The sequence below is a fragment of the Triturus cristatus genome, chromosome 8, assembly GCF_964204655.1.
Source record: "Triturus cristatus chromosome 8, aTriCri1.1, whole genome shotgun sequence".
Lineage (NCBI taxonomy): Eukaryota > Metazoa > Chordata > Amphibia > Caudata > Salamandridae > Triturus > Triturus cristatus.
The window spans coordinates 250,743,261-250,815,349 of record NC_140591.1 but is presented as its reverse complement, the minus strand read 5'-3'; the positions used below and the strand labels follow the sequence as shown (position 1 = coordinate 250,815,349).

Sequence of the window (72,089 nt, the reverse complement as noted above, 5' to 3'; positions counted from 1 at the left end):
CAGAATGCCCAAAAAATGTGTGTGTCCCCTGTCTTGGTGCTCAAAGCTCAGCTTCGCCAACCAGTCCTCTATCGCTGAGTTTGTGAGGGTGTACAGGAACTGTCTAAAACTGGATTTTAGTGTTAGCTGTGGAAGCACACAAGGACTACCATAGTACACTCCCCACACACATCACCATGCCTTAGAGCCCAAGCTTAGTGTGGCCGAAGTCTTCGGCCATCTTGCAAATGCTCAAAGAAGGAAGGTTTATCCCCAGGAACCTTTTCCACAGTGGTTAGGATATTCCCAGGGGGACATTCCCACCCAGTAGCTCATGCCAGCGCCCCTCATGGGAACACCCCTGGACCTGGGGAACATTAGAAAAGGACTGAACCTGGTGTCCGTGACCATAGGAGACTGGCCCTTCTCTCCCTTTTGTACCCAAGACAAAGAAGTGGACTTGAAGGGTCATACATCTGACCTCCTGTTAAAGATACAGGGACACAATAAGATACAAGAGGTCTTTTACTGCAACTACCCAATGGCAACTGGACCCTCCTGTTGGTTTCTCCCTGCCACCCTGTGAGTCTCTAAGTGCCTCTCCTGAGGTTATTTAGAAGTGTACTCCTGTCGTGGATTTAGACTTGAAGGATTAAACTCAGAAGGTAAAATCATTGACAAACCTGGTTAGTGTATCCGACCAGTGCTCCATTACGGTCAGCGTCAAATTGCGCCTAGGTCCTATTCTACCGTGACCATTGACTATCAATGGTTTTTGGTGCTTCTTTGCATTATTCTACTTAAAACTTTAAGAATTCGTCTCTTGTTCCCCTTTTAGATTTTTCTCATTTTGGTGTCATGTTGTATATTTTACTCAATTTTCCTAATTCATTTTGGGAACTTTATTCTGTTGCATTTTGGCTTTATTACTATTTTAGCATTGCAAATTTAATTTACACATTGTCTCTAAGTTGGGCCTGTTTGTTCTGTGCCAAAGCTTTCAGGGGGTTGAGCTCAGGTTTATTCAATGACGTCAGTGTTTCACCCTTACAAGGAATTTAACTTGAGGTGGATACTTACCACTCTCAACTAATAACCCAATTTCTGAAAACTTCAAATTGCTTTTACAATTACAATTAATAGTATGTAAGATTGCAATCCTCAATTGTGTTGCAATATCCTCCTTGTGTTTGCTAACACTAGCCATTTGCAAACATTACGAAATTGAACAAAATTGTCAGCTGCACTGAAATTGCCTTACCATACTCTCTAAACACATGCTTGAGCTTTATGAACACTGGGGGCTTGATTCACAAACTGCACTTTGTAGTAAGTTTTGTACTGCTACAAAACATATTACAAAACGAACTACAAGGTGTATGTTTTGCTTATACAGTTGGGACGGAGTCCTCTGTCCCAACTGTGGAGTCTCTGCACATGTCAGTATAGATTGTATTAATAAATGTGGGAGGAACACAGGGGAGTGGGCGAGAAAAGGGGTAGATTTACTACTAAAGAGGATAGGATTAGGCAGGAGTAAGAGGGATTTAGGGAGGCTCGGGGAGGATTTTCGGTATGACGATACCCATAGTTTGTGAATACTGAAAGAAGTAAACTTATTAAGAAGTGTAAACTTACTAAAAAGAGTAACTTATCTTTGTGAAGCACACCCTAAGTGTTGTCAAATATTGCACACGGTTTACCCAGTGGGCATGGTTTCTTTACTGTATCCTCTTTATTACATCTGCTCAAGGTCTAGATCATAACTACACAATAAAGCCTTTCTCATTGTGAGATTGTCAGTTCATTGTATAAGCAAAGAGTCATATTGTGGTATGGTTTTGAGTGTTTTCTATAATTTTACTAGCTCTTTAAACCATAAATATAATTAATATTAGAGATATTATTAAAAGTGTTGTTCATCCCACAGTACTTGGCTGGACACATATAGTTTATTTATATGGTGATAACAGTGATGCTCTGTAACTAGGCATGCCTCACACATTCCCATCGAGAATGGCCTTGGTTATATGACCATGCCTACTTGGAGAATTAAGAAGGCTTTTGTGAGGCGTATGTTAAATCAACCTTGAGTGCTGATTGTGAGGCATCTTGACCTTTTTCCTATTTAAAAGAGCAGTGCCTGGTTTAGGGCAGTGTGACTGGTGGTGTCTTTCTGAAAGCCTAGCTCAAGCAGTGCCCTTTGCATGACAGACTGAGCCAAGTTAAGAGCTGCCTGTACAGATCTTGCCTGTCTTTGTTTCAGAGGATAATAACAATGGCCTGATAACTCTGGCGGTTCATGCAGTTGATGGAGAAACATGTCGTTTGTCTAGTAAGTTGTAATTCATGATAAAGTAGCATAATGAGTTAATGTTCCTGCTGCAAAGCTCATTGTCTAACACGCAGATCATGAATTTGTTCCTGCTGCAAAGCTCAACATCTAACACGTAGATCATAAATTTGGATTTTATGTAGCTAACTCAGTGGGTTACTGCTTCTGTTACAGAGATCTTTTTGTTTCTTGGAGTTCATGCGTTACAACCCTTCCAACATAGGACATTGAGTTATGAAATGGCATCAAAGAGATGCAAGCAAATTGGAAGCATAGATTTAGAATATTTTATTTTCTCAATCTTTAGTTATTCTAAGATTGTTAAAAGGGTTGCTTTAGGTGGCAATACAATTTATTAATATGACACCCCCAATCATTGCTATTTTTATTTGTAAAGTGCACTTTCAGCCAGAAGGGTATCCTGGTGCTGATTGTATGATGTTTATGGCGAAAATGTACTAACACTTTGCGCCTAGGGTGCATCACAAAAATGAAGCAAACCTGTTGCAAAGTAGTGTTTTGGAATTAAGTGAATAGTTTAAACCCTGAATTGTATTGGTTTGTAGCCCTAAAGTAACACAAAGTACCATTATGCGCTAGGTGTAACATGTGTGGTATATGGCAATTGCCGTGCACCCACCCATGGATTTCAATACTACTCACTTTTTACTAACTTTGTTCTGCATGAAAAAATTACATCTTCTAGATGCAGTCGTACAGTTGGAGAAAATATGTATTTTTCTCTAACCCTTGCTAACTTTGCATGTGTGCTGCACTCTACAGCACACATACAAAGTGTTAAAGTGTTAAACTTTGTCAAAGCATAGCATTTTGTGCAAGAAGGGCACCGTTACAGTATAAAATCTATGCTTGACATCACACACACAGCATTGCACTATGGTGCAAGGGAGTGTGCATTGGCGCATGGCAGTCTAAGGTACACCAGCACTACAGGAGAGATCAAAGCAACTTTTGTCACTAGACTGCAGGAAAACTTGTCAAACATGTTTGACTCATCATATCTGGTTAATATGTTTGTAATGTAAAGCCCTTGGACACTCTACACTGGGATGAGTGGTGCTATATCATAAATAAATGTGAGAAAGGGGATAAGGAGATATGAGAACACTATTGGAGGTGGTAGTGAGGGAATACATGAAGTAGGAGGTAATTGCGAGGGATGGTGCTAACAAAGATTGGCACACTGGGCGCCACTAACAGTAAAGTCGGCCCAGTAAATGAGTAGAGTAGCAACTGTAGTTGCCGTCACCAAGGAACCCAGCATGACAGGCTCAGCTCTGTATACATATATTAACTGTTGGAAGGCGGATTATTAGTAGGGGTAAGTATGCACCTCTCACTAGCAATAAGGCCACCAACACAATATGAGTTCCAGACAAGGTCTTAATAAATTATTCCCTTGCTGAAACCTTTGTAGCTGGCAATGAGCAGAGAGGCTTAACTTTGGAGATAGGTGTGTGAAGCACCAATACATGAAATAAGTAAGACACAACACACAATAAAAATCCCACACAAATTTATACCAATAGGAAATATTTTTATGATTAAAATGACATCAAAACAACACTAATCCAACATAGGGAACCAGAGAAGTTAATTTTTAAGGAATAAACACGTTCTAGTGCTTAAAGACATATAGCACCAACGTGGAACATCTGGTCGCACTTGACTGGGACAAAGTCACAGTTTGAGGTCAACTGCGATGGAACCGGAGTCGGATGCACTTAGCGGGTGGCCCCGGTCAAAACTTTACCGCCGCACTTAGAAACTTTTCTGGAGGATTTTCTTTTGACATCGAACAGGCCTCTCCAACAGGCCGGTTTCACAGCAGCTGTGTAGGCTTGGTTCAGTGGGAGCCCCCAGTCAACTCCTGGAAGTCTTAAAATCCTGAGTTTTCTGCGAGACAAACCTGAAATCCAGGCTGGGTTGCAGTGAAAGGTAGTCAACTTGACTCTTGACGTCGGTTCGGTCACTTTATGGAGCTTTTTCCGAAAGTTGCACCAAACGTCTGGAAGTTCTTCATGAAGTTCTTCTTGAGGGTACAAAGTGTCCACATATGAAATCCAAGATTCCAGAGTCTCTGAGTTGCTCCTTGGAATTTGGGACTACACTTCTCACAATGCACCTTGCCAAATCCTTAAAAGTCCACTGGACTTACTCCGGGCTGAGGACTTCTTGAGGGAGATGGTGCAGATGAGCTCTGTTAACCTGTTGCTTGGAGGAAGCCCACTCCTCAATCCTTTTGGAAGCAAGGCAAAGTCCTCAAGGCTGTAGTTTCAAGTGTGCAGCAGGAGCAATTCTTCAGAGTGCAGTCCTATGGGGTGCAGAACAGGGTTCCAGCAGGGTAGTCCTTGTTCTCCTTGTAGTTTCAGGCAGCACAATGAGTTCCTATGCAGCTCTCACATATTAATTCAATGTATTTGGGTGACAAGCAGGGGGGTACAGGGTGCTACATAAAAACATGAAAGCTTCCTCCAAAGTGTGGCATTGTCTTGCCCCACAAAGCACTGCACTTTAAAATTCAAAATGTAGAATTTCTCTCCTTCGGAGAAAGACCTGACTAAGCCAACTCACTGGTGTGGCTCATTTCCCTTAACAGTCCCTTTTCAATTCCATTCCTAGGGCTGCCATCTGGCAGGGGTGGGTCAGGAATAGGGGATAGGCCTCGCTGGTATTCCTTACCGTCCTGCTCTCTTTGAAGCCCAGTTTGATTTACCCAGCACCCGTCCTGGCCTCTTCTCTGCAGCTGCAGAGCTCCTCCATCAGATAACCTCTGTCTCTGTGCAGGCAACTTTCCACCTCATCAGAGCAATTTGGCTAAGCCTCTTAAGGGCTGGCCAATTTGGAGAGGCTGCTAGAAGGTTGGATTTTGGCTTACAGGAAAGAAAGTTCTATATCTTGTTATCTGTATTCGTTATATGACATATATTCAACAGGGGCAAGTTGTTGGATTTATTATGACCTATCTTTCAAGTTCTTGAAATATGATTTGAGCTCACTCCAGTCAATAGTTACACTGTATTACAATATTCCCATGTGGAGCCAAAAGTGCTACAATGGGGAAAAGGAAATTGGTAGTTTTTCCCTCATCAGGGCATATAAACCATATTTTATAATGTCCCTGCCTATTTTTATTACATGGCACCCTATCCTGGGGGCACCTAAGGTAAAAATAAGGGAGTTTAATACTTTGGAAGTGCCTTTAAATCTAAAGTCGAATTTGTATGTAATTTCAATTTAGAAGCAGCTTGCAAAGTAGGACTGACTTTTAAAATGACAGCAGGCAACACAGCAGTGCACACTTAAGTGTCTAAATGCTGCTGGGCCTCTAAACCTACATGCCCTACCACATACTAGGGGCTTACAGCAGGTTGTCTGTGCCAATTGTAATTATATATGATTATTACTGTTGGACTTGGCCCTTTTTGCAGGGTCATCCCTAAACTTTTTGCCTTCCTCCTGTATTTTTTCTGACCTGTTGTTGGCTGTTTTATGACTCTGGGCACCTTACCACTGCTGATCAGTGCTAAGGTGCATATGCTCTCCCTATGGTAAAATGTTAATGTTCATTGGTGTCCATATTTGGCTTATTTGGTTTACTATCAGCCCCTAGTAAAGTGCACCAGGAGTGCCAGGGCTTGTAAATGCAAATGCTGCTGGTGGGCTTGCAGCACTGGTTGTGCCACCCACAGAAGCGGCCTAGTAAAATGTGTCTAGGGTCTGCCATTGCAGAACCTGTGTGCAGTCTGGTACTGTCATGCTGACTGCACAAGTGCACCTACTTGCCAGTCCCTAAACCTTCCCTTAACTACATATTAGTCACCCCTCTGGTAGGCCCAAGGGCAGGGTGCATTGTAAGCATAAGGTAGGACATGCCCTGGTGTGTGTGGCATGTCCTAATAGTGAATTACAGCCATTTTCGTTTTTCACTATTGCAGGCTACCTGCTCTCCATAGGCCAGAATGGGCTTCTGGAATTATTACACGCTATAATCCCAGCGGACTCAGAGAGCATGGTAGAAAGTCAAGTTTAGTACGCCTGAACTCAGAATAATAAAATACTTCTTTTAGTAAAGTTTATTTTAATATCCTGTGTTTGTAAATACTACTTTTAGAAAGTTAGTATTTACTTGCTTAGCCATTTCAGTCCGCCTCTGTTTTGTGTGTATGTGCTGCCTAGTTTCAGTGAGGGGTACAAAAGGGGGTGGTGATGGACGGAGCATCAGAACCAATCAAACACTCACACCCAGTCAACAGATCTGGGTTTGATCCATCACCGTTCTTTAGCCCACTCTGCCACCCCAGTTCAGACATGGCCATAGGCAAATCAGTCTGACCCTGTGCCTCATGGGAACAGTCCAGCCCGAACTGCCAAGCCATGTCTTCCCTGGACCGGAAACAAGCTTCCTAGGACCGGTTTCTGGCATTTCAGCCGCCTTCAGCCAGGCTTGCTTGAATCCAGTGGCAAAGTGAGCAAGGGACTCACGTCTGAGCATACCCTGCCAACTTATGGCGAACAAAGCGGTACAAAAGGGGGTGGTGATGGACGGAGCATCAGAACCAATCAAACACTCACACCCAGTCAACAGATCTGGGTTTGATCCATCACCGTTCTTTAGCCCACTCTGCCACCCCAGTTCAGACATGGCCATATGCAAATCAGTCTGACCCTGTGCCTCATGGGAACAGTCCAGCCCGAACTGCCAAGCCATGTCTTCCCTGGACCGGAAACAAGCTTCCTAGGACCGGTTTCTGGGGGTTTGACTGGGGGAGAATGTTTGCATTGTCAGCATTCCGTCCATCATTTGTTTGTTGTAACGCTTTTCGCCCTAAGTGGGATGGGTATGCCCAGACGTGGGTCCCGTGCTCACTACGCCACTGGAGTCAAGCTATCCTGGCTGATGACGGCTGATAGCCAGAAACCGGTCCTAGGATGCTTGATTCCGGTCCAGGGAAGACATGGCTTGGCAGTTCGGGCTGGACTGTTCCCATGAGGCACAGGGTCAAGACTGATTTGCATATGGCCATGTCTGAACTGGGGTGGCGTAGTGGGCAAAAGAACGATGGATTTAACCCAGATCTCTTGACTGGGGGAGAATGTTTGCATTGTCAGCATTCCGTCCATCATTTGTTTGTTGTAATGCTTTTCGCCCTAAGTGGGATGGGTATGCCCAGACGTGGGTCCCGTGCTCACTACGCCACTGGAGTCAAGCTATCCTGGCTGATGACGGCTGATAGCCAGAAACCGGTCCTAGGATGCTTGATTCCGGTCCAGGGAAGACATGGCTTGGCAGTTCGGGCTGGACTGTTCCCATGAGGCACAGGGTCAAGACTGATTTGCATATGGCCATGTCTGAACTGGGGTGGCGTAGTGGGCAAAAGAACGATGGATTTAACCCAGATCTCTTGACTGGGGGAGAATGTTTGCATTGTCAGCATTCCGTCCATCATTTGTTTGTTGTAACGCTTTTCGCCCTAAGTGGGATGGGTATGCCCAGACGTGGGTCCCGTGCTCACTACGCCACTGGAGTCAAGCTATCCTGGCTGATGACGGCTGATAGCCAGAAACCGGTCCTAGGATGCTTGATTCCGGTCCAGGGAAGACATGGCTTGGCAGTTCGGGCTGGACTGTTCCCATGAGGCACAGGGTCAAGACTGATTTGCATATGGCCATGTCTGAACTGGGGTGGCGTAGTGGGCAAAAGAACGATGGATTTAACCCAGATCTCTTGACTGGGGGAGAATGTTTGCATTGTCAGCATTCCGTCCATCATTTGTTTGTTGTAACGCTTTTCGCCCTAAGTGGGATGGGTATGCCCAGACGTGGGTCCCGTGCTCACTACGCCACTGGAGTCAAGCTATCCTGGCTGATGACGGCTGATAGCCAGAAACCGGTCCTAGGATGCTTGATTCCGGTCCAGGGAAGACATGGCTTGGCAGTTCGGGCTGGACTGTTCCCATGAGGCACAGGGTCAAGACTGATTTGCATATGGCCATGTCTGAACTGGGGTGGCGTAGTGGGCAAAAGAACGATGGATTTAACCCAGATCTCTTGACTGGGGGAGAATGTTTGCATTGTCAGCATTCCGTCCATCATTTGTTTGTTGTAACGCTTTTCGCCCTAAGTGGGATGGGTATGCCCAGACGTGGGTCCCGTGCTCACTACGCCACTGGAGTCAAGCTATCCTGGCTGATGACGGCTGATAGCCAGAAACCGGTCCTAGGATGCTTGATTCCGGTCCAGGGAAGACATGGCTTGGCAGTTCGGGCTGGACTGTTCCCATGAGGCACAGGGTCAAGACTGATTTGCATATGGCCATGTCTGAACTGGGGTGGTGTAGTGGGCAAAAGAACATTGGATTTAACCCAGATCTCTTGACTGGGGGAGAATGTTTGCATTGTCAGCATTCCGTCCATCATTTGTTTGTTGTAACGCTTTTCGCCCTAAGTGGGATGGGTATGCCCAGACGTGGGTCCCGTGCTCACTACGCCACTGGAGTCAAGCTATCCTGGCTGATGACGGCTGATAGCCAGAAACCGGTCCTAGGATGCTTGATTCCGGTCCAGGGAAGACATGGCTTGGCAGTTCGGGCTGGACTGTTCCCATGAGGCACAGGGTCAAGACTGATTTGCATATGGCCATGTCTGAACTGGGGTGGCGTAGTGGGCAAAAGAACGATGGATTTAACCCAGATCTCTTGACTGGGGGAGAATGTTTGCATTGTCAGCATTCCGTCCATCATTTGTTTGTTGTAACGCTTTTCGCCCTAAGTGGGATGGGTATGCCCAGACGTGGGTCCCGTGCTCACTACGCCACTGGAGTCAAGCTATCCTGGCTGATGACGGCTGATAGCCAGAAACCGGTCCTAGGATGCTTGATTCCGGTCCAGGGAAGACATGGCTTGGCAGTTCGGGCTGGACTGTTCCCATGAGGCACAGGGTCAAGACTGATTTGCATATGGCCATGTCTGAACTGGGGTGGCGTAGTGGGCAAAAGAACGATGGATTTAACCCAGATCTCTTGACTGGGGGAGAATGTTTGCATTGTCAGCATTCCGTCCATCATTTGTTTGTTGTAACGCTTTTCGCCCTAAGTGGGATGGGTATGCCCAGACGTGGGTCCCGTGCTCACTACGCCACTGGAGTCAAGCTATCCTGGCTGATGACGGCTGATAGCCAGAAACCGGTCCTAGGATGCTTGATTCCGGTCCAGGGAAGACATGGCTTGGCAGTTCGGGCTGGACTGTTCCCATGAGGCACAGGGTCAAGACTGATTTGCATATGGCCATGTCTGAACTGGGGTGGCGTAGTGGGCAAAAGAACGATGGATTTAACCCAGATCTCTTGACTGGGGAGAATGTTTGCATTGTCAGCATTCCGTCCATCATTTGTTTGTTGTAACGCTTTTCGCCCTAAGTGGGATGGGTATGCCCAGACGTGGGTCCCGTGCTCACTACGCCACTGGAGTCAAGCTATCCTGGCTGATGACGGCTGATAGCCAGAAACCGGTCCTAGGATGTTTGATTCCGGTCCAGGGAAGACATGGCTTGGCAGTTCGGGCTGGACTGTTCCCATGAGGCACAGGGTCAAGACTGATTTGCATATGGCCATGTCTGAACTGGGGTGGCGTAGTGGGCAAAAGAACGATGGATTTAACCCAGATCTCTTGACTGGGGGAGAATGTTTGCATTGTCAGCATTCCGTCCATCATTTGTTTGTTGTAACGCTTTTCGCCCTAAGTGGGATGGGTATGCCCAGACGTGAGTCCCGTGCTCACTACGCCACTGGAGTCAAGCTATCCTGGCTGATGACGGCTGATAGCCAGAAACCGGTCCTAGGATGCTTGATTCCGGTCCAGGGAACACATGGCTTGGCAGTTCGGGCTGGACTGTTCCCATGAGGCACAGGGTCAAGACTGATTTGCATATGGCCATGTCTGAACTGGGGTGGCGTAGTGGGCAAAAGAACGATGGATTTAACCCAGATCTCTTGACTGGGGGAGAATGTTTGCATTGTCAGCATTCCGTCCATCATTTGTTTGTTGTAACGCTTTTCGCCCTAAGTGGGATGGGTATGCCCAGACGTGGGTCCCGTGCTCACTACGCCACTGGAGTCAAGCTATCCTGGCTGATGACGGCTGATAGCCAGAAACCGGTCCTAGGATGCTTGATTCCGGTCCATGGAAGACATGGCTTGGCAGTTCGGGCTGGACTGTTCCCATGAGGCACAGGGTCAAGACTGATTTGCATATGGCCATGTCTGAACTGGGGTGGCGTAGTGGGCAAAAGAACGATGGATTTAACCCAGATCTCTTGACTGGGGGAGAATGTTTGCATTGTCAGCATTCCGTCCATCATTTGTTTGTTGTAGTTTCAGTGAGGGGCAGGGCTGGGGAATTCCAGGAGACAGGCTGGCTGCCAGGTGGTGGGTAGAGAGATTACACCAGGATGGGTGGGAGGAGTACACCTTGACTCTGAATAGACCTGTGCTCTGCCACCACAATGCTGGCTCCGCCCCCTGTGGAGCAGCTGATGTCTCTGCCCTGTGCACTGAAAGGAAAGAGCAGAGTCACCACTACAAAGTGCTCCAAAACCGGACTGAGCCAGGCACAGGCCCCCTGGCGACAAAGAACAAAAGAAACTGTGTATAAAAGAAGGAGCCCTGCTCCTAAGAAATCAGATCCTGTTTACGCCAAGAAGAAATTCTGCCTGAAGAGAAGGACCTGGGAAAGCTGCATGGAGGAGTACTGTCTCTAAGCCTGAGAGACTGGCCTGTGGTGGGTGCCTTGCTGCAAGAAGGAGAGGAAAAGACTGAGAGAGACTTTTAAATCAACTTGTGCTGTTTGAAAAATCTCCAAGGGCTTGCTTGTGAACTTGCCCCCTGACCTGCGCCCCAGGAACAGTGGGCGCTACCCTTCCCTGGAAGAGAGGAAGCTGCTGTGGGTGGATTGCTAACGCTGACCCCAGAGAACCTGTGTGCCCCCATCTCGCTGAGCAACGCGACTCCTGAATCGACCGTGCTGCTGTGAGCACCGTGAAGGCCTGCCCTGCCTGGCCTGAGCAAAGTGAATAACAGCCCCCTCGAGACGGAGCTTGCAACGTAAGGAAGAGACTACCTGTGTCCAAGCGCCGAGCCCTTTGCGACCCCAGGCCGTAGAGACCACTGTAAGGACCGGCGGCGCACTGGTTCGCCGATTCTGGACGAAGCCGACAGTGCGCTGCGCTGAAAAATCACCCCCAAGCTGCCCCTCCTGCTTCCAAACCATCGAGGTGTGCTGCGACGTCCTGAGGCGCCCCACGAAGCATCGCCATCCACTGACCAGCGGGACTGCAACGCGACGCGGGACGGCCCTGCCGAGGACTTCTGAGGCCGCCACGAACTTTGCCCCCAAAGAAAAAGGTACTGTGAGCCCCAAGCGCCCCTGTACGACGCTTACTTTGCTGTGTACGGTCCGTACGGTGCCGTCGTCCCGCTACGCTACTCATGCGGGAAGCGTGAGTCTTGGTGCGGTTCGCTCCAAGCCCGTACGGCGCGTCCCTGCGCCTGAACGGCCCGTACCGCTTTAAAGAAGTAGACGCTGCTCACGCGGGAAGCGTGAGGAGTGGCAAGAGGCGTAATGGACTCGTACGACGCGTACCTACGAAGGTACGGCCCGTACGGCTTGAGTCCCAGTACGCGTGCTCACACGGGAAGAGTGAGAAACGGCCCGAAGCGTTCTAACACGGGTACGAACCGTACGGAGGGCCCTACGAAGCGCACAGACCCCCAAAGAGTGCAGATTGCACCAAAAGTGAGCATTTAAAGAACTGTGGCCTCCCGAAAAGTGATAACAAGTAACTGGAACCTCATTTTGAAGTGAAAGACTGTATTTGAAGCCTGCCTAAAGAGTTTTATATAAAGAACTTTATATTTTTACAGAATACAGTCTGGTGTCTCTGTGTGGTGGGTTGGTGGTTATTGTGGGACACCTTGAATGCTTAACCTAATGCCCTCTGGAATCTAGCCTGACTGCTCGCGCCACGTTACCTAGAGGGTGAGCAGGGGTTATTTTCTAAGAGTAATCCTTTGCCCTGACGTAGAGGAAAGGGTCCCTGCTTGTCGCAAGTGCATACCTGCTCCAACCAGAGACCCCGGATTCTAACATTGGTGGCAGCGGTGGGGATCTACGGATTTGCATTTTTGGTGTCTGCGCAGTGATTACTAGCCATTGCACAGTGAGGACAGTCCAGTAGCTTAAGCCACAGAACTTTTTATTTTTTGCTTGCCAAGAAAGAAGATCCCTTGTGTTTGGAGTCATGCCTGGCCCAAACAGCATTGAGAAATCGACCTCTGAAACCTCTGAAACAGTAGGAATTGAATGGGATGAGTCAAAACTGGATAGCTACAAGAAAACTGAACTCAAGCACTTCTGCAGGAAGCTAAAGGTTCCACATGCAGGATGCAAGAGCAATTCAGATCTCTACAAGGCTCTGAAAGACTGGGTTGAATCAAGGGGTGCAACTGAGGAAGTTACACCATTGAAACCAGCAGAGAGCGTTCATAGTTTTGGCAGAGGCCTGTCGCCAGAGGAGCTGGCAGACAGACAGGCCACCAAGGATCATGAAAGGAAGTTGGCAGAGCTGGAAATAAAAAGCCAATTGGAGCTAGAAAGCAAAAAGCTGGCTCTGGAAGAAAAGAAAAGAAAATGCAAATGGAGCATGACTTGATAATGAGGAAATATGATATGGAGCTCGAGAGGCTTGAGGCCATGAGTGTCTCAGCCCAGCGACAAGAAATGTGCGTAGCTCAGAGATTGAGCTTTGCTGAGTGGGAGGAGGAATCCAGCTCAGATGGTGGCAGCAATATTGAATTTTATAGTGCTGAGAGAGTAGTACGCACACCCAGATATGTGGCGCCTGACTTTAGGGAGGGGGTTAACATACACCAGGAGGTTCAAGGGCATGAGGTAGCTCCAGTAGTGCACAGTATCTCTGAAGGGAATAGGGTAACTGGAACAGGGGTTCGTGGTCCTAGTGGTGGGAGGGACACTCTACTGACTCTAGATGAGGGGTGCAGGGAGAGGGGTTCCCCCAAAATTGAAGTCCTGGTATGTGAGTGTGAAGACCGCCCAGAAGAGTGTGGGTTGTGTGACAGAAACAGTCAGATACTGTCTTGCCAGTCTCAGGAGAGTGGTGTGGAGTACGTGTGTGAGGCACTGGATGGTGAGGTGAAGGATAGTTTGGTTAACCCTGCTAGGGGGCTGTGTGATCCAATTGTGGGAGAGCATATTGTAAGTCCCTGTTTTCCAGAGCTATGCCAACACCTGTTGGAGAGTGAGTTCTCTGACCGCAGGGAGCTCACATTGGAGGCAGACCTTTTGGTGGAGTCCAGAGGGTCTGGAAAGGCATTGGGGAGTGATCCCAAGAGGAGTGGTTCAGGTATCTTCAAACCCAGTGTGGTGGAAGTGGCTCAGAGTAGCCCAACTAGGTTCTGTAGTAGTGAGAGGGGTGTAGGGCCTCACGTCCTGTCTTTAAGGGGAAGGAGTGAGAATGGGTTATGTCCCGGGAGTGCCCAACCTCAGTCTCAGAGATTGGATGGTTCTTTAAGGGAACACCAGGTGGGGAGCCTAGTCTGTCCCGAGGGGCTGCCCGTTGTGCGGGATCCCCTAGTGTCTGGTGAACGGGGAGTATCTGTAGGCAAGCCTCCCTCAGTTATAGTGTCTGGCAGTACCGCTCCAGTTGGGAGGGTGCAGAGGTCCAGATTGAGGGGTGAGAGGGGGAAAGAGTCCCCAGTGGAAAAAACAGTGGGTCAGGGGCCAGCCAGAAGGGCTACGTCACCAGTGAATGACCATGGTGACACCACTTCTGTCCTGGGGGATCTTCAGGCGCTGTCAGATGGACAGGGGTCGGGAGATCAGCGCCAGGCAGACTGTCACACGACACATGAGTTATGTGTCACCCTCAGGGGGGGCATGCGTGCTCCCCGGGAAGTCCTGGTGCGCCAGGCGAGCGTTCAACCGCATGGGTTGGTCCCAGGGTTGGGAAGCCAGGGTCAGGTGTTGTCTGACCTGGAGGGTAGGACAACTGTAATCAGTGTCCTGACCCAGGTTGCTTCTAGGGGTACCACTCCAGTTGGGAGGGTACAGCCATCTGGAAGGGGTGCAGAGGGAGGGAGTCCTCGCCTCTGACCCCGGCTCAACTGAAGGGTTTAGACCCTAGGTTGGAGGGCCAGGTTCAGGGTGTCCCCCCTGACCTGGACACCCAGTTGCAGGATAGAACCCCTGAACTGGTGGGCGAATTGCGCAGGACACCTGCCCCAGGTGCCCTGGCAATTCTGGAAGGTGGTACCACTCCAAGTGGGAGGGTACAGAGCCCCAAGGAGGAGGACTGGGTGTGGGAGAGGCCACCCCAGTCTTTGGTCCAGCCAGCGGATACAGTCATGGGGCTGGTGGGTCAGTGCCAGGATGTCATACCTGACCTGACAGGAGGGAGAATGGACAAAGGGTGCCAAGCACCTGGGGCTACTTCCCCCCGCTCCCTGGCGCCACAGAGGTTTGAGAGCCCTGAGAGGCATACGGCCTGGGTCTCATCCCTGACTACTGTCAGTGGCCGCTGTAGCATTTTGCTGTCTGTCTGTTGGGACACACCTGTGGGCCAGTTAAGGTTAGGTGCTGCACAGCTGGTGTCCACAGGTGAGGAGAAGGGTTCCCAATGGATTAGCTTGGTGGGCCCTGAGAGTATGGACAGAGGGATTCCAATAGGTTCAGATTGGTGTAGAACTGGAGTCTGCCCCTGCAGTTGCAGGCCAGGTCCTTGTTCTATCGCCCCAAGCAGGGAAGACCATCACCATGGTGATTGGTCTACCCTGCGTTTTGGCTGGAAGGGGGTTGTGTTGGACTTGGCCCTTTTTGCAGGGTCATCCCTAAACTTTTTGCCTTCCTCCTGTATTTTTTCTGACCTGTTGTTGGCTGTTTTATGACTCTGGGCACCTTACCACTGCTGATCAGTGCTAAGGTGCATATGCTCTCCCTATGGTAAAATGTTAATGTTCATTGGTGTCCATGTTTGGCTTATTTGGTTTACTATCAGCCCCTAGTAAAGTGCACCAGGAGTGCCAGGGCTTGTAAATGCAAATGCTGCTGGTGGGCTTGCAGCACTGGTTGTGCCACCCACAGAAGCGGCCTAGTAAAATGTGTCTAGGGTCTGCCATTGCAGAACCTGCGTGCAGTCTGGTACTGTCATGCTGACTGCGCAAGTGCACCTACTTGCCAGTCCCTATACCTTCCCTTAACTACATATTAGTCACCCCTCTGGTAGGCCCAAGGGCAGGGTGCATTGTAAGCATAAGGTAGGACATGCCCTGGTGTGTGTGGCATGTCCTAATAGTGAATTACAGCCATTTTCGTTTTTCACTATTGAAGGCTACCTGCTCTCCATAGGCCAGAATGGGCTTCTGGAATTATTACACGCTGTAATCCCAGCGGACTCAGAGAGCATGGTGGAAAGTCAAGTTTAGTATGCCTGAACTCAGAATAATAAAATACTTCTTTTAGTAAAGTTTATTTTAATATCCTGTGTTTGTAAATACTACTTTTAGTAAGTTAGTATTTACTTGCTTAGCCATTTCAGTCCGCCTCTGCTTTGTGTGTATGTGCTGCCTAGTTTCAGTGAGGGGCAGGGCTGGGGAATTCCAGGAGACAGGCTGGCTGCCAGGTGGTGGGTAGAGAGATTACACCAGGATGGGTGGGAGGAGTACACCTTGACTCTGAATAGACCTGTGCTCTGCCACCACAATGCTGGCTCCGCCCCCTGTGGAGCAGCTGATGTTTCTGCCCTGTGCACTGAAAGGAAAGAGCAGACTCACCACTACAAAGTGCTCCAAAACGGGACTGAGCCAGGCACAGGTCCCCTGGCGACAAAGAACAAAAGAAACTGTGTATAAAAGAAGGAGCTCTGCTCCTAAGAAATCAGATCCTGTTTACGCCAAGGAGAAACTCTGCCTGAAGAGAAGGACCTGGGAAAGCTGCATGGAGGAGTACTGTATCTAAGCCTGAGAGACTGGCCTGTGGTGGGTGCCTTGCTGCAAGAAGGAGAGGAAAAGACTGAGAGAGACTTTTAAATCAACTTGTGCTGTTTGAACAATCTCCAAGGGCTTGCTTGTGAACTTGCCCCCTGACCTGCGCCCCAGGAACAGTGGGCGCTACCCTTCCCTGGAAGAGAGGAAGCTGCTGTGGGTGGATTGCTAACGCTGACCCCAGAGAACCTGTGTGCCCCCATCTCGCTGAGCAACGCGACTCCTGAATCGACTGTGCTGCTGTGAGCACCGTGAAGGCCTGCCCTGCCTGGCCTGAGCAAAGTGAACAACACCCCCCTCGAGCCGGAGCTCGCAACGTAAGGAAGAGACTACCTGTGTCCAAGCGCCGAGCCCCTGCGACCCCAGGCCGTAGAGACCACTGTAAGGACCGGCGGCGCACTGGTTCGCCGATTCCGGACGAAGCCGACAGCGCGCCGTGCTGAAAAATGACCCCTGATCTGCCCCTCCTGCTTCGATGTGTGCTGCGACGTCCTGAGGCGCCCCACGAAGCATCGCCGTCCACTGACCAGCGGGACTACAACGCGACGCGGGACGCCCCTGCCGAGGACTTCTGAGGCCGCCACGAACTTTGCCCCCAAAGAAAAAGGTACTGTGAGCCCCAAGCGCCCCTGTAGGACGCTTACTTTGCTGTGTATGGTCCGTATGGCGCCGTCATCTCGCTACGCTACTCACGCGGGAAGCGTGAGTCTTGGTGCGGTTCGCTCCAAGCCCGTACGGCACGTCCCTGCGCCTGTACGGCCCGTACCGCTTTAAAGAAGTAGACGCTGCTCATGCGGGAAGCGTGAGGAGTGGCAAGAGGCGTAACGGACTCATACAACGCGTACCTACGAAGGTACGGCCCGTACGGCTTGAGTCCCAGTACGCGTGCTCACACGAGAAGCGTGAGAAACGGCACGAAGCGTTCTAACACGGGTACGAACCGTACGGAGGGCCCTACGAAGCGCACAGACCCCCAAAGAGTGCAGATTGCACCAAAAGTGACCATTTAAAGAACTGTGGCCTCCCGAAAAGTGATAACAAGTAACTGGAACCTCATTTTGAAGTGAAAGACTGTATTTGAAGCCTGCCTAAAGAGTTTTATATAAAGAACTTTATATTTGTACAGAATACAGTCTGGTGTCTCTGTGTGGTGGGTTGGTGGTTATTGTGGGACGCCTTGAATGCTTAACCTAATGCCCTCTGGAATCTAGCCTGACTGCTCGCGCCACGTTACCTAGAGGGTGAGCAGGGGTTATTTTCTAAGAGTAATCCTTTGCCCTGACGTAGAGGAAAGGGTCCCTGCTTGTCGCAAGTGCATACCTGCTCCAACCAGAGACCCCGGATTCTAACAATTACCATATACATTTTTAATCAGAGCACTGGCTCTAGGCTTGGCTAGCAGAGCCCAGGGCGCAGTCAATTACCATCAGTATCAGTCAACAAAATGGGGGTAATCAGGGCAAAAAGGATGTCTTTCTCACATTAACTCACACCTTGATTCCAATTGCATCCAAACTCTTCAGCAGTGGCCAAAAACTACATAAATTCCCAGCAGCTTTGAAATTGTGTTCAATCATAAGCTGCTGCTGCCGTCCTTGTACTTCACATGATTCCAAAGCATTTCAGAATTATTCTTAGAGCTGGCAGAGCTGAACAAAGTAGTGTATTTTGGTACTTTTTTCACATAGAATGCCAAGCAACCGTACTCAAGTCTGATGTCCCCAAATTCCTTCCTCTGTACAGAAGTCTGAATCACAAGAGCTAATTAGTAATATTCTGGAAAGTCCGCTCAGTGAGCAATATTTGGAAAACACAAATGATTAAATGTTGTCTCATGTAAGCAGCTCACATCACATGAGCCAGGGAATCATGTACAGGCAGGAAATAAGATTCCCAGTCCTTAGAGCAAGGCAGAACTTGGCTATGTATAAGCATCCAATTCATGCCCATCAGACACATTTCTCAATTCTTGTTATCGACTAATTCAATGGTATTTAATACTTAATAACATATTATGTGCGTTTCTTGGATGTGTGCTCAAATTCTAGCACATCACATTTGTTCACTAAAGAATTTTGAATTATTGGCTTAATAATTGTCTAGTGGATCATCGCTACAAATGTGCATAGATATTGAATGAATTGGACTGAACATGAACATTGTGTCAGGTAGCCAAAAGATGTCTTTGCTTAGTATGGTTTCACACAATATAGGAATAAATCCACGTATGATCAGAAACAAATCGGATAGAGTTCTCAGATTAGTATTCCTTAAACTGATGTGTGCCAGTTTTAACACTTTAGAGCTGAGGCTTCCCTCTCCCCAGTTCAGAGCTCTTTTGTATATATACATGGGTCAGTTTGCACTTAAGTCTTCATGACCTTTTTCCCACAAAATATATTCAAGCCATATTTGCATCAATTTAGTCCCACATTTTGGAGATTCTAAAGTTATCCAGGGTATGTGGATCCCCCTGAAATGAACCAAGAAAATAGCCAACATGTAGCAGAGAAAATGATTGGACAATGGAAAAAGTGCTGTACAACAAAGTGTGTTTTATTTTTCTAAAATTGCCTCAATTAAAGGTTTGCTGTGCAAAGATTTCATCTTCCCAGCTTACAGGAACAAGCAAAGTTGTAAAAAAAATAATTTCTTTCACCACAAGTTTTGTAATTTTCTGAATAGTATTCAACATTTACTATTTTTGCAGTTTCTACCTACTCGCAATTTGTTGGAGAAAGAGGTATGAAACTTAGGTGAGCCCAGAAAGCTCTACATGGCTGAAAAATCAGCATGATGTCAAATCGTTTGCTCCAATGGCTGATTTGCAAAAACAATTATACCGATATGTCCGTGGGTCTCTTCCTGTTGCAACAATATATAATGATTTTCGGTTGTCCAAAAACATGTGCTTCCCAGAGCCAATATCCAAGCTGCAGCTGAGAGTGATTCTTATTGTACCGACCATGCACCTGTCCATGAGGTACAAAACTGGAGGAAGGAAAACTCTGCATTTTTAAATGTATGAAACATTCTGAACAGAAAATATTCATACAATTCTGAATTTGCGGTTTCACATAAATATTATCATGTGATTCACAAGACATTTTCCAAAATGCACATTTAAAGCTAAAAATGGAGTGACTTGTGTGGGTGGACCAATCACCAGTGACAGGAAAGGTCTCAAAATAAACATGGAGACGTCAAGATCCTTGAATTTTCTATCTGTATGCAGATGTGGGTAGCTGCAGAATTTGAGCCCGGAGTCGGCCGATGCACACGGAAACCTACGAATTCCAGACATTTCTAAAAACTACAAACCAGAGGGAGTCAACGGTTTTGTGGCTTTTGAGGAATCCACCACTTTTGTCCTTACCCAGAATGCCTTGCAAGCTTTGTATTTTTATTAAAATCACAGAATGTGCTCACATGTTTGTGAAGGGAGGTTCCAGAGCCTTTCCCCCTCTAATGAAAGACAGAGTTGCAGTTTCCACTCACAGCCCTATCTTTGATCTATGCTCTCTTCTCAGTGGAGTCGTGAACTGTCTTAGAGTGAGTGTTTGTGCTGTTTAGGTCTTGGAGTGTTTGTGATGACTGACAATATGGGGTGCTGGGTGAGGCACATGCTTACATTTTACCTTGCAAGTTTCAGTGGAGAAGGGGTTTTGGCCAAAGGTCCTTCCTGGCCCTACCAGGCTCAAATGTGCGATGGCCTTGTCTGTGTACACCCTTTTCTGCTAATGCTGTGTGATAGGATGCCCTGATGAGTTGTTTAATTTAGAGGGAAGACAGGAAGTCATTTCTCTTCCTGTGCAGGTGGATGATGGGAAATGCAGTGATGTCACTTCCTGTGCAAATGGATGATGCAAAGTCCAGTGATGTCACTTCCTGTGAAGATCAGTGAAGGAAAAAAAATTCCTGTGCTGATGGTTGATGTTGCCTAGTTTTTATTACTTGACCAACAGGAGGCACATGTATTACCCAAATGGTAATAAAAACGGCTGTGTCATTTCAATTGCATTGTCCATGAGGTATTATTAATTAAAGTGGAACATGTTACAAAAGCGATCCCTAATACCATCAATTTGTTTAAATTTATTTTATGGAGAATGGGTGCTTATCCATGACCATCAGTGTCAAAAGCAATACTATGGGCCCGATTCACAAAGGTAAACAGATAGGAAAGTCTAACTTTTACAACTTTCGGTATTCACAAAGGGCATTTACGAGTGATAAAGTTAGACTTTTGTCTCAGTTTTGGTCTCAGTTAAACTTAAGACCAAAACGTAAGTTTAACTGAGATAAAAGTCAAACTTTACCACTCGTAAATACCCTTTGTGAATACCGAAAGTCATTAAGTTAGACTTTTATCTCAGTTAAACTTAAGGTTTGGTCTTAAGTTTAACTGAGACCAAAACTGAGACAAAAGTCTAACTTTACTACTCGTAAATACCCTTTGTGAATACCGAAAGTCATAAAGTTAGACTTTCGTCTCAGTTTACCTTTGTAAATTGGGCCCATAGTTATTTCTAAAAAATCTGATGAAAATTATGACCGTTCTATTGGCCCTAACTGAGTCAATTTACTTATTTGTAGACTCTTAAAACATTAAGGGTTCAGGTTGAAGATAGCTAATACTTAACTGATGATCACTGAATGAAAGTCTTCCTAAGTAAGTAGCCACCTAACATATTACAGCTAATGTCATATGTTAACATTTAAGCAAATAAATTAGGGCCCCCTGTAAATAATAGGAACTCCTAGAACAGGGAAATAGTTCAAGAACTAAATAACATTTCTAGGCAGTGAACATGAATAATAGAATTATGAATCAATGTCAAAATTCTAATAATTTAAAACAGTGTACTCTCACTAAGAACGAATGATAAGTTCAGCGTATTTTATTTGTATTCAGTAAAACATCAAACAATGTGTACAAAGAAACAGAAAGACTAGCAGCAACATGGGATAGACATTACTAGCACAAAATAGAATTTCAGACAAAGTACATGTGACAAAAACAGGATGTTACATATAATGGCTTATAAAACAGAAAATGTGATGGTAAGTTCGGTAGGAAGATGTAGTTTTCTACGCGCGTTTCGGCATTGAAATGCGTTCTTCTGGAAAAAAAGCCAAGATAATTCCTAAAAAGAACCAAAACAAGCATTTGCAATGCAATAGGTCTCGCTTTTGCGAGAGTTTAAGCTGTTGGCATTGTAAATGACAATGCCTTTTATTTATGTTTTAAAAGTCGACATATAAATAAAAGGAATTGTCATTTACAATGCCAATTGCTAAAACTCTCATAAATGCGAGACCTATTGAATTTCAAATGCTTGTTTTTTTGTTAGGCACGAGGAGATTAAGTGATTTGCCCAGAATCACGGGAGGTTTAGCGTCATTACCGAGACTCAAATCATGCTGGGGAGGGGGGAGAGCAGAACTTTCCAGCTATCAGGGCTATAACACAAAACAAAATATGACCATGTGAGGCTTGTCTTTGATTTCAGGTTGCATAAGTGGCATTGGCTTTCTTTCCATCTGCCCTAGGGCATTGGCCTTTGGGTAGCATGTTTATATGTAGATATATATATATATATATATATATATATATATATATATATATATTAGCAGAGCTTGATCAATGTTCAGTTAAGCAGTGATTTACAGAAATTAATTTGAAAGTGAAAGGGGTCTGATAGGTGAAGATCGTTTTAATGTCCTATGTTTATGAATGTGTGTGCTTAGGGACTTGTGCTTTCTTTGGAAAGGGTGGTCGGCTTGAGTAAAGTGCTGTCTATACACGTATCACGTTACAGGTCGGTAATTCTGAAGCAATGTTGCGTTGTAAGGATGTGGTCTATTTAGGCTGGTTTTATTTCGCCTTAGTGGTTGGTTTGGTGTTGGACAATGGAGTTGGCTTGGCAGGGCTTTAGAAACCCTATGGCTGTGTTGGCTTTACATGCGAGTGCACTGCAGGAGTTGTACGTGTAATATTGACATTGATTGTCTGATGAGTATCATACCCCAAGTACAAGCGTTTCTTTGCCTCGCCAATCTCGAAAATCTTTAAATTCCTTTACAAAGTCAGCGGGAGCAGTGGAGTCTCCTGGGCTCCAGAAGCAGACGGAGACGAAAGAGTCCAAGGAAGGCCACATCGACAAGATGAATGCGATGGCTGCTCACACGGTTTATCGCTCAGCACGTACCTCGGGGCTGTCTCCATGATGCCTGCGGTGGGGGCAGGGAGGACCGGGAAGAGGCCTTTGGGAGATTAAGACAACACAGAGGCGCGCGAGCTTCACTCTGCACTTGAAAGGTATGCTGGAAAGGAGGCTTCCAGTCATTCACGGAGGCTCTGGTTAATGTAGCCAGCTACCACCGAGAAGATGGAGTGGGAGGCGGGCTCTGCAGTTTGTGGCAATGAAATAGAATACCAGACATCAGGAATCTATTTCCACCCAGATCTGCTTTCAGCGCCTGCTGGAAAAAGGCCGCCACTGGATCTGCAGCTCTGCCATGCGCCCACCTTCTAGCTCAGCACTATTCCCTGCTCGGAATCCAGGCCTGCACAGAGCCTTCCTGACCAGGAAGCACAAAGGAATAACAGCAGAAAGGCACACAAGGGCATCAGCTCTGCTGCCCACCATGGATGCACGCAGGTTAGGCATTTGCTCAACCGCGGATACACACGGCTCGTCGGCGGCAAATTCATAATATCAAAAGCCCTGTGCCGCCACTCTACAACAGGCTTCTGTGGCGTGCTCTCTCCTTTAATGGCTCGACACTCATGTGATAGTAAAGGAAAAGTGCCGCACAGAGGCAGCGAATAAGACGTGTAACCAACGAGGCCAGGACAACAGACACTGATGCAGGTAATAAGAGTGGAGAGCAGTGTTGTGGCACACAGACTGGCACTGGCGGGCTGAAAGCACGGACATGGGAGTAGGAACCCCACAGGATGAACAGTGATGAGGCCGCTTTAGGTCGAAAACGGTCTGACGTTTAGTGTACTTGTAAAAAAAAAACAACCATTGGCCGCGCGGCCGTGAAAGTAACGGCCGCGCGGCCGTGAAAGCGAAAGTAATAGCGATCGCGATCATAGGGAAAGTGATCGCGATCGCTAGGACGGGACGCGCTGTGTGGCAAGCACGCGAGTGGTGCGCGCGCAGCAGTGATTGGCGGCTGCGCGCGTGCACGCTCGCGTGCACTCAAGCTTTAGGCCACAGGCAGCACTTTAAAAATCCCAAATACAAAATGTCTCTCCGAGCCAGCGCAAGCGCTGGGGCTCAGCGAGACCTAAAAATGGAGGTGTATAGACAAATATAAACACATGAACATACATACAATTACATTAGTGAATAAGGACTTTATTTCTAAAACAGTATTAAAAGACCTATATAGAGGATCTTTTAGGTCATCATGATATACATATATATACCATAGTGGAGTACACTGTGTCTATATACAATTTGTACATGAATAAGTGGCAAACTCACAAAAGGAAAAGAAAGAAAAGGAAAAAAATCCAATATTTACAGAAATGAAGTGGAAGTATAAAGATATAGTAAAGAGGCAAAAGAGTGTCTCAAGATAAGAGGCCACCGTGATGCAGTGTGAAAAGGATAAAGCGAAAATAGTGTAAGTGCTGCTAAATAGTCGTCCAAGAAAAATGTCAATCACCATGAAAAGGCGGATATATCATAATAAAGTGTACAGGTCTAACACTTACTAGGTCCGGGATGGACAAGTAAATTTCCTCAGGTTACAAGGAGCAATCTACAAATGTAACGAAGGGATACTTGATGCCCAGGAAATTGAGATGCACAGAAGGCTCTGCGGTAAAGAGGATCTATGTGGAGTCTTGGGCAGTCAAAGTCAGGATTTCTAAGGAGAATAAAATAAGAATGAGAAGGCACTAATCTAGTATGAAATGGAGTGGCTGAAGAGATAGTAATCAAGGAGGATGCAATTACCTAAACACACTCGAGTTCCATGATGATGGATCTAATAACGGGGGCGCTTAGTCCTAAGTCACCAGAATGGTATCCCGAATCTTGGGGTACGCAGTCAAGCCCGCAACAGGAGGGTCCTAATATAGGGTCTAGGGCAGCCAAACTCAAAATGTCTGGGAAAATAATAATATAAAGTTGAACAAACACTGGTAATGAGACGGGAAAGTGACTAAAGAAATGAAACTCAAAACGGATGCAATTACCTAGGCAGACTCTCGTTCCAGGAAAGTGGAAAAATCAATCAAGGATAGCGCTTAATCCTAAGTCGCCAGAGTAGCCATAATGTACATCAAAGGGCATGAGCGTAAGGATTTACTTAAGGCTAGAAAAGATAAATTAAAAAATGGTAAAGATATTATTTACCCAAGAAGTAAGGATGTAACTGGTGGGATGAAAACTCATGGGTTAAAAAGTGACATGTGCTTAATGTGGGAAAAAAGCTTTAACAACAGCAGGAATGTTTCCAATCATGATGTGTATGGCCAAAACAGCGTAGTCAAGAGGGAAGTACTGGATATTACCTGAGTAAATGGCAACATAAATCTTTATGTGGAGATATGGATGGTGAAAGAATAGATTCGTCACTGCACTACTCGGTATTGATAAGGAATAACTGTAAAGAAAATAAAAAATAAAAAAATGACATTGATTATAAAGTATGTCAAAAGAAATGAGAGATAATAGCCATGACAAAAAAAGTTTAGCCATCAAGTGTCAAGTGTAGATGGGCCAGAATTTAAAATTCCCAAATATCGATAAATACATCAATGGGAGGATTGAAAAATCGTTGGCCCAACAAAAAGCCTAAACTTCAGAATTGTACTTACTTCGATGTGTGCAGACGTTCGCCTCTCTATGTTCCAGACCCGACACGGAAATGACGGATAGGGACTGAATGTTTATGAAGGGGGAGATGGCCAATGGCGTGTTGGTTCCAACTGCACGTGATAATCACGTGAAGCGCGTAATGCTTGTGCAGGAAATGAAAAGCTGGATGCGCGCAAGGATCGATGCTGTAAGCACTAGACCGCTAACCTGGCAAGTGTGGATCGCGGTAAAAGAAAGAGAAAAGAGACTGCTGAAATAATAGCTGTAAATAAGCAGTAAGAACAGGGCACAGTGTATATTAAATACGACGTAACAGTTCGCAACTTTATAGCCAGAATTAGATTAAGGGCAACCACTGAATAATCCAATACGTGGGATGTGTTTTACAAACAGGGACAGCTATAATGACCAAGATGCCTGACACAGGGTGTTCAATGATAATTATAGCGGATAGCGTTCTCCCATGGAATTTCACTATTTAATCCGTTTTTAAACGTGTCGAGGGTAAAGATCCAATACACCTCAAGTTTTTTACGTATTTCCTCTGATTTGGACTTATCAGTGGTTTCTATTTTTTCAATAATGAACCACTTAAAGTCATTAGATGTGTGTTTGTATTCAATACAATGTTTGACTAGTGGGGCATTGATTTTGGATGTATGTATGGCTGAGCGATGCTCAGTGTAGCGAATGTTAAAGGCTCCGGCTGCCTCTCCTACATAGCCCAAATGACATGGGCAGATCATGAGGTAGATAACGTTTTTGCTTTTGCAGTTGGAGAAGTGGTGCAGGATGATAGAAACGGGCGTAGAAAACTACATCTTCCTACCGAACTTACCATCACTTTTTCTGTTTTATAAGACATTATGTGTAACATCCTGTTTTTGTCACATGTACTTTGTCTGAAATTCTATTTTGTGCTAGTAATGTCTATCCCATGTTGCTGCTAGTCTTACTGTTTCTTTGTACACATTGTTTGATGTTTTCCTGAATACAAATAAAATACGCTGAACTTATCATTCGTTCTTAGTGAGGGTACACTGTTTTAAATTATTAGAATTTTGACATTGATTCATAATTCTATTATTCATATGTTAACATTTATACATTAGATACATTTTTGGATCGTGGTATGTCTCCAAATCACATATCGTGACACAGTTAAAAAGTGTACATTATTGCTAGGCCACTCTACTGGGACTTTGTACATAATTTGAGAGCAAAATCCTTTACTCATCTTTTTCTTATTCATTACCTCCTAACTATAAAAGTCTGTGGTAGCTACTGCTCCAAAGGAAGAACGCCCATTAGCCTTGGAGGAAGAACTTTCACTTCAGAACAAAATGTAAAATCCTATTTTTGATCATTACTGAGAATATTTTACATTTTGTAATTTATCTATCTCTTTCTTTTCCTCTATCTTTCTCCTCCTCTAAGTTTCTCCATGGACAAGCATCAGAATACCTGATGGTTCAGTTTCTACATAAAAATCTATGAACAAATAAAATAAATTATAACAGCAAGGAAGTTCACTGGGATAACTTTGGTGTCCATCAGAGTCAATAAACAATTACTTTCCTTACAAGTCGCCATAGAAAATGTTAACAAATGTCCCTTGACAACAATCCAGTTTCTAAGGGCATAGGCAATGGTTCGGGCTAGGCTGAAAATAAACTCACAAATCTACAAGATGCATTCCGGATGCTGCAACATCTCCTGTGCTGATCGGCGGTAGACCACTGTTTTCACAGGGTATACCATCACAACTAAGAGGACTGCTCTTGGGATACATGATTGAATCTGTTTTTAGGCTGCTTGGGGTTCCTCACTGTGCTAGCTACACTAATGGTCAGGGAACCTGTTTTTCAGTGAATCTTTTGCACGTGACCTTGTTGTGTTCTGAGGAGGCCATAAGGCATTGGCTGAAATGTGGCACCCTGTTTCATAAGGAGTTTGACATCTGATATTCAAGAACAAAAAGGACGATGAGTCCGGAGAATATTTCAGCTAAAAACTGTTTTTCCACTTTGTCTCCATAACCTAATGTCGCACTACCTGGAGGCGGACCACAGAGTAACAATGTATAGTGGATATCTTTTTTTTAAAAACTGTATGACAAGCCAAAGGGTGCTCAAACAATCTTCACTTAATTTTAATTTATAAACTTGGGGGCATATTCTCAAGAACGTGTGATAATCATCGCAAAATTAGCTTAATGCAACTTTGCACATCGCAGTCTATCGCGGGAAAACAACGCCGTGTTAACGTAGTATTCTCAACCCGGCAGTACCATGTGATAGTCCCACAATAACACGTCAAATGAACGCGTTAAAATCAACGCGACACCGCAAAAACGTGAAACGCGAACATAGTAGCAATGACGCCAATCGCGATACAAAAATCAGAGAAAACTAGCCAGAGGCCTGCAATTCCCATGCGTCATGCGGGAAAATGCACTATAAAAGTAGAAAAAAAACATATACAAACAAAAGCCAAACAACAGCGAAGCACTATGGAGGTAGCCGGAGCAAGTACAGAGGACAACCAGAACCCCACAAGCCCCCCGGAGGACCAGCCTGGGACCTCGGGGTCAGGGAAGGGCAAGGACAAGAAGAGTAGGAAGAAGCGGTTCAGTCCGCAGGAAAACAGGATCCTGATAACGGAGGTGGTAGAACACCATCAACTACTGTTCTTAACCTCCACTGTGTCACTGGCAACTAAAAATGTAATATGGCAGACCATTGTGGACAAGGTGAATGCAGTCAGAGTGCTGAAGAGGACAATGGAAGAGGTCAAGAGGCGCTGGAATGATGTGAAGCGCAAAACCGAGCAGAAACTCGCAAACAACCGGAAGGCAGCAATGCAGACTGGAGGTAGGAGTCCAGCGCCACAGGAGGAGCTGGACGAGATGGAGGAAATGGTGTCCACAGTCATCAGTGGGGAGGCGGTGGCAGGAGTTGGGGGCCATGACACTGCTCAACATGACCAGACACAACAGCAACAGGGTTCAGTAATGACCAGGGACTGGGGGACAGGGGTAGACGGGCACAATGTCACATATGCACAATTAAGCATAGCACATCTGCGGACAAACCATGCCCCAGACCCCCAACTCCCACCAAGAGGCCAATTTATTAATTTTATTTATTTATTTGTTGATATAGCGCCTGAATCGACCCCCAGAGGGGTATCTCTGCGCTTTGGACGGGCAACGTGAAAGTAGTGCTACTACAGCTGAATCAGTGACAGAAAAGAGTAGCCTTGAGCACCCAAGTGTGCAACATCTTAGCACTGTATAAGCACAGAAGTCAGAGGGACATCGCATGTAAGGGATAAGGGGCAGCTAAATCAGAGCTGCAGGGGCGACTTCCCCAGAATGCGGCACGCACACATTACATGAAGAGCACATCAACATTGACAACGATGTGGCACAAACCGCAACACGTCCACAACAGAACAGAGGACACAACTGATGCCGCTTGTGTGTCAGAATGTAAATGTAATGTAAATGTAAATGTAAAATGTAAATTTGATACTTGTATAGCGCACTACTCACCCGCAAGGGTCTCAAGGCGCTTGTACGAATACCGCTGTGGAACCCATCCTGGCTTTCCCTGTGAGGCGTCCACTCCTGGGCACCCCCAAGGTGGAGGCCAGGCATCCTTAGCATTGTGGGGGCCGTTGTGGAGATTAAGCAAGCTATTGCCCAGAGTTGAAGAGTGGGACTCCATGATTGGAATAGGCACTGAGGCGAGAATTATCAGGTCCGTGGAATTTTTTGAGCCCAAGACCCGCCGAGGCGGGGAATTGAACCCTGGTCCCGGGCTAGACCTCTGCATCAGGGTCTGCCGCTCTAATCATTGAGCCACACTTCTCCAATGTCCACTGTCCCGCAACAAATAGGCAGCTCACCTCAAACAGTCACAATGTACACTGTCATGCAGTCTGAATGTAAACATGTACAATGCGTCAACATACACGTGAACACAATGTTAAACTGCATCTCCCCTTCACATTGCAGGGGGAAATCCAACACCTCCTGCAGAGCAGGCTGAACCTCTCTTCTCTGATGATGAAGACAACCACCACACCTTCGAGTCCGACGCCCTCTAACAGCTCGTGGAGAGCCTCCGCAGCCCACTTCCAGGAGCAGGGCAGCCCAGTGGCTACGAGGAGAACCCACCCCCTGCACAGAACACACAGCAGGCCTCCCAGGACCCCCACGACGAACACATGGCCTTCCAACACCGTGTGTTGGGGTGCCTGGAGAAGCTGGCTGAACAGGTGCAGGTGGGGTTCGACCGCATGGCAGCCAAACTAGACGCCATAAGTGGGTGTCTAAGTTCGATCAGGGACCACTCACAGTCCCTAACGGACACCCACAGTCCGCTCTATGCTCTCCAATGAACCATGGCTGACATTGCCAGAGTCCTGACTCTAAGACAAGAACGACTGTCTAGTCAGAGTGGCTCCAGCGATCTCGCCTGGGAGTTGGGACACATGCGGAGGATCATGGAGAACATGGTGCGGACGCGGGTGGAAAGAGTGGCTGCCACGCCTGCACACCATGGAGAGGTAGCTGGGTCCCTCAATGCCCTAAAGACCCTCCTCATGGCATTGCTGCCACAAGGCCTGGTGCTGATGCATGCTGCTGCTACCACTCCATCCACATCTCCGGCCTCTGATGTGTCAGTGCCACACAGTGCGGCAGACATTCCACCTCCGGCCCCTGAGGTGCCACTGCCACACAGTGCTGGAGACAGAACACCACCACCCGCATGTAAGGCACATGCAACAGCAGAGGACTAAGATGCGGATGAATCTGCCTTCGTAGTCAGAAGGACGCAGTAGCATTCATCTCCGCCATATGGCCTATTTCTGCTTGGTTCTGCCCTCTGCATCATCATCTTCCAATGTCCCCCGATACTCTCTGCGACACTCACCTTCGACATGGACTGACATATTTTGTGACACAGCTATCAGACTGCGGACTGGACTCTCCCTCTTCTGATGTACTTGTCATTCCCTAAAGGACTCTGGCTGGCCCTCCACGGGCCAACAATGTAAAGTGGGGTTTGCATGGCCCTGTACTGCTCCAGCTTCAACACTCCACTGAATTAGTAATAAACATTCATATTCACACAGATGTGTCATGTCTATGATCTTTCAAGTGTGGAAGTATGGATGAATGTAGGGTCAGTGATTCCTCCTTATGTCCATGTAGCTCATGTTGTGGGACTTGGGTCACAGGGTGACACAATGCCCATTGCGGTCCGGGTGGCGCCGACACTACAACCGAGACACACGCATTAGTTACTTCCTTGCCCAGCCCAGGACGGAACCACGCCCAGAGCCCCAGGGTCTTTGTTCACACCCTTACGCTGGACTGACATACGCCAGGCCAGCCCACTCCGCTTACGCTCACAGGGGGGGATGACAACGCTACATGTCCCAGGTCTTCCCTGAAGGGATCTGCTGCTCACAGGTCTAGTTGTCAGCATGCCACAGCCACTCCCTCACGGCTGGTTTACACCCACACCACACCCATCCAGCACAGCCGTCACAGAACATGTGACCCTGCCAATAAAAAGGGCCTGGCGCACATGCTGGACACCATTTCCACTCTCTAACTGGGTGTCTCCGTGTGGTTATCATTTATGCATGAGGGGCTAGGGCCCTGCGACCTCACATTGCCCAGTGCCGGGGGTGACATGATGGCATCCGCACCATGAGACTCAATCATAAAGGGTCTATGGTGTGCGGTGTCCAGACTTGGTGGCACCACATACACTGCGGCAGGCACAGACACACCGCCACGGGACGGTGTCTTTCGGTGCACTGAGGTAGGTCTGCAGCCTGCGATGAAGCGCCGTCCTGGCGGTCCGGACAGGTAAGGATTAGTGTGAGCCCTGCTGGACTGCAGTGTAGGCCTGAGCCAGCGGGCAGTGCGGGCCTACTGCCACGTGGCGTTGCCTCGCGGTTCACAGAGTTAGTGGCACCTCAAGAGCTGAACGGGTGTGCAGCTTGCGATGAGGTCGTGTGCACTGGTGTGATCTCTGCCATTGCAAAGTCAAGACCCAGAATCAAGTGTGTGACCTGGTGGCACGCGGTGCGGGCCTACATGATGTGGAGGGTGCCATGGTCACAGGCCCCAGGCTTGGAGCTTGCACCGGCACGTGGTGGGCCCTCTTGGAGACACGCCGGTGGTAGAAGGTGAGCAGTGAGGCCTGGTTGCGCAAAGGCAGGCAATCACCGCTGGGCAGTGGGAGGGGCGGGGTGCAGCAGCCTGTGTGCGCAGGGGCGGACAAGCGATGATGGCGTGTGCAACTGCATGGGCTCTGCCATTCATGTCTCGGGAAACTGTTTCAGATAAGGGACCTGAGGGACTGCAGTGTATACCGGCACGTGGTTGGAGACACACCAGTGGCAGCAGGTGAGCAGTGAGGCCTGGATCCGTAATGTCGGCACTCTCTCTCCCTCTCCCTCTCTCTCTCTCTCTCTCTCTTTCTCTCTCCCTCTCTCTCTCTTTCTCTCTTTCTCTCTCCCTCTCCCTCTCTCTCTCTTTCTCTCTCTTTCTCTCTCCCCCTCTCTCTCTTTCTCTCTCCCTATCCCTCTCTCTCTTTCTCTCTCCCTCTCTCTCTCTCTCTCTCTCCCTCTCTTCCTGTCTTCCTCTCCCTCTCTCTCTCTCTTTCTGTCTCCCCCTCTTCCCCTTCTCTCTCTCTCCCTCTCTTCCTCTCTCCCTCTCCCTCTCTCTCTCTTTTTCTCTCCCTCTCTCTCTTCCTCTCTTTATCTCTCTCCCTCTCTTTCTCTCTCCCTATCTCTCTCTCTCTCTCTCTTTCTCTCTATCTTTATCTCTCTTTCGCTCTCTCTCTCTGTATTTTGATGAGCGCATGACACACCTTCTTATCTAGATTTTTGTCTTGCAGGCTCGGATTTACAGAATGTCCTGAGAAGACCCACCATGACTCTTCAGAATTGTTGTTTTGGGTTTATTCTGTAATAAACAAATTATTTGGATATTCTAAGATGAATGTATGATTCTGCTTTTTCTGACCGCACATGTATGTTAGGTGTTGTGATTGTGCGACTTCAGGCGAATTGTTCGGTTCAAGTGTTGATGTGCAATATTTTTGTCCAAAGGGGGGTGGGGTGCGCCCGGGTTAGGGCCCCGGGGGGAGAGGGGGATCCTGGGGGTGATGGCGATGGGTGTTGTTGCCCTATTGGGGCTCCGGGCTGCATGTTCAGTTGCTCCAGGGCATCTGCTGTTCTTCATGTGTGGCTCTGGGCTGTGCTCCCTTGTTTGATGCCGGTTGTCATCTGACTTTACACCAGGTAAGAGCAGGTGTTAGAATCCTGCAGCTAATGCGCCTTATCGCATGTTTTGTGTTCTTATCGCTGATCTGGCTGGTCGTTGAAAATGAGGCAGAGTGGTGTTGTCGCGGATTTTTGCACGGGAACGCCTACTCTGCATATCATTAGCGTTAGTTGCCAGAGTCATCTGTGGCGATTTTTTTTGCGACTGCTATTGCAGGTAAACTGGTGATATGGCCTGTTAGCACCAGCTTGTGAATGGGGTGATACATTTATCGCGACTTTGACTGCAATAAAGTGCCCATAGCTCGGTGATAGATTCTTGAGAATATGCCCCTTCGTGTGAGAATCTCGCCATTATCAATGTTGTTTTCTAAGGAGTTTGACATCTGATATTCAAGAACAAAGAGGGCAAGTAACGTGAAAGTTAAAGTATTCACCATGCAAAGTTAAATACCATAATGTAGAGAAAGGAGAGCATGAATAAAAGGTAATAATCACTCCTTACGGGGAACCCCGTAAACCACACGGGGGGTACACAACGCGTCGACGAGATCTCTTGGGAAATACCTTGCAAGAAAATGCTATTATTGTGGGAATACTTGCACACTATGATCACCCCGCTTTATATCTAGTCAATTTCGCAGCCCCCAAGAGTTATCATTAACAGAAGGTTCACAAATCCCAAGAACAGCAGTGATCAACCACCTCTGTTTTTTAACTTCAAGAATAGCTGACTAGTATAATGTGCATTCTCCAGGTTTTGTTTCATAATTTTGTATACAGAACGGTATTATTATTTCTTACATATTTGTCTTTTTATTGTTTTCGTACAACACGTTATATGTTTGCAACGTTTGAATGATTCAGCAACATTCTGTTTTATATGTTCATGGATACACGAAATGCAAAAAGTGCCCCTTTTATGACGTTATATGTTACAGTACATGTAGAAATTATTTAGTAAAAATACTGCATATAACACACAAAGGCCTAGAAAATTAAGTTCCTGCACCCCACTTTTTTCAAGTTATTCACCAATGAAAGAGGACAGCTAGATTATTTTTCTAGTTTACACTATTAACAGAGGCCCAATTTAGCTGGTTAATAAGACCCCACCCCCCCTAATACGTCAATCCTGTGAGGGAAAGCCATTTTTTGTGTCTTTTCTATGTGAGCATTGCGTATTTGCCCCAGGCAGCAGAATGTTTCTTATAGTCCAGCTGGAATGCTTTTTTATGAGCAGGAAGCCTGCTTTTCAGTAGTTTGGCTTCAGGCTGACTGGATGAGTCACATTTAGCAGTCATGGAAAGCCCCAGATGTCTCAGTTTTGAAGAGAAGTGTTGAATCCCTCGTGGGGTTTAGTAGATGAGAAATACGACCCAGCATGAGTTAGGTACGAACTGGAATATTCATCCAATTGAAGCAAAACGGGGTAAAAGCACCCTCAGAGGGCATACCAAGAGTAAATTAAAAGGGTGTCTCAAAGACCCATATCAACAGAAAGCCTGAAAACGTAGATAACATTTAAAATTAGTCTGCAGATCAGTAGGATCAAAACACCTTTTCAGGGAGTTCCTTCTCAACTGGAGGGACACCATCTCACAATGACACATTTCTTTCACGTCGCCTACGCCTTTGAAACCCTAAGATGGCTGGTAATAGGACACATTACAAAGCAAACTTTTACAACACATGCCTTTACAACATGGTTTTTACATCGCACCATCCATTACAACGCATGATTTTACAACTCATGCCATCAAAACACATTTTTAGAAACTACACTTACAACGCATTCCATTACAACGCATAACATTACAATGCATACCATTACAACGCATAATTCTTTTAGGGCAACAGTAGTGTAAGTGTTGGCTAGTGTAGGGGTAAAAATTACTATTTCCCATTACTTACCTTATAATGCTTTGTAATGGCATGCGTTGTAGTGGCATGCGTTGTAATTGCATGCGTTGTAGTGACATGCGTTGTAAAGGCTGTGTTTTAATGGCATGCGATGTAAAGGATGTTGCGTGGTAATGACTGCGCTGTAATGGTTGTTTCCCATGGCTGAATTTAACAGTATAGGGCGACCTATGTCTGCACATTGGACCTTGGGTTAGTTCTATTATACATAATTAATCACCTCCCAGTTTGGACTCATATCTAACTGTAAGGGGTTACTAATTTTATGTTTTCACTTACTGGCATTATTAGACTTTAGTGGCTTTCTAATTTTACCAGACCACACACACAACACCACGTTGTCTTTGCAAGTTGCTCACAGTGAATGCAGTAACTCATCCATTGACTTATGTTGGATTGGTGCATCATCTTATGTAACTCTTGCAAGTTTCACAATCTTTTTATTGAAACCGATAACCTTTGATACTTCTCCTGCATTGGAGTTGATTTATTTTATTATTTCTCATATTCTATTTTGACAGCTACACTTGGCTTTGCAGATCCCGCTACCAGCTATTCAGTTTACTGACATTTCATGTCTTGCCTAGGTCAGTACCTTTCATCCCTTTTGTCCCACTGGGCATCTTTAATTTTTTTTAAATCACTGGGTGGATACTGGTGTTTATGGCCATATCTAAACCTACTACTTCACACTTTTTATAAGCTCCGGTATCACAACAATAACTATCTACCTTTACTTATTGATGGCTACAGGACTACCTAAACCTTGCTCACTATGTACACTTTGGGATATGATGTTATTCACCATTTGTTCTGATCCTCCAATTTATCTATTCCTTTTTTGAGCACAGGTAATACATAGCCCCTTCCTTTCCACGGCACCTTAATAGAGATGTAAATTGTTTTTAAACATGTCTAATATTTAGAAATATGTCTGCCTGATCATATATTTTTATACGTCTACACTGTGAAGAAGATATTTAGACACACCCACAGCCATGAAGAAGTCACCTTGTGATGAAACGTGTTGGCTGTATTCAATACGCATGTACAGGTGATCTAAGACAGCTTGGGTTGGAGTGTTTAATGTGCGCCTGTCAGGCTGGCCGTCGCAAGACAACCGGCCAAACCGACATGCGTACCTTTCCGCTCTGTTGCTGCCCCACCCTCAGACTTTGCTGCTGACAGCACAAAAAATAAAATGGAACAAATCTGTTTTATTACCATTTCATTTTTGGTGTTTCCGGCTCTCCAGAGGAGGGGTGACGCTCCTCCGCTGTCATGGAGTCCCACCGCTGGATGCAGGCTTTTGAAAAGCAGAGCCGTTTGGTTACGGTATCTGCAAGGGCACTGGTACTAGGGGGTGGGGGCTGCTGCAACAGCCCCTCATTTTATGGGACACAATAAGATAAGTAGCAGAAGAGAAGATAAAGCTGCTATTGTTTTGTAGCCTTTTACTTTCAAAAAAGTATCATGGAAAGGTAATTGTTAGATGTAATTCAACTGTAAACACAGAGCATTTTTTATAACAAAATCACTACTATTTCTGTTATGGATGTCTTTGTTTATGTTTGTAAGGAAAATCAGAGCATTTTGTTACTTGAAACTGAGGACTTTGTTGTTGGGACGCAGCTCAGGGTGAGTGGACAAAGTTTCTCAATGTATACAAATGTAAAAATTCTTTCATTTTTCATTGGTGTGTTTCGAGAAACTTTTGAACTTACTTCAGGGCTGCTTTAGGGTTTAGTGGAAAGGGTACTCTGTCGTTATGGTGACGGAATACCTTCTCTGCCAAACTTAACGTCTGCCCGCCTGATTTAGTTGTAGGAAGCCCTTAAGTAAGTTGATGACTCTGTCGCTGACATACTCCTCTAAAAGCCTCCTTGAAAAAAGAAAAACTTTGTAAAAGGTTGATAGGTGGCCGTGGTGTTTGACAGAGCTGTTCCTCAAACTGTTATAACATTGACAGGAACCGCAATAATGGTGGTTCCTGTTAATGTTAACTGTCTCTGCGGGGCTGGCGGATAACTCTAGATATGGAGGGTAGAGGCGGCGGTAGTGTCCTCCGTCATCCTGACGGAATACCCTCGGTCAGACCAAATCAAAATCAGCCCTGTTGCTTCTCCAAACACACAAATGTCAAAACTAACTTTGTTGGTTCATCCTGTGTAATGCACCAGCTACAATGTCTTTAGTTGAGGTGCTAATGAGGCCTTTTAGCACTTAATTTTGAAGTGCGATGGAAACTAAGATTTCAGTTTAAACATCTCAGTCTAATACTTTTCCATAGACATTTCCTAAAGTTGATCAATCATAAGAAGTTCAGTGTGTAATAATATTCATTAAGGCTCTCATTCCAAGTAACTTGAAAGTATTGGAAGGTACAATTGCTGTGGGAATTAAACATTATCAGACCTGCATTATTCCAGGGGAAAATATAGCCTCTTGTTGGTTGCAATGAGGGATAACATGCAGTTCTGGTTTTACTGCATGGTAAATCTACATGTTTCCCCTTTTCCAGAGGTGAAAAACTCCAGATCTAGACTTATTTTCCCTGTACACATTTCATCAGAGTCTATTTACCAAGTGGTAGTCATTTTCAGGAAATGTTCGATTTGTACGAGCTTACCCTCGGTGTTGGAAACTGGCTCTTTAGATAGTGGACCAAAACGAGGCACAGAGGCACACTGTGCAAAGATTCCAGACAAACCCTAATCTGTTTACAGAGGAACAAATGATAACCCAAATACTCTCTTTTGTGGTAGTGTGGGTGAGGAGTTAGGCTTATCAGAGGGTAGTGCTAAACATTTATTCTACTCACAGAGGCAATAAATAAGACGCAATCAGGAATAATTTTGGGACCAATTTAAAAAATAACTCATATTTTTATATAAATGTTGATACCAAGAACTTTGTTACCAAGCAACTACTTTTTTAAAAATGATTTTTTACAGGTACGTAAAATAGTTCAATTCAATGCGTCTTTGTGCAACAATGCTTCCCTATGGGAGAAAAGGCATATGTGCATACAGTTATTTACGATTGGTTTCTGGAGGTCTTCTTCAGGACTTAGGGACATAGGTGGCCTGGGTCCAAATTACCACGAGCAGTTGCTTGTTACCTGCGCTGGGGCATCCAGGTGCAGAGATGCTGGTCGGGTTTGTAGCTGTGCACGCTACACTGGTGGAAAGGTTGGCTACCTAAAAATAGGATGCAGAGGGGAACTTGGGGACAAGTCTGGGCGCTCCCAACAAGGGGCTTGGGTCACAAGGGTCTTGGGAACAAGAGGGAACAGCCGGTGTGTCTGTACCTGGGCTGTTGTGCTTGGGAGCAGAGTGGAAAGGTTGTCTGGGCTCCGTGCATCCTAGGGCCTTGCGGTTGTCGGTCTCACCATTTGAGGGTGCAAATTCAGGGCAGCTGGGCCACTCTAGAGGTGGGTCTCTGCGGTGCTGAGGTCCCTCGATGGCTGCTAAGTCTTGGTCAAGTGGGAGTCCTGACTTGAGTCATAAGGGCTCTGTTTGTTGCAAGCAGTACGGTATCCAGGGTATTGGTCCTGTGCAGCTCCATTTGGTCCTAGTGTCCTCTCACTTGGTGGGAGGATAGATCTGACGTTCAGGAGCACAGGACCCTCTTCCTGGGGGCTGCTGTGTCAGGCTGGCTGGAGAGCAGCAACTAGGTAGACCAGACTTTGCGTTTCGTTGCCTACGTACTGCAGGGGAGTAGCTCTACTCCAAGGGAGATTGCTTGGCAATTTGTAAAAGGCTTGCAGTTTCCCAAGGGACGAATCACTGGTCACGACTGTCGAGACTTGGTCCTGGCGGGCAGGGTTTGGCACCAAAGTCCTCTCTTCTTGATCCATTGAATCCATGTTACTGGTGTCAGGTGTACCGCCTAAATACTCTATTAGGGGTGTTACATGGAGTGACAGGAAGTAGCCAATGGGCTATTTACCTTTAGAGTGTCTATACCCTCTATATGACCACTTCCTGTGAGAAGTGGTTATAACTCTGACCTAGAGAGTCTAATTCTGCCAAAACTAAGATGGTGGAATTCTAAAAGTTGTTTTACTCAGGTAGCCAACCTTAAGGGTGGTACTAGCCTGAGAGGGGAACAGGCCTCCTGACTAGCTCATTTTCCCACCTGTCCTGGTGCTGAATGGGCCCGGCCAGGGGGTGCATTTCCCCTGTCTGAGGAAGCCTTTGGTCGCATATCAAAGGTGGCAGAGGCCTTTGAAGCCTCCTGCCTTGATACGCTGATTACTGGGCTATCCTGCTTGGAGGAGGTGACAACACCTCTGGCTAGAGCATGCATTGTTTGTGCCCTCAGAGAGCGCAGGCTCTCATCTGCAGGCTGTCTTTGGTGGCAGGATGGTCTGCACCAATCAGTCAGTTCCCGGGCATTTGGTAGATTTTCAGGGGGCACCTCTAGGTGCCATCTGAGTGCATGTATTAATAAATCTATCACTGAAATCAGGGTTGGCTTATTAATACAAGATGTTTAATACCAAACATCTCTAGGTCCAATGAAGCCATCATGTAGCTGAGGAGCTCGTAAATACCAGTGTTCAGCACAAGTACTCAAAATGGCTTCCCTGTTCATTTGTAATATATAAGAATTGACTTAGACATCACAGGGGCATATGTGCTCATGCAAATATATCCACACATGTACTATAGTGCACCCTGCCTTAGGGCTGTAAAGCCTGCTGTAGGAGCGACGTATCTATACTGCATGCAATGTCTGCAGGTATGGCACACAGGAGGTGTGCCATGTTGCATCTTCACTTTTCTCTGCCGCATGGCGCGCATCCTGCAATGGCAGTTTGCATGTTTGGTGCTCAGGGGTCTCTTAGGGTTGCACAATACATGCTGCAGCCCTTAGAGACCTTCTTTAGCTTACCTGCCTTAGCTACCAGGGTACCATTTACTAGGGGCTTACTGGAGGTGCTAAAGGTACTGCCAGTTGGGGGGGGCAATTGTACAGTTTTAGAGAAAGAGATCTGGCACTGGGGACCTGGATAGTAGGAACTCAATGCACTTCTGTCAAAATTGCATAGGATACTAGGTGAAAAGTGGGTGTGACCATGTCAAAAAGGGGCACTTTCCAACACTCAGCATCTCTAGACTATGAGCATTGTGAAGAGTAGGCAGTGTCCTCATGGAGACCACCTTTTGCCCTCAAAGCCTCTTTGACAATGGGAGGGGCACTATGTGCCTAGGCAGTCCAGGGTTATGAAGAGCCTACTTCTTTGAGGCTAAATCTTTGAATTGGCCTGCAAGCACCCTCATGTTTGTGCTGTCAAGTATTTGTTATTCCTTCCCTTATGCACAAGACTGTGCTCAACAAGGCACACAGTGGCCATCTCTTTAAAATAAATCAGGACAGAGTTGACCATGCACACCATTGTTCACAGCAGTGAATGCTTGGACGCAGGTCTGCACAGTACAGTCGACCTCCATTTCAGCATTTGAATTTGTAGTGTGCCCGCATTGTGAACCCTGTGCCATAAAGGAACAGGGCATGCAATAACACAAAAAGTTTCCTATTGGCAAAGTGGTATTAAGGAGGCAAACTGGTGTCCATGAGACCACTGCCCACTAGTACCCGCAACGTCTGGTCAACGTCCTACAGCTGTCCTGCTCTCGCCCCCTCCTTTAGCTATTTTTTACTACACTACCTCCAGAGACACCTGAGCATCCTCTATACCACTGCACTGTGTTTTGCATTCAACCTGACAACGCCCCATCCTGCTCTTCTCTCACTCACTCCAGCAGCACATTTGCGTCTTTTCAGCTGAGTCCAAAGATTCCTCCATGTACAGTTTCCTGTGCTTACCAGATCAACCATCTCTGGACTCTCAACCTTTTACAATCTTGACCCAATCCCCCATTGGGCTTTATATTTGGAAGGCTTACTTTGAGCTTCCACCTGCTCAAGTGCAACCCTCTGGCCTTTCCTTCTGTCTGATAGTTGGGTAAATCCCTTCGATTAATTCAAAAGCCTTCCACAGAATCGGTTCTCTTTATTTACCATCTATGAAACATTTGCAATCTTGTCATTGACATCCTGTTTCAACAAAAAAGCTATGCTTGTCGAGCACTGCTCCTTCCATTACTCATTTTCTTTGCCTAGTGGGGTGTGTCAGATCTGTGGCTTTGTGTACGCGATCCCTGTAAGAAATCCCAGTAGTAAGGAAAAGCTAATAGATTGCCTAGGGACATTGAAGCAGGATTTATATTGGCTCCTAAGAGAATTCCCAACAGAGGAAAGCCAAAATGCCCCTAAGTTATCAATCTTTAGTAACATTTATGATATCAGAACATCCTTATTGCGAGGCACTGGATTGAAGCAAGAATCAACAATTCCAAAAGTAACACCCTTAGATGACTAAAAAAAGTAAAGTATAAAACCCATGTTTATAAAAGTACTCAAACTGCATTGATAAGCACACAAGAAAATCAGGAAAAAAATAAGCAAAACAAAAAAATAGTTTTAAAGCTTTTAATGTAAATTAAAAGGGCCAACAGTTATTGGAAGGTAAATAGAACTAAACACATACCTTTTGGAAACGCTGGAAAATTCTGAAAACATTTAGGAAATTCCAATAGGATTTGCATTGGGATAGGGCAAAAACACTTCAGTTGACCTCATACTTAAAGGATTTATGGAGTTAAACACTTTTTTCAATAGTAGCAGCAAGGCATTATAAGAGGAAGCTCAACAAAATGATACAGCCTACAAAGAAACCATGACTACGAATCTGGTACAGAGGTCATTGTTCAGCGACAATTAAACCCCAAAGTTGAGGTTTAGCAGCAGGCAGAGCGCCTCACCAGGTACATAAGGAAGCTGGCTTCCTCAGGTCTAGAGGGAAGCCATGTCCTGGGAGAACATCGGGGATTGAAGAACAACCCCTCTGCGTGTCAGTCATGGATGCAAAGGAGGCTAGTAAGCTTCTGGTGGGCTGGTTGCCAAACCCACTAAAGCAGTGGAGGTTTCACCTCAGCCATTTCTGCGGCAACCCACCTGTCGAATTTAGACTTCACCCACAATGTCGGCTGGGACGTTTCCCTGAAATGTGCATTATGAACTGTCCACCGCGGCACTGCGGCATGACGATACAGTAGACATACAAAAAAAACAGAAGCATTTTTCGTTTTTAACCAAAAACAAAATAGGATGCTGAGATGTGTACAGGTAAAAAATGCACTGTTACCACATCTAACAACACAGGTGGCGTAGGGACACTGGTTAATTTGTACATTTTTTTTTTTAAGTCAAAGTGGAGGAGCTTTTGTCAGGAAGCTTGCACCGGCCCATTTCTCCTGTTAGCACGGGCTAAAACAGAACCAGGAAAGTGGGTAGAGGATGTGGTGTAATGGCCAGAGTTGCCGACTTCAGGGTGGGGAAGGGGCATTCTCCAGTCTCGTCGCTAGCTCAACATCCCGTGATTCTGTGCAAATCACTTTAATCGCCCCATGCCGACAATAAATGAACGTGACCTTAACTGGTGCTCTTGAAAAGTGCGGGTGCCGAGCACCGGAAACCACCTGCTCAAATTAAGCAGTAGCACTGCAACATTTGTGATTCCTAATGTGGCCGCTAGCCTCTCCCATGGTGGATTTCAGGCCCCTAATGATGATGGCCTATTACTGTTGCAGCACGTTTTGAATATAAACATATTTCATGTTATTATTGTTCTAGGAGTGTGCCATGTCAGAACGTGTTCTAAATTTGCAGAACATTCTACAAGTCTCTCCACCGATCCTAATAAAAAAATTGAAATACAGAGTCCTGGCAGAAACATATTGCACTTGCCCCTCGCGCACTGGTCCTTAGGAGTGCGGTTTATGTGGTCGGTAATCAAACACAGACTGCTCTGTTACGTTTATCACAGACAGACATTGGGGAAATGCCCTGCGTAACGAGCACCGTATGCGCCACACAATACTCGAATTGTTTTTTATTGTGGGGAAGAGCAGTGGTTACACCACTTCATTTTCTGCATCGGTGGCATCTGCAGTTTGGAAACCAAACACACCGTTTCCTGGAATAAAAGGGACAAAAAGTTGCAAAATGTAAAATAAAAAAAAAGTAGGGATGGGCCGAGGGGATGTTACTACACGCGCGCAGGTTGTGTCGCTTGTCCGAGCAAAACGATGAGGGGAAACACTGTTTGTGTTTATCCTGGGCCCTAGCGTAATGAGCGGAAGTGGCGTCTGTGAGTCAGGGGCCCGCTGCCAGATGAGTCAGGCAGGTACGGCGAATCCGTATAAATAGAGGAGAGGCCAGACTCGAAGAAGTAGGGATCGGAGAGACTTCTCCACAGGACAGCTGACTGACTGCTCGACGCCTGTCAGAAGCGACTCCAAGCATGCAGAGCCTCCCGTGTCTGCTGCTGCTGCTCTGCGCAGCCGGCTCCCGCGCCTTCCCCGCAGCGTCGGACTCGGGCTCCGAAGAGAGCGATACCCAGCGTGCTGAGGTGAGCGCTTTATCCCGTTCAGTGCGTTTCAGGGGGCTGCAATGGGCTCCTTTACCCCCTCTCAGGCTCTACGTGTGGGCAGCGAAAGGTCTACTTGGCGTGTAGTGGTGGCGTCCTCCATCTAGGCCCTGGTGTTACTGCACCTGCTGCACTCAAAATAGGTACCTACAAGCCTACAAGTACCTGCAACGCCCCCCTCTGCCGGGGCCTCAGTGCAAGGATTGGGGAAGCGAGGATGCTATCCATGGCTCTTAATGCAAGCTAGGAAAGTAACCCCCATGATCCTATTAAGGTGGTGAAATACAAGCAGAATTCAGGGTCTTGGCGCCACTGCACCATCTGCACCATTGATAGCTAAGCACCGAGAATTAGCAGTTTACACAGCAAATCAGAAATCCTATGAACCCTTCCCACATTTGACAGGAGAGAGTGTGGCTGTCATTTCGCCTTGTATATTCGGATAACTTTGACCTGCTCCTTTAAAAAATGTGTGGATAGCATTTCTGGGAGCTTACCAATGAAATATGCCGATATCTGAGACATATGAATTCCATTCGTGAAAAGCCATTATTTCCAAGAAACTTAACATTGGTTCCATTTCTATTTAGTGCACAATAACTGCATTTTTGAACGTATTGAATTATATTGGTCTACAGAGAAGAGCCCAATACATTTCCAGTAGTGATTTTTGTGTTCGTTATTTATTCGCATGCTCATCAATAATATTTTAATATACGGTGTGCCCATAATTAGAAGTTATACTGTACTGTCTACTTTTTCCTTAGGCAGTAACTATACACTGCATAAAATCCCTAAAACAGTACCAAGCACCTGTATATTGCTGGTCAGAGACGAGTTCTCTGATGATATGACACCAAGAGCCCATTGGTTTTATAAGGTCAGAGAAATCTAATGTTACTTGCTATGTAATAACGTGTAATGCAGCCTGCGTGGAGAACATGCGAAGTGCGCATGACGATTTGGCCGGCCTGAGATGGTCAACCAAACTGTCATGTGCACTGATGACAGTGCATGCTACTCCGCAGGGGTGCCTGTTGTTCCCCTGGCCCCGCCCCCAAGACTGCGGGACACAAAATAAAATGATGATAAACCATGGTGGAGCCGCCGCTGATTATGACAACAAAACCTCAAATTTAATAAGTTATTACAATTGAGCAGCTATGTCATTTCATTATCACAGGTGACTATGAATATGACAACTCTGCAGTAATAATGAAATTAGAGACCTGTTTTTATACTGCGATTACAGGCTCCCGTGTAATATATCTTGGCTATGTATCGTTGTAGCAGTACATCCTATTGATGAACGTTCCACCGAGGCCAGTCGCATTTTCAATAGCTCCCTCGATCCAAGCATGCGCGGCGTGTTGTCCCTCATCATTTAACAGTAACTGTTTGGAGGCAAAGACTGAAGAGTGATTTGCGGGTTGTCAGTGTGATGGTCTTTTAGAATAGCAAGGCCATGTTCTTATTACAGATGAGCAGTGAGGTCACAAAAAAATGTAGTTAGGTCTATGTGAACTAGATTTTTTTCTGGATATTGCAGGCTCACAGGTTTTCAAATTGTATATTAATTTTGTGATTAACAGCACAATCTTGCACTTAGTTTTCTGTCTTCCTCGTTCTCCTGGGGTTTAAAATGCAGTCATAACAGACCGTCTCAGTTTGTGTCATTTTACAATTGGTACCCGATGTCATGGGTGGGGCTTTCAATCGCGTGGCCTCTTTCTTTTTCCAGGCATATCTGAAAAGATTCTACGACCTGGACACTGAGAAGAAGCAATTCAACAGGAAGAATGGCAGTCCTTTCTCAGAGAAGCTCCGTGAAATGCAGCAATTCTTTGGGCTGGAAGTGACTGGAAGGCTGGACTCTGAGACCTTGGAAGTGATGGAGAAGCCCAGGTGTGGGGTGAGCGACGTCGCACGCTACAGTATCACCCCAGGCCGCCCAGTTTGGAAAACTACAGACATAACTTACAGGTACAGTTGCAATAAAGTAATCCAAGAATTAGGAACTATGCTACATATTCCACAGGCATGGCAGGGCTAATACTCTCCTTGGCTTTCTTTCCAAGGATCGTAAACTACACTCCTGACATGGCACAGGCTGATGTGGACGCGGCCATTCATCGAGCGCTCAATGTCTGGGCTGAGGTGACCCCGCTGAAGTTCACCAGGCTGTACGAGGGCACCGCAGATATCATGATCTCTTTTGCAGCGGGAGGTAGGTTAAAGAATTGTGAGCCAAAGAAATCCCATTCATTGACATCATTTAGGATTTGCCAGTGAAAACAACTGCTATCCCTATGTTGCCCTTGGTACCAGTGGGCTCAGCCATGGCTCAGTATTGATACCCCTGGTCTCAGAGATCATACATGCAGAAGAAGGAACAGAAAGTAGGCAGCGCTCTTAGAGCTATGGTTACTTTCTGTAGTTCCTGGTCAATCTCCTTCCTTTAGAGCTTTAGCAACAAATCGAAGACAATGAAGTTGCAGAAGGTAGAACAAAGGGACAACCTTGTGATGATGCCATTAGAGATTAAATAGTGTGTGATATTACTTCTGTTACCCCAGGGATTTTGGTGAATCAATATCCTCGCTATCACTGTGGTCTTTAGAGTAAACAATACTGTAACATACACGTTGTTTATTCTTTGTTCATCCTTTAAAAATGGCAGTTGAAAGCCCCTCTGACAGCTGTTGCCACACAAAACTGATTGTGGTAAACCCTCAACCCAAGGATTCATGCTTCTCTCCAGACACAAGTTGCTCAAACCCACACACTACCTCCTGTTCAAGAACATGTTCACAGGGTTAAGGTTACGGACTGGGTGGGGCTTAACATGCAAGGCTTTGTACACAATTCATATTTAATATTCTCAGACACATAAGGGGGTCATTAATTCAGCAGAGGTTAAGGGAATGTTGTTTTACAGACCACAAGTTGTTGGATTTTCCACAAAGCAGATACAATCACTCATTAACCATGTATTCATATTATTTAAGTGCATTTGCAGAGTGAGAATGGGGAGGCACCCCTTCCTATTTAAATGAGATCTGAGGATGGGATTTCTTCATAAAAAACATATTTTCCTTAAGTTTAAAATAACAGTTAAATGGCTGAATAGCCATTTGCCTCTTATTTCTACAAGCAGACTGTTCCACTTGTTGGAAATTCTGCATGTGTACATAAAATGCATGTCCTGGAAATCTACTATTGTAATTTTCTAACAGTCCTTCTGGGATTCTTTCTGAATCGGAGCAGATCAGAGTACATTTCTGATTTCCCACAGGCCTTTTGATAATCTGGCACACAGCTAAGTAGAGTAATTTGTGTGATATGGTACTCAAGAATAAATAAGGCCCAAATGTTTATAGAGTGCATAGCGTGGCTAGAAAAGGACCACTCAGATATGGTTTGTAATAAAAACGTATTTTGTACTTCTGTAAATGCTCAGCTCATGTCACTAAAATCATTTAAATTCTGTAGATCATGCTGATAATTCTCCCTTTGATGGACCCGATGGACTTTTGGCTCACGCCTTTGAACCCGGCAAAGGCATTGGTGGAGATGCACACTTCGATGAAGATGAAAGGTGGACAAAGGGATCAGAAAGTAGGTACAAACTAAGCATGGTCTACACTGCAAAATGTTCTCTGAGAGACTATATTTTAATTTTTATCTTAAAAAAGATGACTTGCTCATCTACTTAAACTATCAATTAGAAAGTGTGAAAGTAATTGTATTCTATAAAGCTGTTTGCAATACAACATTAGGAAGCATTATCACATTTATGATTAAATCAAATATTTTTGCTCAATAATGCTCATCATTCCACACAATTGTACAAATAAAGCTACATTCACACCTTTTTTACTTCAAAAGACAAATTCTATATTCATATCATAGGTCAGTCTAACTAATTTGAGAAATCACTGCGACCCACCTCACAATGTCCACATCACTGTCACCTTGCCATTGAAAATATCCAGATCTTTTTACAAGTCTGTTTACCAGGTTTTATTCCACTGGACAGATTTTATTCTCTTTACTCAGGTTCTGATTAATAACATTGATTAAAACGTTTACAGATCCAACACCTCGTCTGGGGAAGTACGCGCTGTATAAATACATTTTACATAAAACTATACTTGCAGATCTGCTCAGAGTTTGTTTGATGTTTACTACTCTTGTTGAGGGAGTGGAGGGGTGTCATGACTCACTCAAGATTCTGCCTATTGAAAGCAGTGGCCCCTGCCCACATGTATGAAAGGTGCTGAATACCATATTGAACTTATTGGGCAAAGCATTTTCCCTCTTCTATCCCTCAACTATCCTTCTCAATCCAAATAACTGATTAATATCCACCACTCAAATTACTTTCATATTTCACTATACTAATTCATCACTAATCCTTATGGGTTCCGGAGTAGCGTGCTACTCACCAAGAAAGGGCTTCAACACCCTATTAGGGGTAACAAGCACTATATATAAATTCTAACCTATTTTCCCTCTTCTATCCCTCCGCTATCCTTCTCAATCCAAATAACTTACTAATATCCACCACTTAAATTACTTTCATATTTCACTATACTTATTCACTGGTAATCCTTATGGGTTCCGGAGTAGCGTGCTACTCGCCAAGAAAGTGCTTCAACACCCCATTAGGGGTAACAAGCGCTATATAAATGCTAAACATTTCCCCTCTTCTATCCCTCCGCTATCCTTCTCAATCCAAATAACAGACTAATATCCACTACTCAAACTACTTTCATATTTCGCTATACTAATTTACCACTAATCCTTTATTGGTTCCGGAGTAGTGTGCTACTAGTCGAAAAAAGCGCTTTAACACCCAATCAGCGGTAGCAAGCGCTATATAATTGCAAACCTTTTTCCCTCTTCTATCCCTTTGCTATTTTTCTGAATCCAAATAACTGACTAACCTATCCATCACTCAAATTACTTTCATATTTCACTATACTAACTCAACACTAATCCTTCATGGGTTCCGGAGTAGTTGTGCTACTTGCCGAAAAAGTGCTTCAACGCCTCATCAGGGGGGTAGTAAGCGCTATGTAATTGCAATTACAATACAATACAATATACATACTTCATTTTACACTCAATTATAAAGTTCATTCATATACATTATTTGCTTGTTTTTTGTGGGCAGGATTGGTGGTGAGCATTTATTTATAGTCAAGCAAGGAAATCATCTGCAGTAACTCTTAGAAAAAAATAGAGTTTACTATCTAGATAATTCTGCGAATCGTATCCCTTCTGGCATGATCAACATAATGTAAAATGATGATACATAGTGATATGGTTTGTATATCTCACCTAGTAACCTTGAGAATAAAATTCCAAGACATGTTTCTCCATCACCTGACCTGTGTCTTACTTTCATAGGATATAACCTGTTCCTCGTGGCTGCTCATGAGTTTGGTCACTCTCTCGGTCTCTCTCATTCCAATGACGCTGGTGCTCTGATGTACCCAACCTACTCCAGCACCGACCCTGACGAGTTCAGGCTTCCCCAGGATGATATTAATGGAATCCAGTCCCTCTATGGTGAGTCAAAATTCTCCTTCACAAGTTCCCTTTGCAATGATAAGTCTGTAAAAAGCCAATGTTCTCTTATGTTAGGAGCGTTAAATGTTTTCACTTCATGCATTTATTGTGTAACATGTTTCATGCTTGTTATCAATTAAGTGTCGGTGTATAGTTGTATGCCAGACTATCGAGGAAGCAAATATTGTGAAACAAAATATTGTGGAAATAAGTATACAAAAGTATAGATTCACTCTTCTTAGCTCAACATCCGCATACCTCAAAGATATATATTGTCAGTGTTCACGTGTGGAGTTAAATTGAGTAAACCTGTTCTTACCTATGTATACTTAAATTCAAATTGTTTTGGCTCTCTATAAGTCCACAATACTTTGTATCACCTTAATTTTCTCATGATATTTTGGTAATTTACATTCTATGGTTGTTATCATTGCCAATGAATGTTGGTTTGTGCATATTTATAAACATGTTTTGACTATTTGGTAGTAAAACATAAGCACGTATAGTTAGCTGTTAAAGAGTTCACTAAACAGAAGATGGTCTACATGCATGCTCTGCCGGTGTGGTTCACACAGTTAATTTGAATGAAGCAGCTACACTAATTTTGATGCTTAAACCGTGTAGAAGTCATTATTACTAGCAGTTGCTTAGTTCACACATACTTTTTTTTAAATTTTGTAATCCCTGAACCTCCTAACTGTGTTTATAACACTGTTACTCATTCCAGTGTCCACAGAGAGGGATACAAAATTTCCAAAGTCCATTTGGCCCTCTGCAATGGTTGCAAATAGCATTGCACACTCTGTGTTAATGTGGTAATTTAGTGATCTAATACTGCTACAATATATCCTGTTGACAAACGTTTGTCTGACCTGCAATTCGAGGACACATTTCTAATAGAATTGCATTTCACAATAGTGTTTCTTGGGTAAGTGGGGGAAATAATGGGAAAACATGAAATAGTGAACATCACTGGTGAAAGGGATATAAATATTCACTACTATATTCTTCATTTCCGTTGCCCAGTCTTTCCATCATGATATCCAAAAGAGCACTGATGATGATTCTCTTGGCGTTATATAGAAATGTAAAATAATCTATTAAACTTATTGTTTAGGGAACAAGTAATGTACATTGTACTTGTTAAATGGAAAGGCTAGCTAAAATCCACCCAGAACATGGTACGCATAGTACACCAGTCAAAACCATTAATTATATTATAAGCCAGCATGAATCAAGTAATTTTTTTCAGGAAGATGTGCATCTGCTACCTAGACTTGAAAATGATTTCATATATTTGCACAACAAAAACACTTATAATTGAATATGATTGGTTAAGCGTATAGGCGTCTATTGATTAGGAGCCTATATGCTTCTTTTAATAACCTAAAAATGTACTTTCAGAGCCAACCCCCAGTAACAAATCAATAGTCATGGTTAGAGAGATGAACAGACACATTGATGTTGTTACAGCTCAAAAAAAAGTATGACACAAAAAATACTTTTAGGTGTCTGCCAACACCATCTCATAATATACAATGGAAAAAGTACAGTACACCACTTAGTTCACACTTATGTTTAACTGACTGTTTCAGGAGAATCAGAAAATCCAGTTCAACCAACAGGTCCCACTACCCCATCAATCTGTGATACGAAGGTGATCTTCGATGCTGTTGTTACACTGCGTGGAGAAATGTTGTTCTTCAAAGAAAGGTATGTCACACAATTAGCAAAAACTGCTAGTTCTAATAATGTCTGTGGTCTACCGATGTACATTTACATTTCTTACATCCAACCATGACATTGTTTTTAAATTAGGTTCTTCTGGCGCCGTCATGCACAATACCCAGAGGCTGAACTTCATTTTATCAAATCTTTCTGGTCATCTCTGCCTTCTGATATTGACGCTGCCTATGAAAATCCTGAAAAAGATGAAGTTCTCATTTTTAAAGGTAAGGCCAGATATACGTTTATGTTCCTCTCTCTTGTGACATTATCAGCTTTAGTAAAAGATGGAATGATGATTGTATCTTACTAAATGGAAGTAGGTAGTATTGGTCTACAACAAATATTGCATTTACTACATTGCTTACCACCACATTGTCAAGTTAGGTATGCAAATACTATTCATAACTTCACATTTCTTACCAAGACATCTTACAATTGAGTTTTTACGTCAATATGATGGATGCAATATTTTTGTCATGCTATGTAAGACCTGCAGTATAGGGAAGGTATACCATGATGACATTTATTGCTTTCTTGTGAAGTTTAAGGGCTCTTTTCTTGCAGATTTGCCTAACAAGTCTTTAATGTGTTTGATAGAATTAATTTGTGCAGTCAGCTATTTAATCTCCAATATTGCAATGGTTATGTGTATTCTCCTTTCTTTACAGGATTGAAGTACTGGGCACTCAATGGCTACGATGTTGTGCAGGGCTATCCAAAAAATATCAATACTCTGGGATTCCCAACAACTGTAAAGAAAATTGATGCTGCAGTTCATAATGAAGAAACTGGGAAAACATTCTTCTTTGTAGGAAACAAGTACTGGAGGTATGAACCCATAAAATTGTGTTTATATACCTGTAGGGCAGACATATAGGTTTTGCATATGTGAATCTGTCCAATTCACAGTACTAAATAAACATATTTCAAAAGTTTTGCAGGACACATTTGCTCTAGTACTGAATATGAATAGAGTAAAAGGGGTGGTAACAATAGTCACAAAGACAGCCTAATTTGCAGTATTGTGAGAAAATGTATATCACCAAGAAGACTGACTCTGGTAATATATACCCCTTCCCCAAAAAAGTAGTACAATAACATATGTACAAAACAGGGAATTATGAAAAATAGTGCATTTTTATAGCACAGACCAAATCTGAATAGTTTCTCAGACCAGACTCTCACACATCTCTATAAAAATCATGAATACACTCCTTATACAAATATTTCTCTGTTTAGAATAGATTTACTTCTTTTATGAGATTAAAATATTGCTTGGAGTGCTCATGGAAATGTCCAAAAATCATAGCTTTTCATGAGTTCTATTACAGATTCTCGAGAATTTTCCAGCAAATGCACATTACGCATTGGTTAGTATTGTTCGCTTGTGTATTTTTCCAAGTGACAAGTTCCCTTCTAAACTCCTTTAAATATAGGGGTAGTGGTCCCCAAACCTTTGCCTTCCAAGAAAGAGTTTACCATATGCTTCCACGGGGGGAATAACCAAGGTAATAATAACCTGAAATTGAGGTGCATTTTGCCACATTTAATGTTCTGTAAAGAACAAACAGTTCTACGTCAAATAATGAGCTGCTAGCGATTTCACTGTCCGAGAAATGGTTCTGTATCAATATATTGATTTTGTTTATTAAAATCTTATTTTCAATCTTCTCTGTTCAGTTATGATGAAAGTAGCCGTACCATGGACCAAGGTTTCCCGAAACAGACAGTAAATGACTTTCCAGGAATTGGCCAGAAGGTCCACGCTGTATTTCTATCAAATGGTAAGAGTTTATTCCTTATGTGATTTCCCCTTATGCATCTTCCTGTGTAAGTTATGATATGCAGACAGAGTAATCTTTCATGCTAAAAATTAAATTGTGCTATATGGCTTTTTCGGATCTAAGGAAATATGAAATGCTATAAGATCATTTATACAAAAACCGGAATAACACAAAACCAGTTGGTACAGTAGAAAAATTGAGTTTGCGAAAACCACTAGCATCTAAGCTGTAACTAACTTGTGCATCACCTAAAGAATTACTCGCCCTTTAAGTTCAGGAAGGCTAACAAACATGGCATCTCCTCATCTGAGATAGGCACAAGAATTTGCAATTTCGTATAGTGCGTGAAAATAAAGACAATCACATACGGTTCTGGAAAAGTAGCAACATGTCTATGTGTTCATTGTTATCCTCAAGTCAATGTTACCGTTAAACTGTATGTTCCCCCTGTAGTTAATGCACCAAGTCAGTACTTGGATACTTGCAGAAGGTTTAAGCTTTCGTATTTGCACACAACCTGAACTAAATTGAACTTAGGGAAACTAAACTAAAGTAAACTTATGAACTGAATTTAACTTAACTGAACGACTCCCAAGATATAGAGAGATTGCCTGATGCTTCAGTCCGTAATATATTCTAGTCTCTAATATAATTTTTTATCTTTCAATGCAGGATCCCTCTACTTCTTCAGTGGAAAGTACCAGCTTGAATTCAGCATGAAGTCTAAGAGAGTGATGCGGGTCTTAAGGAACAACAGCTGGTTGGGATGTCAAGAAGCATAAAGTTCTGAAATGAAGATCGAGTCACAGCAAATTGCTATGGTCACTAACCACACACATGCTCTTACACATTCAACCAGCTCTACACACACACCATGCACAATTGCATGCGTACATGCACACATGTGCACACACGTGCGCATAGAAACACATACATATGTCTATGTGAAAAAGTGCCTTGTGCGAGTTTACATTTTTAAATTATCTTAAAAGTTCTCTTTAAAAATAAACTGTGAAACAGAGCCAAAAACTGTTAAAGAAGGGATTTTTTCCATGAAAATTTGAATGTCCCAAGCAACATATTGCCACCCATACTCAAACCGAGGTAACTCATTGCAATCACCGTCTCTCAACATGAAGTATTGACTTCTTGAAGGCTGCTGACTGTAGATATATATGTACATAGCCATTCAGTTTAAGTATGTTCCACTCCACCTACATAATGCAAGTTCTGAAGCAGTTTTATTGTAAAATGTGTATATGTTCTAAGTTATTATATAATAAAGTATTTATATTTTAACACACAACTTTGTCTCTCTTGCAATTAATAATTGCTCTGCAACACGTATGTAGACAAGGCCCGAAAAACCTATGTAACAAATACGTTGAAAGTAATCTCCAGCTCTTTAATTTTTTTTATCTTCATCAATCCTTTGTTAACTTTCAGCATCCAGTTTTTATTTGAGCATTTTTGTTTATGCATGTATGTAAATATGTGGATTTATAGAGCACCAACTTAGACACAAAATAGTGGAGTGTCTTGGAGGGGGAGAGGTATACATTAAACACAGTGGTATGACAAGGTGAATGTGTTGCAAGGTAGTGGATTGGGTTTGCCCTCTCATTGCCACTGTACTAGAGAAATAAAACAGCACCAGGCCCAAATATGCCACCCACTGTCAGCTGTTGTTTGTTTCCCAATCAGAAGGGAAATATCTTGCAGTTTGGGCTGTGCTGTTCCTAATGCATCAGGGCCAAGCCTGATTTTGTCTGGAATGACACAGTGGGCAAAAATAATGAACTGGAATGCAGCCTAGAGTTACTGCCAAGGGCTTAGATTAATTTAAGCATTCAACCCATCCCTTTTTTCTCTGTAATAGGACCATAACCATCTTGAAAAATGAAAGACATAATGTAATCAATGAAAGTATTTTTTTTCTGAAAAAGTGAAGGCGCCAAGCCCTTAGTCTTTTCTGCGGCTAAAAAGGCCGTCGTCATCGAGCCCTACTTGATGTATTTGATTAATGAAGTGTATATCTGATCACTAGATAGCTCATCTTTCAGGAGGGAGGCCTTTTCTGCAATTTACAATAATCATAATTTCCCAAGTTTTTGGGTAGGATATTTTTGTCCAAATTCCAGAGGATAATTAAATGGCAACGAGCTTTAGAGTAGGGAACCTTGAATAATAATGGGATCAGCACATGAGTCACCCTCTGTATCCTTCCAATGTTTTCATATAATATAAGTAATATTTACATTGGTAAAATCATGTGGGTCGTTTCATCCCTGTTCCCTGGTGCAGGGACTCAAGACGTTAAGATGTTCCGTCTCTTGCATGGGCCAATGTTTCCATGTGTAGAATGGGACAGCGGCTTAACACTGAGAAGGCTCAAAATGCACACCTGTATAATGCTTATTACTGAAGGGGTCAGACATCTGTCTGCAGTCATATCTGTTGGGTTAAATAGTGACAACTGACAAAAGGGATGGTGTCAGAGCCAATGCAAATTATTTTCAAATTAGTAAAAATATTTCTCCTTGATATAACAAAGTAACAAGAAAAATATGAGAGCCTCAGATGTCCATATTGAATGTCAGGACCCACAATTATAAACACTGGGTCTGTTCATAATCTTGCTTGAATGGGCATACGAAATACATTTCTTTTGGCATAATATATGTAGCTTTGACATACTCTGGTTTACCCATTACCCAGTAAACTGGGAGTACATTTCTGCATGTGTTTTAGATATGCCGGAAAATTTAGAGTTCATTCCTCAGGATGCCAGTACCCACACAGCCACTTCAGATACGCTTGCTTGTTTCTCATTAGGCATGTCTACTTCCTACACATTTTGGGATCCCCCTGTTTTTTCAGCCCTGCTTGACAGATCACTCTCAAACTTTCCAGGAAAGAGCTGAGGTGTTATGTTAATAAATCTTGATATGGCGAGCAACTCATCCCTGAAGGGACATCTCAGCGCATCAGGTGCAGGTGTAGGTGGGAATGCAGCAGTTAAAATAGACATGTTTTAAAATCTGACGGGCTAGGGCAAGTGCAAATGAACAAAGGGAGTATGTTCCAGTGGAACGGGGTCAGATAGGAGCAGGCTCGGCCAGCCTATTTAGTGGTGTAAATTTGTCTTGAACGTAGGAGAAGCTTGTTGCTTGATTGTAGGTTTCTGCTTGGTATGTAAGAGGTGAGCCTAGATTGGAGATATTTAGGGCATAACCATAATAGGGAATTAATGAGTGAGGCAGAGCAGTTTGAAAAGGGCTCTCTTCCGAATAGGTAGCCAGTGTAATGTCCTGCGTATGGGGGTTGACGAGGATCTTGGAGACAGGTTGTTTACGAGTCGTGCCGCAGTGTTTTGGACGACCTGTAATTTTGACACCAGGGCTCCCTTGGAAGCAAGGAGCAGGGCATTGCCGTAGTCAAGGCGGCTATTGACTAGAGCCTGGGTGAGTGTTCTGTGTGAGCTTGGGGAAGCCATCTGAAGATTTATTTCAGCAGACGCATAATGCCAAAGCAAGTTCTGCATGTTGAGGTAATCTGGTCTTGCATTGATAACTGATCAACCAAGATTATACCTAGTTTTTTTGCTATCCTAGTGGATAGGGGAGCAGGACCCAGCTCTGCTGGCCACCAGTCATCTGTCCAAAAACGCTGTGCTTTGCAAACAGTAGTATAGCTGGAGACAGTTACAAGACATCCAGATGGCTTTCTCCTTCATACAGATGGAGAATCTCAGTTTGACCTTTTCGATATCCTGCCCAAACATAATAACTAATTGGGTATCGTCTGCATATGAAAATGTTTCGAACCAAAAGGATTTTATTACTTGGGCAAGGGGGGCTACATAGATATTAAAAAGTGTAGGGCTTAAGGAAGAGCCCTGAGGGACTCCTTTCACATAGTGGAATAGTCCTAGACTGGAATGTGCCCATGGAGACCATTTAAGCCCTGTCGTTGAGAATGTCTACCAGTCAGTTCAGGGCTTTTCCTTGGATGCCTATCTGTTGGAGGCGCTGTACCGAAATTGGGTGCAGAGGGTATTGAATACAGCTGACAGATCCAACATAACCAGCATGGCTGGGTGTTGATCATCCCGGGAAAGTCTGATGGTATCAACTACTGCAAGAAGAGCAGTCTCAGTGCTGTGTACAGGTCCAAAACCTGACTGAGATATGCCCAGCAGGCTGTTGCTCTCAAGATAAGCTGTGAGTTGTTTGTTTACATGGGTCTCTGGCATTTTAACTAACAAGGACAGGAAAGATATGGGCTTACAGTTCGAGGGGGTCATTGGGATTTGCGTTTGGCTTTTTCAGGATTGGTGTTACTTGGACAGCTTTCCATTGTTTCGGGACTGTGGCTGGGGTCAATGATTTGTTACATAGTGAGGTGATGTTAGGGGAAAGCAGTGGGGCAGGACGTGTGAGGATTTTTGGTGAACAAGGGTCTTCGAAAGATCCAGATTTTACTTTAGTAAGTAGGTCCTGCATTTGGGTTTGTGAAATAGGCTTGAAGTTGTATAATACTCTTGTATTACAGTGATGTGTTTTGTCTGTGGGTAAGTTAGCTGTGACTTGGAAGTTATTGCAGATGGTATTGATTTTTGTTTGAAAATAAGTTTCCAGTGTGTCGCAGAATAGTTGGGAGGCTAGGATGTTCAAGAAACAAGCCTGTGGTTTAACAAAGGGTTTTTCTATTTTGAATAGTTCTTTAGAGGAATTGCCTGCCTGACCAGTTTGTAGAGTGATGTGTTGTCTACGTGCTGTCTATATATTGGTATGGTAGACACATGAGGCGTCTTTGAATAGTTGGCTGCCAATAGAATTTTTGTATACCCTCCAGTTGCGCTTGAGCCTTTGACAGTAAGATTTAGCCGTGTTTAATTTGCCCGTGTACCAGGGGCACTAAGTCTGAACAGTGGCGGGTCCTCTACTAATGTGGAGGAGCGTCGCCCCACTGCTGCTGTGCAGCAGTAAAGGAAAGTAAAAATAAAATGATAATAACATGATGTTATTATCATTTTATTCTTGCCTGCTGTGGCAGCATGAGGGTGAGGTGGTGCTGCTCTGCTGACAGAGCAGAGGAGGAGTGGTGGACACACTAAAGTGCACATGATGCTTTGACCGGCCCTCTCTGGCCCGCCCAACAGTCATGCGCACTTTAGCATGTTCTCCATGCAGGCTGCATAACACCCTGCATGGCAGTGCCGGCCCGTGTAGGGCGTTTTACCGGGGCGGTGACGTGGCGCAGAGGAGGGGCAGGGTGGAGGGTTGCAAAATGCGGCATACGGCCGATTTCAGGTAAGTTACGAAAAAAAATAATACTGCAGCGCGCGCAACGAAATTCGTTTTATTAATTTTTTTCGTAACTTACCTGAAATCGGCCGTATGCCGCATTTTGCAACCCCCCACCCTGCCCCTCCTCTGCGCCACGTCACCGCCCCGGTAAAACGCCCTACACGGGCCGGCACTGCTGCATGGAGAACCTGCCCAGGCCCCTATTCCCCGTCTGAGCGCCGTACCACGGGGACCACGCTCAGACCAATCACAACACTGCATTGCAGCATTGTGATTGGCTCAGGGGAGCCTGGCTACTTCCTGTTCAGCAGAGGAGAGACAACATGGGACAGAGCGGCGAGGAGGTAAGTGAATTTTTCTTTACAATTATACCACCTTACCCCCTCACCCTCCTTCCCCACAACCCCAGATCCATGCTGCCCGCCACTGGGTCTGAAACCTTTTTTTGACAGTGGTTTGTGCGGAGCCATGATCTCAAATGTAATTCAGAGAGAGTTAATGAACTGTGCAAGCGCTGAATTTATGTCATAGGAGTTGTCTGGAATGGATGTGGGAAACACTGCTTGAAGTGCATCTAAAGTGACCTGTGTCCATGGTCTTGCAGTGGCTTGGATCCCAGCCTTAGGTCTGTCAGGACCAGTCATTGTTGAGATTCAAAAGCTGAGCAAGAAGTGATCTGTACAAGTTAGTGGCAGTGGGGTGTCGAATTGGGAGTGGTTGGTCATAGAGAAGGTGAGGTCTAGAGTATGTCCAGCAGACTGAGCGGTGGTTTAACATTTCGAGATTAGTTAACAGAGTAGAGATGTCGGTGTCAGTAGCTGCATCTACGTGATAGTTAAAGTCTGCAATCAGGAGAACATTTTGTGCGGCTAGTGTGAAAGGTGCTAGTCACTCTGTCCGGTTGAAGCTGAAATCTTTATTTTGCCCATGGGGGCGATAAATAAGCGCCCTGTTCCAGGGGAGGCCATTTGGGGGATGAAGTTTAGATGTGATCATTTCGATCCAATCTGTGAGTAGGGAGTCCAGTATGTCGACTCTAATGTGGTCTTTAAATGCTATAGCTATACCTCCTCCAGTTTTGTGTTCCTTGTCTCGCCTGATTAGTTTATAGTTATCTGGGAAAGCTATAGGAATGCTGGGTAGTGCTGACTGATGGATGCAGCCATGTTTCCGTACTAAAACATAGGTCGAGTTGTGTTGAGGTAAGCAGATCACAAATTTCTATTGAGTGTTTGGGGATTGACCTAGCATTAAAGTACATACACTTGAGCGAGGAGGGGGAATTTAGTGATTTATCAGAAAGCCCAGGTGTGGGAAGAGTGGGCTTACCAGGACCTTGTGGGCTTGATTATGAGAGGGAGTATTATCGTTCCTGCTCCATCGTGCGAAAGGATTAGAAGGAGAGCAGGTGAATTTGCATTAGTGGCAAGAAAAACAACCCTTAAATGTGATAGGGAGATGGGATGTGCAATTTGAATGCTTAAATCTCAGACTAAGTTAATTCTTTATGGCTATAGTAAAAAGTGAGTGACAGAGAGGCACCTGGGTACGGAGGTGCAGGGTTCCTGGCAACAAACTGGTGTGGAATGCCCGCTGCATGTGTCCGCTGTGCGTTGGCGCCAGATTTCTAATTTATGTGCTAAGCTAGACCGTTGCAGTCCAGTAATTGGTGGCCGTCGCAGAGTAGCTGCCTCACCGCCGACACATCCTGGACTCCCTCCGTTCAGTCGGCAGTGCTGCTGGAGAAATTGCCCGGTAGTGGTTTTTAAAAAATATAGTAGATGTTGGGGCTAAAGATTGAGGAGGCATTAGCATGTTTAAAAAGTTGAGTGCTGGATGTGGGACGCCGAGTGAATGTCTTGTGCTTAAAATGCAGAGGGCAGTAGAGATACAGAGAGGAGTGAAAGGCTAGGGTTGCATGCCTGAATGAATACTAAGCGAAACCAGGTCTGTCCGCTGATGTGAATTAACTTCTTTTGGGGAGTTGTGTGAAGATTGGTCAAATGGCACCAAAGTTATAAGCAATTCCAAAAATCTATTTTCTATGACAACTAGGTCCTAACTATACCTACACTGTGGCTACCGCCCCTGTGTAATATATTTATATATACGGCAACACCAGGCGCCATTGTAGTCGATTACATTCAAAATCAATCCACCATGCCAGCTTGTTGAAGCATTTCATCTATCAAGCCTTGTTCACAGACGCCAGTCAGTCCCATGAACTGAAACCATATCTATTAAATTACACAACATAAACAAAGGACTAGTTTTGCAAAAGGGATAGGATGTGCATAATCCTATCTTGGAATGGTTCACTCTTCATATTGGACATATGTTGCTGTGAAAAACATTATTTGTAAATCTCATCAAAAACTCATTAAAAAGTGGAACATATAGCCATGATTCTGATGCCCCTCAGTTGGGAATTTCAGCAACCAAAATGTAAGCTGCCACATATAAGTACATCACTCCCACCCACAAAGCTAGCATGACCAGCATCCCTGATCAGCTTGTAGACAAACTCACAATTTCTGGTGGATCTCAGCACACCCGCAGCTAGGACACCATCAGACTGCAGATTATGTAGTGTAAAAAATTAAAAACAAGACTGCAGGCTTTTTCCTTTTATGTTCCCACGATCTGTGAAAACACCTAAGTATCCATTTATTTATTTATAGTTTTCTAAAGCGCACAGCTACCCCTAAAGGTTTTCCGGCGCTTAGCATGATGAAACAGAAGAACTATCTACTTAGAACAGCCATGTCTTCAAATCTTTGCGGAACGCAAGAAGAGAGGTACTGCCCCTGAGGGATTTGGGAAGGGAATTACACATTTTCGGACCAAGCACTGCAAAACAACGTCCTTCTATCTGGGTTATATGGAATCTTGGTACAGTGCAGAGAGCCAAGTTGTAAGTCCTCAGGGGAGGCGATGGAATGTAAGATGTCACTAGATCTTGGATGTAGTATGGCCCTGTTCTAGCTTTGGCCGTAAACATATAGCAAAGACCCTTAAATTGGATCGGGTTATAGAATGTCAGCCAGTGCAGTTCAAGAAAGAGTTGTGAAACTGAGGCATGTTTAGGAAGTTGGTACAGCCGTCTGGCCGCTGAATTCTGAACCATCTGCAGGCACCTCATGGCTGCCTGGTCTGTTTCCAAGTATAAGACATTACCATAATCAAGTGTAGATATAACTAAGGCCTGAATCACTACCTTAGGACCACCCAAATGCTGCTTCAATTAAGGAAAGAGTTGAAGGCTCACCTCTTTAAAGAACACTACATCACAAAACATTAACCATTCATGACATTGTTTACTCTCCTCTTACTCGCTAACCTTGTGCTTGTCTTTGACCATGTACCGTTCACCTCTTCATTTTGGCTAAGCTCACTCTATAGAAATATGTAGTGACCACACTTTGATTGGTAAGTGGTAGAAGCTTGTTTATTCTCAAGCATAATAGTACAGGTTCATAGTAACCTCCAGCTTCATAACTGACTCCAACTTCAGAATTTACAGTGATGTCATCACATTACACCATAGGATTTTATAATAAAAGTAGGACAATTTCCACACATCTCCCCCCCTTACAAATGAACCTATATAATTGTTGAAGAAAACAAAAACAACGAAAATAGAAAAGAATAAATACAATGGCACAATACAATATTCATTACAATTGATGAAGGAAACCTAAACAAACGTAGAAACACAAATGCAATAAAACCACTATTCCCTTGCATTTGGAATATAAACCTTACACAGATTACCTATACTCCACTCTCTTCCGTCATTCAGTTCACCACAGAACCCATCGTTTTAAATACCCTCTGCGGCTGAGAGTACTTGCTCTCACCTTTCCTGACAAAACCCATCCTCTTCGCAACAACCCAATCACCACAATACATGTCAACATCCTTCACACACTTCCTTCTATCGTAGGTCTGCTTGTTGCGCTCTTAAAACTCCTTGACCCTCTCAGCAATACACTCACGATCCACCCAAACTTGATTTTTTGTCCGCAGCCACACAGGAGACTCCTTGGTTGCAGGTTCCCTGCCCTTGAGAGCAATGAACGCGGAAACCCCAGTGACGGAATGAGGAGTTACTCTATGGGCCCACATTATCTTATCCAACTCATCTTTACACATTAATCCATTTGCCAGGGATAATTGAATGTTGCCAACAATTATTCAATTAACTCTTTCAACTAATCTATTGGCCTGTGGCCTAAATAATGCCACTCTATTATGTTTGATCCACAACTCAGCAAGGAATTTAGACATTACACTGGACGCCAATTGCACTCCATTATCAGTGACCAATGTTTTAGGAATACCCTCTTCTAAGAACACCTCCTTTAGAAACTCGATCACTTTCATGGATGTAATATTTTCAACAGGTTTGACAGTAAACCATTTACTAAGGTAGTCTACCAGAACAATCAAAAATCCGTTCCTTATACCCAACCTTTCAATTTGACCCAAATAGTCCAAAGCTAATTTCTCCCAAGGTCGATCAGGAACCTTTACACACCCCAACGGTGGTTCACGAACAACTCTACACTTATCACTGTTGCTACATGCACAGCAATCGTTGACAACCTCCTCCACTTCCCTGTCCATTTCAGGCCACCAGAAACATTGCCTTAATCATTTTTTGCTCATGCTCCGCCCTAAATGTCCTTCATGCACAAGCCTAATCAGTCTTGTTCGTAGTACCTTAGGCGGAACAATCCGATTGCATCTTAAGACTTTATGAGCTTGAACACTCAACAGATCTTTCACCTTGACGTACTGCTTCAATTCTTCACTCAAAGACGAAACATCTTGCCAACCACCACTTATCGCACATTTTAACTCTTTGTACACTTCATCAGTACTCAATGCCTGATCCCATTCTTCATGTCCCAATGACAATTCTCCATCAATAAGTGTAGACAAAGGGTCCACTTCTACCATAAAGGAAATCTTATCCTCATCAACAATAGGCATGTGCGATAGACAGTCAGCTACCACATTTGTTTTCCCCAGACAAAATCTTTCGTAAAATTCATATCCATTACCGATAACAACCACCTAGAAATTCGTGGGGTCACATTCCCCTCAAGACCCTTAGCTCCCTTAAAAATGTGTTATAAGGGCTTGTGGTCCGTCCTAAGAGTGAAGGGTAACCTCCAAAGGTAAAACCTAAAATGATTCATTGCCCAACAGCAGGCCAAGGCTTCTTTTTCTATAGCAGAATAAGACCTTTCAGCACCTTGTAGAAGACGCGATGCATACCCAATCACTCTTTCTTCATTATCAATTTTCTGAGTTAACACAGCTCCCAACCTCACATTGCTTGCATCAGTTGTTAACGTGCTCTTCATCCTGACATCAAAGTGACCTAAAGTAGGTGCACAAATCAATGATTCCTTAACAAGAATGAAAGCTGATTCACACGCCTCATTCCACTCAAACTCTGCTCCTTTCTTTAATAATGCTCTCATAGTTTTGACAATATCTGAGAAATTTGACACAAATTTAGAGCAATATTCGGCAATACCAAGGAATGATCTCAACAACTCCTTATCTCCAGGCCGTGGAGCATCAACGATTGCCCTTACAATACTTTTCTTTGGTTTTATCCCACTGGCAGAAATCTCATGTCCCAAATAATGTACTCGATCTTTCCTTAGTTGACATTTCTCCTTTTTGAAGGTTAAACCATGTTCCGCAATTCTCCTTAACACTTCAAACAACAACTCATCATGGTTTTCAAACAATTTTCACACCACTAAAATATTGTCTTGAAAACACAAGACCCCTTCAATTCCTTGGAAAATATTGGCCATTATCCTTTGGAACACCGCTGATGCTGATACCAATCTGAACAGCATTCGACAACAGCGAAAAGCACCCAGCGGTGTAACAAAGGTAGTTAAAGCTCGTGAATCCAGGTGTAAGTTCACTTGATGATAAGCTGCGGACATATCTAAAACGGAAGAAATCTTCCCACCTCCAATTACACTTAACATCTCAGTAATATTAGGAAGTGGTTGACGATCCAACCATATATTCTTATTTAGATATCTTAAATCAACACAGAGACAAATTTTATTTTCTTCCTTGGGAGCGACCACAATTGCGGCGAGCCATTCAGAGGCCTTAATGGGTTCAATGATCTTGCTATCTAACAATTCATCAATTTCCTATTGAAGTGGCTCCCTCATTAACAGTGGACTGGACCTCAGTTTATGTACCACTGGAACAGCATTCTTATTCAAAATTATACGATGTGTGAAACCTTTTAACATTCCTACCTTGTCAGTAAATACATGAGGAAACGACAACATCAATTTCCTTCCCCACTCCAAGTCAACATCATGCATACTCTCCACCACCATCACAGGCTCCTTAGCATTGGGATCAAGGACAATATTTAAGTCCTTTTGATGGCGCCACCCCAACAGGTTAGAACCATCTTCTGTCACATACACTCTACCATGTACACCATTATTCTTAAAAAATATGTTTTTCCATTCCATCCCTACGATGTTGATTCTCTTTCCTCCATAACCTACAGCTATTATCTCAGGTTGTTGTAATGTACTCATGTTACCTTTCAAATCACTTTCAAAAACATCTCTGGATATAATGGTAAATAAACTACCTGAATCTACTAACATTTTAACTTAAACATTCTCCAAAGTGATATAACAATGAGGCTCTTCAAGTTTTCCGGTGCTTTCTTTTTATTATTCTGTACAGTAAAATTATTGTTAGAGGTTTCAGTAACGATCTCACTATCCTCAATAGATAACATAATATCCTCTTGAACCTCCCCTAGATTCTCAACAATTTTCACACTAGAATGTTGTAGAGGAGATCGCATTTTTGATCTACACATCTTGGCTAGATGACCCATTTTTCCACATAACCTATATGTGACATTTCTTGCCCCACATGCACAACTTGAAGCAATATGCCCAGGACCTCTACACCTATAGCAAATAATCTTCCTTCTCTCACTTTGACCGTCTACATTAGGTTCTGCATTTTTAGCAGGTTTCTTCAATTTCACTTCTTGTACATCAAGTGCAACAACCTCTTTGTCTGTAGATTTCACATTCAATTTTCCTACATCAATTTCTTTCATCCAGACAGCAGTATTCTCCATACTTCTGGCTATCTATATTGCTTCATCCAACGTCGGGTCTAAGGATAGAAGTCTCTCTTTGACTTTTTTATCTTTGGTGCATCTTACAATTTGATAATGAATAAGAGATTCCATTAGACCTCGAAATTCACATGTCACAGCCAAACCACGTAGTGTAGCCACATAACACATAATGTCTTCATCTTGAGCTTGTGAGCGACAAAATAATTTATGTCTCTCAAAAACTACACTTAATTTAGGCGTAAAATGTTTTTCTAACATTTGTAAATACATATCATACACATTTACTGGTTGACCATCACCAATTCCTAAAGACACTTCAGAAAGGTCATCATAAATTCTCCTCCCTTCTGTTCCCAAATGGTGCAATAATATGGCCTGTCTCCTCAAAGAACCATATTTGTCTCCACCAATTGCCAACATGTAAGTAAAGAATATATTTTTCTATCTTTTCCAAGGTATGCTTGGTTCTCCAGGAACAAATAAAAAGCTAGGCAGAGCTGCCATTCCTGCAACAAATTTTAATTAATAAACTACCATAAATAACTAAAGAAATACATTTTCATAAGAAATTAAAATAACAATTTAAAATAAATATCTAAAATAATAAATTTGACAGTGGTGTTTTTCTTCACAGTTGCTTAAGTCTTGTTTCTAATTCCCAGTAGAGTAGTTTGTAAGTCTTTTCTTTGTTTTCACTTTGCTTCTTAACAAGTCGTCTTTCTGTGTATGTTGTTTTAATAGAGGGCGTTGCATTCCACGTTTATTCAGTCGTGTGGAGAAGATGGGTGAGCATCTAATAGGTTCTCTTTACATTGCGTGTGTACGGTTATATCTTTGCCAAAGCTTTCCCTTTAATAATGCACTGTTTATTTATTTCGCTAGATGAATAGTGTGTCAGCACAGAACAAGCGTCCGCTTGTGTATGTGTTACGTCAGCTCAACACAGTGGTGCCTCCACGAGCCGATAGCGCGTCAGCTCACAAGCAGCCGGTGTGCGTGCGAGCATTCGTCTCGAGCATTCAATGCGCACAGTGCCTCGTGCCCACAGCTCAAGACTAGCAATGGCCGCGCACATCTGATAGATGAAATATTAGGCAAAAATAACAAAAACAACGGAAAAAAAATATGTCCAATGAAAGCTTTCCCAACACGCTTCAAGTACCGTCAGCTTGCCCACCACAGTTGCGAAATAACTCGCTAGATAAAGGCTCAATGAAAGCTCAAGGGCAGCTGATCTAAGATTCAAAATCGTCTTAAATCTACGATATTAAAGACAAAGGGGTCTATTAGAATGTCCGGTGGATTGCCTCCGCCCGCATGGCGGTGGCAATCCACCCGACATTCTCCTCCGCTCGCATGCAATTTCCCCACTGCCATATTAGCATGGCGGGGGGGGACCCCGGCAGACGGAAAGACCGTCCGCCGGTTTTCCACCGGTCACACAGGTGACCGGTCGGAAAAGGTTTGAATATGGTGGCGGTGTCTGTTAAACACCGCCATCCATATTACAATGCATGCGGAGAAATGACTTTCCGTGGCGGCGTTGCCGCCATGGAAAGGAATGCGGATGTCGCAAAAAGGGGCCCCAGGATGTTGGGGGCTGGGCGGCACATGGGGATACCTTAGGTACCCCCCTGTATTGGTACGGACAAAGTGGCAGGCACCGTGCAGTGCCTGTCACCTTGTGCATGCCAATGCGCGACGTGAATTCCCAGCATCGTGGCGGGTGGTGCTGTGAGCCAAAAATATGTAGTGACAACGCTTCGATTGGTAAGTGGTAGAAGCTTGTTTATTCTCAAGTATAACAGTACAGCTTCATAGTAACCTACAGCTTCATAACTGACGCCAACTTCAGAACTTACAGTGATGTTATTATATTACACAATAGGATTTAATAATAGAAGTAGGCCAATTTCCACATGACACCTCTGCATTTTGGCTAAGCTCACTCTATAGAAATACCAAAGACATACATACATATCCAATATTTTCCATTATATTAGTTCATCATGCCCTAGTGTTCTTGTTCTTTCGTAAAACTGGTGTCTAGTTTATTGTCTATGATCACAACCACAATGTCCATAAAACCTATCCCGGTTCTGCTGACATTGTGTGTATATCCTAGGTTCAGTTCATTTTCAGTCAGTAGCTATGAAAACTATTTGCCCCCACTGAATCAGGTTCTTCAGTACTGCACTAGTGTGAATCTGCCAGTTCATCCAAATTGCTAACTAATTAAGGGTCCTCCTCGCATCTGCAGGTCACTTTAATTAAGAAGGGAGTTTAGATTCACAGACACTTATATAGAAACCTGAGACTCACTCATTACATGGGACTCCAAAACCTAGTCCAAGAAATGAATGGAATAACTTATCGAGTGTAAGTCACAATAGGGGCTTCCCTATATGAAGTATTTCACCTGAATTTCCTGTAATGTGGCATGGCATCCTGGCCTCAATAACCTTTCAAGATACACCTGACATGTATAGCTCTACAGGGGTCTATTTTCCCCACTCCAGCTGAGGCCATTGTTTTGATCTCAGTACCAACATTCTGGTGGTAAATTCACATGAGCTCAGCACTGGCTGGTATTGGAATATTCAGGCTCAGTCAGAGCCCTGTCACGCAACAGATAAACAATAACAATTACTAAACAACCCTGATGACACAGTCCTTTAAGACAAACAAAATGGTATCACATAGTACTGAACATCATTACCATCACATGGGCTACATTTAATTCTGTAGGTTTCCTCCTAGGTATTGAGTTTATTTGGAACATGCAAAGTTCTCCTGGGAATATGTGACTGTTTTCACTCTTTCATGGGTTTTGCTCCAAACTGTCTAGGGTAATAAAGGTCAGGCAGGCCTAGGTGTGAGCTACATTTTTCAGTGGCAGTGCAGGCAACTCTTAGAAGTCCGGAAGGGGTGGGGCATAGCCCTGAGGCTACACTTTGAAGCTCAGGAAGTCTGACTACAAACCCTCAAACCCTCCTGCTGAGGACAGCAACACCCTGCTCCCCAACCAAAGCCCTTATGTCCCTATGTCTAGAAGGAATACAGTAATCATCACAGGAGAGACATTCACAGTCATGTGACCATAAACACTAGCGGAAAGGCACATTTGGTTTAGGTAGACAATTCTTTCTAAAAGTAGCATTTTTAGAATAGCAGCTTAAAATCTGACTTTACTATTAAAGAGGATTTTTTTAAATTGCAATTGGTTTGAGTGGAAAAAGCATTTCTCTATCTGTTCCCAAACTGAAGGTATCACTTATTAAGTTTAATAAGGTAACCCAGGGAAAGACAGCCTGATAATAGTGAAAAACGACATTAAGCGCTTTTCAGTGTCAGAACATGTAAAACTTAAATACACATTTCCTAATTTTTAAATACCATGCACCCTGCTCTAGGGATGCTTGGGCCAACCTTAAGGGTGACTTATAAATATGAAATAGGAAGATTTAAGCAGGGCAGCAGGTTTATTTTTGCAGTTCGGAATGGCAGGTCAAAATTGCAGTTTAAAATTGGATTGCAGACTGCAGTGGCAGGCCAGAGACATGCTTTACATTGGCTACCTTAGTGGGTAGAAAAATATTTGCTGCTGCCCACTAGTAGCATTTATTTTACAGGTTCTGGGTACATGTGGTGCCATTTACTAGGGAATATTAGGTAAACTAAATGTGCAAATTGTGTGTATGCCAATTTTACCAGGAGAGACAACAAGCACTTTACCACTGTTTAGCAGGGGCAAAGTGCACAGAGTCATAGTGCCAACACAAATGAGCTCACCAAAACAAGGGAGTGAAGGCAAGACGTTTGGGGGAATTCAACGCCAAGGAAGTCAGGTCTAGGTTTCTTTTTTTCTCCAGTTTAGAAAACACTTTTTACAAAGGGATAAATCACTTCCCCTACATTCCACCAAATTTTGGAGTGTCCTAAATTGAAAATTGACTTAATCCTGCTTGTAACATGAGTACATCTCCAACAATTTCCAAGCTTAGAATAGTTTTAAAGAAAATTGGCCGTAACCACTAGCAAACTTATTAAAGGGGCCTCTGTTAAGCGCCTGGGTGTTTTGATGTCTTCCGCCCCACCAAATGTTCAGCATCATGTGCACTTTAGTGTGCCCACCACTTCTCCGCTGCTCTGTCAGCAGAGCAGCCCCGCCCCGCCCTCATGCTGCCGCAGCAGGGAAGAAAAAAATGATAACATTGCGTTATCATTTTCTTTTATTTTTTCTTTTATTGCTGCACAGCAGACACTCCTCCGCCTTATCGGAGGAGCTGCCACTGCCTGCATGGAGAGCATGCCCAGGCCCGAGTCCCCATCTGAGCTCAAACTACAGTCCTCAGACCAATCACAACTCTGCATTGCAGCATTGTGATTTGCTCAGGGGAGCCTATCTGCTTCCTGTAGAGCAGCAAGAAAGTGAGTGAATTTTTCTTTTTTTACAATTATACCTCTTTACCCCCTCATCCCCCCTCCCCACAACCCCAGATCCGTGCTGACTGGTTCCTTGCGATGCAGCAGACCTTTGACTAAAAATGTAATGTCTTGGTGGCTAAGTGGGCATTTTTTGTATTTCAAAAGCAAGCCACTAAAACAGGTGTTATTTCTTCAATACAAAAAAACCCCATAAATTGCACTGAGAGGCAGGGAGGTTTCTCTCTACATGAAGCGGCAATTTATGGTTTTCCTGCTTGCTCTGCCATGCCACGGAGAGCGGCCTTAGTTATGAATAATATGCATCAAAAGGCCTGCCTTCAATAGAAAGGGGACTAGTGACACTGTGACTCTGGTTGTCCTGTGGCATATTGATTGATGGCAAGACATATTTTTGGCAGAATATATGTAGCGTCGACATGCTCTGGTTTACCCATTACCCAGTACACTGGGAGTATATTTCTGCATGTGTTTTAGATATGCCGGAAAGTTCAGAGTTCATTCTTTACCCACACAGACACTTCAGATATGCTTGCTTGTTTCTCATTAGGCATGTCTATTTCCTACACAGTTTGGGATCCCCCTTTTTCTCAGCCCCTTCATGACGGATCACTCTCAAACTTTCCAGGGAAGAGCTGAGGTGTTATGTTAATAAATCGTGATATGGCGAGCAACTCATCCCTGAAGGGACATCTCAGCGCATCAGGTGCAGGTGGGAATGCAGCAGTTAAAATAGCCATGTTTTAAAATCTGATGGGCTAGGGCAAGGGCAAATGAACAAGGTAGTATGTTCCTGTGGAACGGGGTCAGATAGAAGCAGGCTCGGCCAGCGTATTTAGTGGTGTAAATTTGTCTTGAACGTAGGAGAAGCTTGTTGCTTGATGGTAGGTTCCTGCCTGTTACGTAAGGGGCGAGCCTGGATTAGAGGTATTGAGGACCTAACCATAATAGGGATTTATGAGTGAGGAAGAGCAGTTTGAAAAGAGCTCTCTTCCGAATAGGGAGCCAGTGTAGTGCCCTGTGTATGGAGGTTGATGAGGATCTTGGAGGCAGGTTGTTTACGAGTCGTGCCGCAGTGTTTTGGAGGACCTGTATGTTAGTAGGTGGTTCTGACACAATGGGCCGTCCGGATTTTTCACTTTTTGAGCACCTAATTGTTGAGCTTTTACTGTGGGGGAGCCTCATATGTTGGGACTCACCCACAGTGAACTCAAGATGTAAGAGACTGCATGGGGATTTTACTGGTGTCCCCCTGGCTTGACCAGGCCACTGCGCAGCAGCTGGAGTAAGGGACACCGGGCTGGTTAGATGCAGACACATGTGTACATGTGTGTGCACACGGGTACAGGCTGAGCAGGGGAGATTCCTTGTGTGCGCAGTTCAGGAGCAGCTACAAAGTGAATGGTGTGGCAGGACTTATGCAGAATTGGGTGGTGACATGGAATAGGCTTTATCCAGTGGGAAGAAACATGCCAGGGAAAGTCAGTGTGCTTTACAGTGTTTATTCCATTATTCTCTTATGGGGATAGGGAGCACATGGGCTAGTTTCACTTTCCTAAGGCCTACAGATTCCAGACACGCACTAAAGTCCACTGTGGCTGATGTGAAAAGAAGTGTTCTGCAGAGTCCAAAGTCTTATTTGTACTGCTTTTGGGTCATACAGGACTGTCATATTTCTCTGAGCCAGCCATAACCAGACCCTGGCTGAGGGCTAACCTCAGCAGGATGGGTTGATAACCTTTCTTCCACAAGCTAAGGCCTCCTCTCCAGGAAGAGATGATGGGTGGGGCTACAGGCTCATCCATCACTAGGTGCCAGGCACCAGGCTGCACCAAGGACCAAGGAGGGAAGGCAGGGAGGGGGGAAGGAGTTGGGTTTCAGAGGCCATGTGGCCAGAGACACTGGACGACGCCATTTTGAACAAACCCAGAGGCTGGACAAGAAGGAGGAAGCAGGGGCAGGGAAGTGATGTGTCGCTGTTTGATAGGACCAACAGAGACTTCCTTCCAGCCCCCTACTCAACTGTTAAAAAGTGCTAGGACAGGAAGAGAAGCTCTCTCTGGGATGTGGTCTGCTGAAGCAGAAGGTGCTGGAGCCAGGCGCAATGGGCAGTTGGAAGGAAGAGCCCCCTGACTGCCCCCAGGATCCTGAAAAGTGCCAGAAGAAGAGTTCAGGACCAGTGCGCAGAATCAGGGGCCTCTGCGCAGGGAGAAGAGAGGCCCAGGAGAAGAGCAGGTGAAAGGCTGGCGCAGGGAGCCAGTGAAGACCGCTCCCTGCAGGATGCACCCTCTTGGAGACCCGGAGGGAGAAGGAGAGTGCTCCCAGTGGCTGGGGGATGCCACCAGGAGCAAAAAGACGCAAAAATGGGGCAGGTCGGACCCCCAGGGGCTGAGATATGGCCCCCAGAAGGTAGGCGACCTTTTCTCCCCCTAAGAAGACCGGCGACAAAGCGCGTGGGGCTCCGCCGCCGGTCTCAGAGATGACCCCGGGGTGTGTCAGGTCCCGGGGGCTGCCCCCAAAGAGAAGTAAAGACGGGGAGAGCCGTCGCACTCCCCGTGAAGGTGCCCTGCATGGGGGCCAGGAGCCCACCCTGCCCCCCACCGAAGAGGGAAGCCGGGGAGCACCATCGCGCTCCCCGTGAAAATGGCCCCACGGGGTGCCAGGAGCCCACCCTGGCCCCCAACGAAAATGGTGATGGGGGCGCGCCGTCGCGCTACCCCGTCAGGAGGAGGAGGGGCCCTGGACCCCATCTCCGGGCCCCAAAATGCAGAGTGGGGACGGGGGAGTGCCGTCGCACTCCCCTGCAGCCAGCATGAGCCTCGGTGTCTGCCCGCCGGAGCGAGCAGATCAGACCTGCAGCACTGGCTCCCACAGCAGCACACAAGGGTGCTGGCCGGCGAGGGCAGCTGGGGGTGGGCTCCCCAGGCTGCCCTCCAACGGGAAGGCCTGCAGGGGTCCCAGGTGAGACCGGGACCCCGAGAAGACCCAGAACAGGTGCCAGGGGCTCGGGTGGGACCGGGCCCCGAGAACAGGCAGAGTGGCCGGGGTGGGCTCCCCGCGCCGCATACACTCACCTGGGGGTCCGGGTGGGACCGGGCCCCCCAA

General features: G+C 44.7%; 1 protein-coding gene across 1 annotated transcript; it reads left to right on the top strand.

Annotated features, from left to right (window-relative positions):
* Positions 1 to 42,568: 42,568 nt before the first annotated feature.
* LOC146801932 (matrix metalloproteinase-18-like) lies at positions 42,569 to 53,364 on the top strand. The gene is made up of 10 exons (XM_085621454.1): positions 42,569 to 42,951; positions 44,711 to 44,952; positions 45,048 to 45,196; positions 46,462 to 46,587; positions 48,385 to 48,546; positions 50,142 to 50,259; positions 50,365 to 50,498; positions 50,943 to 51,102; positions 51,955 to 52,058; positions 52,731 to 53,364. The coding sequence occupies exons 1-10, from the start codon at positions 42,844 to 42,846 to the stop codon at positions 52,838 to 52,840; spliced, it is 1,413 nt and encodes a 470-aa protein (XP_085477580.1). The 5' UTR covers positions 42,569 to 42,843; the 3' UTR covers positions 52,841 to 53,364.
* The last annotated feature ends 18,725 nt before the right edge of the window (positions 53,365 to 72,089 follow it).

Bases quoted from the DNA above. Each gene is read 5' to 3' on its own strand.
- LOC146801932 (XM_085621454.1), top strand. From the start codon at position 42,844: ATGCAGAGCCTCCCGTGTCTGCTGCTGCTGCTCTGCGCAGCCGGCTCC. The intron at 46,588-48,384 runs GTAGGTACAAAC...TTACTTTCATAG, and splicing joins GTGGACAAAGGGATCAGAAA to GATATAACCTGTTCCTCGTG. The intron at 51,103-51,954 runs GTATGAACCCAT...TTCTCTGTTCAG, and splicing joins GTAGGAAACAAGTACTGGAG to TTATGATGAAAGTAGCCGTA.